Raw genomic sequence first — 72,089 nt, 5'->3', positions numbered from 1 at the left:
TGCCCTGCAGCTAGAGCACCTGCCTGTCATATAATCTGTATAAGCCCAGGTTCTCCCAGAGACAGTTCAGCCCATTTTCTGACTGACTACAGCAGCCAGGTCTGTCTCAAAAATAGGGAGAGGAAAGGTAAACAGGAAGAGAGGGAAGGACAGAAAAAAAAAAGGAAGGGTAAACTGAGGGAGGGGGGAGAGAATAAGGAAAAGAGAGAAAGCGAAAATGAACGCCCACTTTAGAAACATCAAGTGCCAAGCCCAGAGCCTTTGTACACCTATCGCTGTGGGCTGGGTTTGTTCTTAGTCCACAGGCCCAACCTAACAAAGGTACTTACTCCCGGAGGGTTTAGTGGTCCCAGCACTTAACTTCCATAGTCAGAGGTCTAGGCCTCTCTTTGCTAGAGGCATAAGGAGGGCAAGAATAACCTCACAGCCAGTGACTCCATGAACTTGGTTGGGCAACCAACCGGACTAGCCCAGAGTACCTAGTGGAGGAGCCTGGAGCACCAGGTTTACACCCAAAGCATGGGAAATGCCTCTGCATCCCAGGGTCCCCAAAGAGGTGACCAGCTAGAGGGCCCCTGCCCAAGCTGCCTGGAGCCCTACTCAGCCTGTCTCTGCTCACACAAACTACTTGGCAGTTGGTGTTTAAGGACGGATTAATTCCTGAACAAAACAGGTAACGTAGGCTGTGTGATTCCTCATTTAGCTGTCAGATTGGAATAAAAAAAAAAAAAAAAAATGTGTGCGAGAGAAAACCCAAGGGGGAAAAAATTGGATAATGATGAATTGTGACTGAATACTCTAAAGAAACGCACGCCGTCTCCCCCACCATGTACCCACTGTCACTCAATGTGAAAATATCCTAAGTATGCGGGGCCTTCTCCTTGGCTCTTCTCCATCTTGGAAGAGCCTGGTGTGCCTCGATATACTGGATATGCAGGCAGAGCATCACAACCCCTGGCAAGCTGTCTCCTCAGGTCACCCTCTTCCTGCCCACCCCCATGCCACCAGGTCATCCACACCCCTGAAGGCTCCTCTGCACAACTTCACCAGACTGCTATGAGTCTTGTTCGGAAAGAGCGAAGAAAAAGAAGTACAAAGTTTGGACGAGTGTCAGCTACGCTTGCTAGGAAAGTTGTTTGTCACTGAACAGCCCCTGGACCCAACATTCAGTGCTGGAGATGGAAACAGAGGCTCAGCAAGGACACTTGCCCAGAAACCGTGTCATGATGACCTGCTCACCAGTGTCTGGTCCATTGCCACACCCTGAGCTCTACACCAGGACCACCATCGTAACCTAAGCCACCACTGTCCCTCCCTAGAATTTCTGTGCTGCCCTCTGACCTGGGTCTCTGTCCAGGCTGGATTTGGGCCACCAAGGAACAAGCTAAAATGCACGCACTGTCCTGTGGCCTTCACTTAAAGCCTCCTGCCGCTCCCCTTTGTCATTGGCTGAAATCCAGCCTCTATGACTGAACAGCAACTTCCCCCACTTCCTGCTGCCTCTCACTGCTCCCCCTGCATAGTTCTTCCTTGGGTGGCTTTTCCTGACAATCTTGGCCTGTCTACACTGTTCCCTTTGCCTGATGATGCATCCTCTTCTCATTCAGCTTTGTCAGTTTAGCTCCACCCCTACCCTGCCCCCAACCCCCAATCACCCAGGGTCTTCTTCCCCTCTTCTGTCAGCTTCTGTGGCTCACTCCTTCCAGCTACATTCATCTCCCACCCATCTCAATTCTTGCCAAACCCATGGCACCTCCTGCCTGACCAATTCCACCAAAATGGCCAACTCGCTGTGCAGCCCTCAGGCAGAATTAAAGGATGGCAGCTGCCTGTTCTTCATCTAATGCTGAGCACACAGCACCATCACGCACACAGTAGGTGCTCAAGAGCCACATGCTGGACAAATGATGGAATGGATGGGTGAGCCAACGAGAGGGAGCTTTCCTTCTTCGAATTCCAAATGTACAAAAAGCAGCCACAAGTCCATCAATAAGGCCGCGTGCTCCTCACCGCGCCTGTCCTTGGCTGGGGGCTGCTGATGGATGTGCAGAGGTGATTCATGGGAGCGTGAGAAGGGCGGAGTGGACGCATGGAAGAATAGAATATAGATTTCTATAGATTAATCATTTGTCATGCCTGCCACTGGGCACGATTTCACCCTCTCTCCCTCCCTACCTAAGTCCACCCCCCCCCCACACACACACATACACACACTTCCCAAGAAGCGCTACTCATACTTCCTGCCCTTGGAGTCCATATCAGGACCAGACACCAAACACAGAGGGGCATCGGCACAGATGCATACAGAGACACTCCAGCAAATCTGCATCGCACAGAAGTCCCAAACATGCAGATATGGATTCAAATTCATTGCATCTTTATTCTCAGTTTCTCTAACACACACACACACACACACACACACACACACACACACACACACACACACGAGAGAGAGAGAGAGAGAGAGAGAGAGAGAGGTGCATACTTACTTCTGACCCCCACATACAGAACTCTTCTTGCCTTAAGTCATTCCTAAAGTCATCCCTAATTGCCAAGTCTCTCCAGAACTGAGACAGGGCAGCCAAGCACTCACCCATCTCTCCAGGGAGAAAACTACTACCTATGGTGAGTCTCCTTCCAGTAAACTGAGAAGTGTCCCCCAAACCCAGGGCTGTCTTAGTTCCTTGCATGTGCAGAGTTCCCATATCCCAAGTGAACCCACAGGGACAGTCCAGGTGAGCTCAGAAGGAAGCTGCTGGTTATCTCTGCTGGCCCCAGAGGCTGAGCACACATGATGACACATGTAAGCACACACACACTCACACATGCACTTGAACAGTCTTCTATCTGCAGACCCACAGGCTATTCGAGTGCCCTGTGTTTTGTGAATCCTTTGGGGGCATTTAGGGCTACTACTCTCGGCCCCGTTATGACTTAAAGACAGCCCTGTTTGCTCTCCCAGGACCTCCTGACCCTCCTTCCCCTATATTTACCATCCAGAAACCCTAACATTTTACTTCATATTGTAAATAACAAGGCTTTGTACTCCCCACCCCAAGTCTCCATCCTGACTTCTAGGCTTTAAAAGCTATATTCAAAGAGAGCCACCCTCTCCAAAACCAGTACCTGGGCATTGGTGTCCCTGCCCAGTCCCTCTCCTGAGCTGTACCTGTGGTAGCCTGATCAGGAGAGTTCTTGTCCACTAACTCACTAACAACTGACCTTTCTGGACTATCTTCAAAAGGATGGACCTCCTCCAAGGACTTGCCCTGTAGAGTTGGCCATCCGTGAAGACCCAGACATTCACCGAAGAACCAAATCCAAGGGCTGATAGGCAGGTCCAAACAGGAACACTGAGTGTATTGCTGGCTGCAGTTTAACAGGCACTGACCCAGACCAAATGTCAATCCCATCAAGGCTATAAAGAACTTGCCATAAGAAGGTGCTCTGGTTTGTGCCCTGCTCCCAAGCAAAGCAGATCTCTGAAGTGTGGACAGAGGGCAGCTCCTGACACATCGAGATACAGCTTAAGAGCCAGGACTTCAACTGCCCACTCAGATGCCACAAACCTACTCCCACATGAAAGAGCTGTGAATTAACCTCTGTGTGCACTAAGCCTAGAGGGGCCATGGCTTCCTCACAGAAGCCCTTGATAATCTGCCACCGTACTTTGAGGTACACCGGAAGAACGGGACCCTGAACATCTCAGCCTCACCCAGAAGAATCAAAATTCTTAGGAAATGGGCTTCTTGTGTCCTACCGGACTCTGATCCCACCTTGGACAGCCCCTCCACATCCTTTCACATCCATCCATAGATGTGAAAGCCTAGTGAAAGGGTGGGCCAAGAAGCCACATTCCTTTTCCTTTGATCTCATCTGTACTCAAGTTGCTCCAGCATCCAGATATGTCGGTCCTTCCCATCTCCCTTTGAAGTCTGTGAATAGAGATGACTATAGATTATAGGCCATTTCAGCTGCCTGGAGTAGAATGGGGCTTTCTCAGGCCCCTCCCCTTTTGCCTTTAGCCTGTGGGCTCCATCTGTGAATCCCTGAAGCCCACACCAGACTTCTCCCTCTCGTAGGCCCTGGGGTTCTGTGCAGGAGAGTCCCAGCATCTCTGTGTGCCCTGCTCCCAGGAGATGGCTCTGGAGTCACTTTGCTGGCCCTGAAGAATCGAGCTGAGCATGTGAGGAGATGCGGCTGAGATGCTAACCTGTGTAACAAAGGAGGAGTTAAGACCAGTGTGAGGAACCCCCCACAGTGCTAAAATCAGTTGCTGCTTCATAACATCTGAGAGCTTCCAATCGCCCTGCCCCGCCCCACCCCATGCACCCTGTACAAATGATGCTCTGTCCACTCTGCAGCACTGAACAGGAAGCTGGGCAGCAGCAATCTTCCCTTACTAATACAACTCATCCTTCCTCTCATCTCTCCCCACTTCTCCCTCATCTCTGCTCTCTCCTCAGCCTATGCCGTTCATCTCTACAGCTTCAACCTACAAGCATTATCTCTCAATGAGCTGCCGGCAACCAGAACAATCATTTCAAAACACAGATCAGGTCATAGAGATCTTAGTATCCTCCCTCCCAAAAAGCAGCACAACCATTGTTTGTTCTTGATCCCACCCTAACAGGATGATAAAACCCAGTTGCTGAACACACAACAAACTTTGACTACAGATGTAAAAGAAATCAAGACAAAAACTTCCTTCCTACTGGCTAACTTTCATAGTGTCAAGATGCTATTCAGGCCATACTGGGGGAAAGTAGCCATCTCTGGGTATTAACCAATAATGAACACTCAATGCTATATAATCCTGACCTGCTGGCTAAGATGTGTCCACTGATGTAATACTGGCATGTCCGTCATGATGGTAACCAACCACTTTCTAACTGGACTTGAGGCCTCCTAGACAGGAAGGAATTTGTGTGTGGTGCTGCAAACGTAGTCAAAATCCCATGGACAAAGAGGTAGGTCTTAAGCCCCTGGGGGGAATCCTCTACACGGATATGTTGTCAAATAGTCTTCTAAATATTTATTTATGTTTATAACCGAAAACCAATGGTGCTCTCAACACTGGCTAGAGATGCTTCTACAGTGAGCAGAGGTAAATACAGACTCGGAACCACACAACATGCTACAAATAAATGACTGTTGAGGTCCCAGTCCAGATGGACCATTTATATCATGCTTCTTGAGGCTCAAGGTTCAAAGAAGGGCGAGCATAAAAAATGCAAGAGCCAAAGAATGAAGACAGGTGTTATGATGATCTGCTCAAATCAAGCCAACGGGATCAGTCAACATTCCTGCAGGTGAAAGAACCAGTAGGGAAGAGGACACAAAAACAGGAAGAGGACATGTTAGAGGATGCCAACGAGAGATCAGGTGGAACAGTTGAGGGTGAGCGGGACCAAGAAGAATGAAACTGACAAGAACAAAGAATGAAAAAAAGAACAAATGAGTAACTGAGTGTAAACCACGTCACTTCCTGCCATGTATAAGGTCTCCTGTGGCTCCAGTGGCATCTGCAGTGATTGAGTGCTATACTACTGTGACACATCAGAGCCTGCAGGAACTTGGTAGACCCCATCTGGCTTCTCAGACTCATTGCATTAATGTTTTTTTTTTTCTGTCCTACCACAGTTCGTTGCTCTGTCCCAGGCTCAGGCCTCCACCCACATCTCCTGTTGCTTCCTTGTTCCCATGCATTTTCTTCCATTGTAATGATATTTTTTCACATCGAGCTAAATAACAATAATAATAATAATAATAATAATAGTAATAATAATAATAATTAGGGGAGGGGTTCTTTTGCATCACAATTCCCTACGTGATTCACATGACAAGAGTCAGGCCCAAGCGTGTTGGTTCATAACCTGTAATCTCAACATTTAGGAGGCTGAGGCAAGGAAATCACCAACAATTTGGTGGACTACAAAGTAAAATCTTGTCCCAAAAAGGGCCAGAGGGCTAGAGGCACAGTTCAACTGCAAAGTTTCTTACCTACTATATAGGTTTAATCCTCAGCAGTGAATAAACCAGGTGTGGTGTTGTGCACCTGTAATTCAGCACTTGGAAAGTGAAGGCAGGAGATCACCTTGGCTAAATATCATTTAAGATGAGCCTGAACCATATGAGACCCTGTCTCTGACAAAACAAAAACAAAAGCCAAAATCAGAGTTGAGAAACTGAAGGCATCCATGTATTTCTTCTATTCTCTCTGTCTCTCCCCACCAGGACTCCGTCCTAGAGTTCTATCCTGATGACCTTTCCAGTCCTAACCACCTCCAAGTGACTCCTATTATCAGATCAAGTCCCACCTTACCACTCATGATAGAAATTACATCTAGTACTAGCTGGAGAGAAAAGTATATCAGATGCCAGCACTGATGGCCAGCAGCTCTGGCTGACCACTCAGCTCTCTGACACATCAACAGCAGCCGAGCCAGGACTGCTGAGATGTCTTTTCCTCTGCAGCACTGGCTTTGGTTTCCGTAAGCCCCTATATTACCACAGTCCCCCCTATACTACCATGATCTAAGAGATAAAGTCTACATGTTCCCATGTGGAATCTTCTCGGGGCCACACACACCATTTTGACTTTGTAGACACATGGGTTGGTTGGCTGTTTGGCTGATTGATGATTAATGATTAATTGATCAGATCAAAAGGGACTCATTGACATATTTGGAGAGCTGCAGTGCCCCTCCCACCAGTTTACCCCTGTCAGAGATTGGTTCTAATGCTTTGATTCAATCAGAAATCTGCGTGTCCAAATGCTAAAGGTCCTTGTCCCCAGTTGGTTTTTGATAAACCAATAAAGATGCCTATGGCTAATGGCTAGGCAAAGGGAGACTGGGTGGTACCCTTAGAGTTGCTCAGGCTAGAACACAGGGAGGAGGAAGAGGACAGATCACCATAAAGCAGTGGGGTAAGGATGGATGTAGGAGCTGCAGGAATAAAGGCCAATGAGCCATGTAAGAATTCGGGTAAATGGTTACTGGTCACTTTCCCCACTGGGCTGTGGGTAGCAGGGGAAGGTTTAGAAGTGCCCAGCCTTTGAAGTAGACAGGGCATTTTAAAATTAACTGGCGTGCATGTGTATCTTCCATTTACGAATCCAGATAGCTCCTGGGTAGGTGTTCACATACTCCTGGGTGGGTGGTCAAATTCGATCCACTGGGAGCCAAAGCAGTGTAGCCCAAAGTCACTGCTACATAACCTTACATTTAGTTTAGCAGTTGAAGTTTGTTTATTTATTTGTGGAATGGGATGTATGTACTTAGTATGGTGTACATGTGTTCTTTCCTTCCACCATGTAGGTCCCTGGGCTCAATTTCAAGTCACCAGTCTTCACAGCAAGTACCTTTACCCGCTGAGCCAGCTTGCTGACCCTACCTCAACACTTAATTCACTGAGCAGACCAAAAGTGAAGGTAGTCATTAGGAAAGAAACAAGAGTCAGGTCCCCTACTCCCGGTGTTCAGCATTGCCCCTGAGCGCCATTCCCTGGCGTTCTCACTTGGTTATGATATTTCCTGAGGCATCATGATCTCAGAGGGCCTGAACCACCAGCCTGGGACTCCACAGACCCAAGCTCTTAGAAGACCTCAGCTTAAATGAGACACCTTCAGCTTTAGAACCAGGGCACTGGCTAGATCTGAAAGATCCTGGAAGCCCACAAGAGCTGTGGTGCTAGAAGAAGTCCAAACCTGGAACCAGAGCCCTCACTCCCAACTCGACACTCCCTCTCCTGAGGCATTGCCTGAGCTACCTACCCTCTGCCTGGTTCCTGCTTAGAGACCCAAGGCCTATGGTGGCCTTCATTCCCCCCTCTCCACAACCCCCACATCCTCCAGCCCTTTCAGGAGCATAGAACACAGCTCTGAGGTCTCTGTTTCTCCTGCTGAGGGAGGCAGTGACTATGATTTTCAGTCCCCACCCTTAACCTGCTCCACTCTGCCAGGCCCTGAGTTCTGTTCTCAAGCACCCTGGTCTTCACTTCCATTAGATGTAAGCTCTCTTTTCTCAATTAGTCATCCCTGCCTCGATAAAACCGGGGGGAGGACCCTGCTTCTTGCCTCCAACCCCTTCACTGAGCACCTTGTGAAGGAACAAGAAGAAGCACAAAGCAACACCCCCTTGCAGCTCCAGGCTCTTTAATGAATTCCAGCCTTCAGGGACAACGACATCATGTTAACAGTGCCTGTGAAAAATGAGGGGAGGAACAGTGAAGCAAATTTCTTTTTATTGACTTTTAGTGAGCTATTTAATCCAAACAGCTCATTATCTGCAATATAAATATACTATATAATGGATTTTGCAATAAGAACAATTAGTTTTGCAATTAGCATGAGAATACGCTCTCCCCAAGTGCAGAGGAGGTAAGGCTCAGACACTGGGGGCTGAAGTAGCTGTGAGGTGGCAGGGATCAAAGTCAGGGGGCAGAGAGGGCAGGGGTGCACACTGCTCCCCACTCCCACACTCCAGTGTGACCCCAGATCTGCAGGGCATTCCCAGTAGAGAAGACACCAGTGCCCTGCTGAGTAACACACAGGCTTGCACAGATCCGGGCTCAGGCTCAGCGGCATTTCTTCCCACTGTGCAGCCTCAGGCAAATGATGAAAGCTCTCTGAGCCTCTGCCTCCTCATTGGAAATGAGCATCCTCCGTGATGCTTCTTTGTGGAGCTGTCGTCATGATGGTGACATGAAAGGACAAACCATGTCCTCAGTCCGCATATTCCACAGTATCACTCAGATTTGTCTCCTTGGCTAACCAAGATGTCTGTCTTGCTGACCAAAGAATCCTTAGTGCCTGGCCCTGCCCATAGCAGATGGCGAGTACTGTCTGTTGAATAAATATGATCAGGTGAGTGAAACTCAGTGGCTTGGCCCAGGTCCGGTACACATTCTACTAAATAATTTAATAAATGTTTACGGAAAATGTGATGCTGAGTAATTAAAACCTGAGCTTACTTCCCTCCCTACTATCACGAGCAGCATCTGTGTCATGAAGAGCCTTTGTAGTTAAGCAGAGTAACCAAGGTCAGTCTGCAAAGCTCAGCATGCACAGGATCCCCTGCAGGACCCCATCTTTGCTGGGCTTTTTCACCCCAGCAGTATTTTTTGCTACCCCCTTTAGGGAGCGTCCACAAATCCAGGGCCTTCTACCAATGACCCTCTTCTGAGGCCTTCCTGAAGCCGGACAGGCTCAGTGACTGTCCTCATGGCCTGAGTTCCTGTCCATAGAACACTATGCCCTAGGAACCGCAAACAGACATGTGCAGTTGTTAGGACAGCAGTCTGGGTCTGGGCCTGAGAATCCCACCTTCTAGCTAGATGGCATGAGCAGGATCTTAGGATCTACCTCCAGGCCCTGCTAAGAGTATTTCACCTCTGAGTACCAACTAGGTATGAGCTGTCTTGTGCCCTTCACCCAAGGCCGTCTTGACCGCATATTGATTAGTAGAAGCTGGGAAACTTGCAGGTGAGGAATCTCCAGACACTGGGAGGTTCAAGAATGTCTGAGGCCACTCTGCTAGATGATAATGAATTCCACCCACCCCTTCCTGGTGTCCATGTCAGATGCTTGTAGTTAGATGCTCATGTGACACTCTTAGGAGGTGTGGCCTTGTTGGAATAGGTGCTGCCTCATTGGTGGAAGTGTGTGGGGGGAGTGGGCTTTGAAGTCCTACACTCAAGGTATATACACCCAGTGCAAAAGGGACAATGTCCTGCGTGGCATTGGATCAAGACGTGGAATACTCAGCTCCCTCTCCAGAACCATGTCTGCCTGGATGCTTCATGCTTCCTACCATGATAATAATGGACTGAACCTCTGAAACTATAAGCTAGCCCCAATTAAATGTGGTCCTTTTAAAGAGTTACCTTGGTCATGGTATCTCTTCACAGCAATGGAAACCCTAAGACAGGTTGGTACCAGGGACTGGAGTATTGCTGTGATAGGTCCGACCATTCTTTTGTTTGGAAGAATGTGGATCTGGGAACTTTGGATTTGGAAGGCAGTGGAATGCTTTAAGTGGGTCTTTATGGGCTATCTGAGTAGGAATATGGAAGACATTGTTCCTGAGGGTGATTTGAACTATGGGGTCCTGGCTCTAGATATTTCAGAGGAAAAGAATTTTAGTATGTGGCCTAGAGATTCTTCTTGTGATATTTTGTTGGAACGATCACCAAGAACAGCAGTAGCAGTGGAGTGGATCAACCTGAGCTTAGAGTGCTACAGAAGACATATCTAGAGAAGTGACCCAAGCCCTTCGGAGGAGTTCAGAAGATCATGTGTAAATCCCAGACATTGGAATAAGAAGCTGTAAAGTCGAAGTTGACCTGAGCTACAGGATGCCTGCTGAGGAAAGCTGCTAACAGGGAGTGGAACCAGCTGAAGAGAAAGAAGTTTGCTGAAGTCAACAAAGATAAAAAGAGCTGGAGATCTGAAAAGTGTTTGACATCAGACATGGAGATGCAGAGTTTGGAGTTTGCCCAGCTGGTCTTCTGACTTGCTTTGGTCCAGGATTTCCACACTGTGATGTTTTGGAATGGTAATGTATAGTCTCTGGTTTTGGAAGTATGTGATCTGCTTTTTACTTTGATTTTTATAGGGGATTACAGTTGAGTGATTAATGAATTTCAGAAGAGACTTTGGACTTTTGACGTTGTTGAGACTGCTATAGACTATGGGGACTTTTGAAGTTGGACTAAATGTATTTTGCATTATGCTATGCTTAGGTGTGACCCCAATACACTCATATGTTTGAACAAGCCTCTGGGAGCCAGGAAGTACAATGTTTGAATAGGTTTAGCCCCCATAAATTCATGTGTTTGAATGCTTGTCCTTCAAGGGGTGACATTATTAATAGGTGTAACCTTGTTGGAGGAGGTGTGTCACTATGGGAGTGGGCTTTGAGGTCTTATGCTTAAATTTTATCCAGTGCATCAGGGACAGTCTCCTTCTGCCTGGCATTGGATCAAGATATAGAACTCTCAGCTCCTTCTCCAGCACCATGTCTTCCTAGATGCTGCCATGCTTCCCACTACGATGAAAACGGACTGAACCTCTGAACCTGTAAGCCAGCCCCAATGAAATGTTTTCCTTTATAAGAGTTGCTGTGGTCATGGTGTCTGCTCACAGGAATGGGAACCCTGAGAGTGCTGAAGGAAAGGGAAGGCAAAGAAAGAAGAGTCCTAGTCCCTCCCAAAACCCAGGTCCAGCAGTGGAAGCAAGCCAAAACAGAGAAAGGGGGACAGTGCCATTAACTCAGCCCAGGGTCCCCAAGTCAGCCACAGATCTCACCTGGGAACTCCCAACCTTGAGCTGAAGCAGAAGTGACCTTTGTCCCTCCCAGGGGCTGCTGCAGTCAGATGCTAAAATTTGTAGCACACCCAGCATTGCTGCCTGCCAAGGGACACACTGTGGAGGGAAGATGGGAAGGGCTGGTGGAAATATTTCTGGACTGAAAGGCATGGACACTGAGCTCAGAAGTTCCCATGCTGGGCGTTCAGGACCTAGTGTTGTATCCGATCTATTACATGTCTTTAAGCCTCTGAATTACTGTCTCTTCTGAGGTAGCATAAGGATACCGAAGCGCTAGTGCTCAAGCTGGATATGAAAACTGGAAAATCTAAACATCACCACACACACACACACACACACACACACACACACACATACACACACACACACACACACACACACACACATACACACACACACACACATACACACACACACACATACACACATACACACACACACACACACACACACATACACACACACACACATACACACACACACACACACACATACACACATACACACACACACACACACACACACACACACACACACACATCGTTTAGTCCATCCAAGCTCTGTGTAATGGTGTGGTAACTACATAGACATTTGCCTAAGGTTCCCTGCTGGACAGGATGGTTAGTCAGGGATGTACCTGGGCTCTTCCTCCTCCGGCTGCCCTTGCCTTGTCTCCCACTCACTGCAGCCTCCCCTAAGCTGTCTGATTCCTGTCCTGGCGGCCCATGGACCTTTCTCCAGGGAAGAGATGAGAACCAGTGCTCCTAGTCACAGTGAGGAGAGGTACGATTCATCCGAGGAGGCCAGCGGGACTGGGAGAGGTCATCTCCATTACAAACTGGCTGTGATTAAGCCATTACTTACCGTAATGGGATCCTTTCAGTCGGAGGTGATGCCTGCCACAGCCGATAAGCCGGCGACGGCCACAGCAGCCCGGCAGGCTGCAATAACACAAGACTCTCCCCTCTGTGACAAGTTCAAACTCTCACGCTCATCGAAAAGTCCATTTTCCTGCACAACCGGGTACACTTCCCCGTGACAAATGCCTGTTCACCTTAATCTGTTACAAGCCAAGGAGGCCCGAAGGAGGCACTCCATCACAACCAAGACTGTTTTCCAAAACCTGTCTCTGAAGCCCCCAAGCGAGGGGCCAGCAGGTGTTGATGGGATGAGTGTTTAGGGAGGCCTGAACGGGTCCAGAGTAGCCGTCAGGTGGATGAGCTGTGGGGGTGTATGTTTGGGAGAGCGTGGGGTCCACCTTCCCGAGCCTGTCCTTGGAAAGGCTGAGTGTGGGATCTGTGTACCTGGGTAGAACAAGAGCGGAAGGGGGCTGTAGCACCTGGGGAGTGTGGAGGCAGAGACTGGGCAGGAGGGCCGTCTGTGTTCAGACGCCTCACTGTGAGAAGTGCGCCAGGGTAGCTGTGGGAGGCTAATGCTGGGGGGAATGGGCGGCCTAGATATGAGTGGGTATCGATCTGCCTCTGTGTATGGGGAGGTGTGTGTTAGCACTTGAGCATGTGCTCCTGGACGTGGGTGTACTTGAGTAAACGCAAGCACATAGGAGCAAAGGTCTGGCTGCAGGGTATGCTTGAAGGCATGACACAGGCAGGGAGAATCCTGGACTACAGTGTGCTCACAAATATGGCTGAGAGGGGACAGGGTGGGGTCTCCCACAATTCCTCAAGACCTCTTGGAAGATGAATGGAGGAGTCCGGTTACAGCCCTATATCGCTTCAGTTGATGCTGCTCTGTCCCTCCCTCCAACCCCTTGGAGGCATGTGGGTGCTTGCTAGGAGCTGGGAATGGGAAAGATAGCGTTTGTATGTGAGTTTTTAGAGTATTCTCTTTTTAATCGTGTGTGCGCATCTGAGTCCAGAGACGTTGGAGGCTAAGAGAGGATGTCAGAGCCCCGGGAGCTGGAGTTACGGGCAATAAGTGTGAGCTGTCGAAAGTGGATAAGGAAAACTGAACTTGGGATCTCTGCAAGAACAGCATGGGCTTTGATTTCCTGGGCCACCTCTTCAGCCCCCGTGTGAGCATTTTTATCATGATTATGACCATGATTATGAGAAATGGCTGCCAGGGATCAATAGATCTTTTGCTCTGAGTAAGGTTTTTATATGTGATTCACACATGATCTCATTTATAGTCATCATGATAACCTGCTGTTGCCTGAACCCCTACGAAACCTTTACATTAACAGTAACTTCAAGTCCTCTGTATAGAGAGACAGTCAGGACTGGGCAGCCAAATAAGGCCGGGGTCCCTGAACCAATAAGCAGAAGACCTGCTGTGGCAGCTGTAGCTGATCTCTAGAAGGCCCCAGAAGGAAGGTTCCAGTAATCTCCTGTACCTGCTTCCAACCCTGGAGCCTCAAGCCCGCTGAGCCAAAGGCAGGGTGGGGGCACACCAAATTAATTCAACAGCCAGACTGGTGCAAACTGCCAAATCCTTCACTTAATGGAGTGTGTGGGGTGAGTGTGTAGTAAAGTAGCCAGAAAAGCCCCTGCTCTCCCAAAACATTCAACAAAATAAAATTAGTAGCATCTGTGATTTCTCTGGCTCTCTCATCTATATTGTCATGTTCAAGGTCACACAGTGAGTTCTCAGAGCCAGCATCTAACCCAAGACTCAAGCATCAGACACTTAACTTTAAAGATTCAGGGCTGGGGCTGACAGTGACTTATTTTTCTCAGGAGGCTGTGCTAGAAAATGTGCAGTTGTGTCTTCTGTCAGGTATTTAGGGGCTTCTTTTTAAAGGGAACCGTGCAAACATGCAGCCAGCATGAAGCCCAGTCAAGACAGGAGCTGAGGGAAGTGGCCACCAACAAGGTCCTGTGGCCTTAAGCAAAGGCGGGCACCCTGGGGTTGGCAGGTGGGAGCACAGCTGAGGTCTGAGAGGGAGAAGGGGCAGCAGGAGGGAGCACTCATGGACTGAGCACCAGAGGGGGCAGCAGGAGGGAGCACTCATGGACTGAGCACCAGAGGGGGCAGCAGGAGGGAGCACTCGTGGACTGAGCACCAGAGGGGGCAGCAGGAGGGAGCACTCATGGACTGAGTACCAGAGAGGGCAGCAGAAGGGAGCACTCATGGACTGAGCACCAAAAGGGGCAGCAGAGGGAGCATTGATGGACTGAGCACCAGAGGAGGCAGCAGGAGGGAGCACTCATGGACTGAGTACCAGAGGGGACAGCAGGAGGGAGCACTCATGGACTGAGCATCAAAGGAGGCAGCAGGAGGGAGCACTCATGGACTGAGTACCAGAGGGGACAGCAGGAGGGAGCACTGATGGACTGAGCACTAGAGGGGGCAGCAGGAGGGAGCACTGATGGACTGAGCACTAGAGGGGGCAGCAGGAGGGAGCACTCATGGACTGAGCACTAGAGGGGGCAGTAGGAGGGAGCACTCATGGACTGAGTGCCAGAGGTGGGAGCAGGAGGGAGCACTCATGGACTGAGTACCAGGGGGCAGCAGGAGGGAGCACTGATGGACTGAGCATCAAAGGGGACAGCAGGAGGGAGCACTCATGGACTGAGCACCAGAGAGGGCAGCAGGAGGGAGCACTCATGGACTGAGCACCAGAGGGGGCAGCAGGAGGGAGCACTCATGGACTGAGCACCAGAGAGGGCAGCAGGAGGGAGCACTCATGGACTGAGCACCAGAGAGGGCAGCAGGAGGGAGCACTCATGGAGTGAGTACCAGAGGGGGCAGTAGGAGGGAGCACTCATGGACTGAGTACCAGAGGAGGCAGCAGGAGGGAGCACTGATGGACTGAGTACCAGAGGGGACAGTAGGAGGGAGCACTCATGGACTGAGTACCAGAGAGGGCAGCAGGAGGGAGCACTGATGGACTGAGCACCAGAGGAGGCAGCAGGAGGGAGCACTGATGGACTAAGTACCAGAGAGGGCAGCAGGAGGGAGCACTCATGGAATGAGCATCATAGGGGACAGCACAGGAGAGCGCTGCCAGCGGGCCAGGCAGCATCCTGGGCTCCTAGTCTCAGGCCACTGCTATACCACCCTCCTCCCTCAGGCAAACCCAGCATTCCTAGCTCATGAGGACACCCAGGCTCAGCTCTAAGCAGTGCATGAAGATCCCATAGCTCCTCCTCTCAGGGGTGGGGGTAGGAGGAATATGGAACAGACCTGGTGACTTTGCCCCCACTGACCAAACAGTGAGAATCTGTGGTCTTGACTCCTAAGCCCTCTGTCCTAGTTAGGGTTTCTATTGCTGTGACGAAACACCGTGACCAAAAAGCAAGTCAGAGAAGAAAAGGTTTATTAGGCTCACACTTCCACGTGGTAGTCCATCACTGAAGGAAGCCAGCACAGGAATTCAAACAGGGCAGGAACCTGGACGTAGGAGTTGATGCAGAGGCAGGAGGATCAGGTGTTCAAGGTCATCTGCAGAGCCCACCTGGGATCCATGAGACCTTGTCTCAAAATCAACAAGAAATCAAACACTTTTAATGGTACCTAAGAACCAGACACTCAAAAACCCAAAACAGGAAAACCATGAGTTCAAGGCCAAAAAAACCTAAAAGGAGGCTGGGATCTCTTGGGCCAGGGGAGAACCACGGGGTCTGTGCCATCCTCTATCCAAAGCATTTTTCCTAAAATGCCAGCTGGGGTTCTACCATCTGATACAGTCAGATGCCCCTCCTTCTCTCTCCCAAAGGCCAACAGTTGCTGCGGATGATAGACTCCAATCCTGACCCCTTGGGGCTCCATCCTGGCCATTAATAACTCCTTCTCTGGCTCATGACCTTGTCTGAGCTAGACCCTCCTACTGGGCAACCGGTGACCTCTAGAAAAGGAGTAGATGGCCTGTCACGTGGGCGAGTTGAACTACTATTAACCCTTCAGGCCCCAGGCCAGTCATGGCTTCCTTGGGAAAGCCCTCTCTGGCCCGCATCTCAAAGGCACTGAGCATGTATCTGCCAGGTACTTTCGTAACCCACAGCCAAAGCCGTGGAGCAACTGCATCTGTATCTCTGGTTAGGCTGGGAGCGGCTTACCACCTATAGATGCCCAGCACGCAGCACAGAGCTCTGCCCGGGAGTAGAGTGAATATTTACTGAATGGATGAATGCTGAGGGATTTATCTGTCAGAGTTGGGGCCCCCCTCGGGGCTCCCACAGTCCGTGGACACAGTCCTCTTTCCTGGATATCCGCTAAACTCTTTCCTACCTACCCCTCTTTCACCGCCTCAAATTTTTAAGTCAGGGCATGTGTGTGTGTGTGTGTGTGTGTGTGTGTGTGTGTGTGTGTGTGTGTGTGTGTATGAGAGCGCACGCGCTCGTTCAATCTACATATTTAATGTATCTTAAAGAATAGAAAGACTAGCCAATGCCAAGTCACGTGTCTCCTAATACACTTTGCAACTGTGACCTCTTTAAGAAAAGCCATAAACCTTCAGATTCCCCAGTCTTTTCTCCCAGTTCTTTCTCAGCCGGGTCCATGCATTCCCATTACCCTGCCTTTTGAGTCCAGGACCTATCCACCTTTGCCCTCTCTGCTTGAGAACATCCCCAGTTTAGGGCTGACACTGAGCGCAGGCACCATAAGCGGGACTGAACGAGCGCTTGTACGTTAGAAGCTCTAGGGAACCGGGAGATTCCTGAGAGGGAGCCTTCCCTGGGGATGGAGCACGGATTAGCCTTTCTTTAGGGATTACTTAAGAAGAGATAATTGAGTGTACCAAACACTTTGTATTTTGTCTCATTAGCTTCGGCGATGCTTGCCATGCTTAAAGTTGGGGTGGTAAGTAGGTTAATCTCATTGAACTGGTTTAATAAATAGAAATCCATTTTCAACTGTTTCCCGGGAACGGGAATACCTCTGCTATGGCCAGGCTCCCAGAAGAGGTCTGGGAACCTACTGCCACCTGGTGGCAATGCGCATGTATTGCAGGAAGAGTATTTTTTAAAGGGAAAAGTGCTTGATCAGAGAGGTGTGGCATGTTGGATCCTGCCCCAGCAGAAACAGCCCCCACACAAAGGGCAGCCGCAGGAGGCACACAAATAACTGACTTGCTGGGGTGGGGGGGTTGAACATTATTAAATTTAAAACACAAATATTTAGTTGTTTTTTGTTTTTCTTTTGAGAAATCTGATCTGAAATCTGTAAGCTTTTTAACTGCAATCATGACATTTGGGGGACTTGGGCGGGTAGTTCATCAGTAAGACAATTGTACCTGTGTGAGGTTCTAGGTTTGATCCTCAGCACTACACTCCAAACAGAAGACATTGAGAACTGGCTCTGATGCAAGGCAGACCAAGAGTGAGCCTAGTCCCACCAAACCCTGTGCCACTGTCTGAACCATTTCTAACTGGCAAGGTTTTCTATAAATGCATATACATCCAATGGCTTTATAAATATACATTTCTCTTCCCACTGGCAGATCTTCACACCAATCTTTTAAAGTAAATTCTGTTATTGTTCCATTTTACAGATGGGGAAACTGAGGCTCTAAGAGGCACCATCCCATCATCCCATGGCCTAGAGTGACAGGAAAAACAAACAAACAAAAAATACTGGCTCTGGCTTGGCTCAGGCCCTTCACTGTTTCTTTATATCCCAATGCAAGAAACCCTTTGAGTCCAGAGTGATGACAGTGGTGGTTAGTGTTAAAAACTTGATAGAATCTAGAATCACCAAGGAGACAGGCCTCTGAACATGCCTTAGGGTCTTCTCTTGATTAGATCAGTTGAAGGGAAAAGACACGCCCACTGTGGGTGGTGGCATTCCTTAGGCATGGAGTCCTGGACTACATAAAAAGGCAAAACCTGGCCAAACACAAGCTTTCCTTGCTGTCTGTTTCTAGACTGCAAGTGCCATGTGGCCAGCTCTCTTAAGCCCCCTCCACTGTGACTTCTGTGGCCTGGAACTGTAAGCCAAAATAAGCCCTTTCTCCCTGAAATTGCTTCTGTCCTGGTATTTCATCATAGCAGAAAAGTAACAGGAAGCATCAGAGTCAGCCAGCAGTTGAGCATCTGGGAAAGGCACATAAACACCAAGAGAACCCATAGAAGCCTGCTGGCCTCTGACTTTGGCTTGACCCCATCTTTGGGCCCCTTGCAGGACCCCCGCACCAGGATAGACTGACTGGCTGCTGTCCTGAGCCTGCGCAGACCCTCAGACACCTGCCCACAATGCCCATGGCCGCTTGCCAAGCAGTAGAAAGCCTTAGTTGCTGACTTGTAGATTCACAGTATGGTGTGCACTCCCTAGAGAGAAATACAAAAACAAAGACAAAACCACAACTCTCCCCAGATTGGCTTGTGGTCTCCGTGAAAGGAGACAATGCATAGCCATTGTGTTTTTTAAGAAAATTACTGAAACAAATTTTTAAAAATCCCAGTTTGTACTCTTTCGAATTGAGAGAAGTAAGAAGTAAACACTATTTCCTAAATCTATATTCACTGGGAAACATCCTTTTATTATATTTATGCGAAAACATGAGTCAAATCTCATCTCAGGCCGAGAGAAGACACATTCAATAATAAAATGCAAACTCTGTTTGTGAAGAATTACAGAGGATCAAGTTCTGGCCTATTGTGAGGAGTGGTTTGAAATTAAGACTTTTAAGCTTCATGTATCCCAATTTTATTTTGCAATAATCCATGCCTTTAACTTACCCTGCTTATATTTGCTCCCAATAATGTAGCCAAAAACCCAGCAAGCACTGATTGTGAAAAGGGTAACTCATTATCTGCTCCTGCCCAGGAATAACAGAGGGGAGAAAAAAAAGGGTGTTTGCGCATGCCCCCACAGTTCTTGGGAAATATTTGTTCTCAGACATTTGGTAATATCGTGAAGAGCTCTCGTTTCTGCATGGGAGCTTTGCAATTTTAAAAAGATACTTAGGACGAGCAGAAAGGAGATGACAGAGGTTTGTGCTTACAGCTTGGGTCCCAGTGGGGTCCCATCTGCAAACTCACCTGAGGCATTCTGGGATACCTGCAGAAGCTTCTAGCAAGCTCTGGCAGCTCAGGAACGCTTCAAAAAAGCAGTGGGGGGGGGCCTTTGGACTGGAGGAACCAGGCTAGGAAGAGCAAAGCCCACACGCAGTGCTGGGGGCCACTCTGAATCAGAGGACTAAGAGCACAGAGCTAACATAGACTCCGTAGCACTGAGTTGGGGTCACTTGGTAGAAGAGAAGTTGCCTTGGATTCTGGGCAGCCTGGAATTTGCCTCACTCTCCCCACACCCCCACATTCCTTATTGCGTCCCCATTCCCAAGTGTCTCCCTTCCCCCATACATACATCTTGCTCTCTGATGGATGTGTTCCCATTACTGCCAAGGCTCAAATCCAAACTCCCTGACCTTTATCTAATGTGTTTTGCTCCTTCCAGAGCACTGCACCTACACGAATCTTTCTTAAACCGGATCCACACATCCCTGGGGACTCCCATTTGGTGTGCTGAAGAATAGATGCGCTACACAACAAACATGGCCGGTCCTGCTGGCATTGAGATTACCTGATGGTGAGCAACTTGAAACGCTGTCTCCACGTTAAAAGGAACAGCGCAGATGCATTATGGAGCTGAATGCAAAATTCCCATGAATTTTTAAGCTGCGGTGAGACTTCAATGAATGCTCAGGCTGTTCTAAAGCTATGCCCCCCCAACCCGCCCCAGGCCCCCAGGGCATGTGTTTACTGTCTTCTGCAGTCAGTGTTTGCTTTGGTAGGAAACTTTGAGAAGCTCTGGCTTACTTTGTCCCATAGAATCCTCACCTTTGAAAAGAGAGATGATTGGAAAGCTGGAAAGGCAGGGCCGCCTGCCCTGAGTCAGCTGGCAAGCTGAGCCAAAGAGTCTGTGTGGGTGTTCTAGCTCCAAGCTATTGTGTGGCAAGGTACTGCCAGGTGTTCTGAGCCACCAGGAACAAGGACTAGAGATTGGGACTAGAGGCGGTGGGCCAGTTAAAGAGGATGTTCCGAGATACATACCTGGAACTGGTAGCCTCTAAACTCTTGAGCAAGCAGGTGCTTCAAGTCTGGAGCCTTAGACCCAGGTATCTACCCTTCTGGTGACTCTTAGATAAGCCACTATCTGCGATTTTCCAGCCTCAGAAAAGCAGAGAGGCTGCTATCAGGGTCTCTAGATCTTTTTGGAAAGATTCAAAGGGTAAAGGGTGGTCACAAGGAATAAGGTGGCCCTGTTGCTTCCTTGGTACCTATTATTGTCAGGTGTGGTGGTCTGAATATGCTTGGCCCAAGGAGTGGCACTATTAGGAGGTGTGGCCTTGTTGGAGTGGGTGTGGCCTTGTTGGAGGAAGTGTGACTATGGGGGTGGGCTTTAAGACCATTATTGTAGCTGCCTGGAAGCCAGCCTTCCCGTTTACCTTCGGAACAAGATGTAGGACTCTCAGCTCCTACTGCACCTGGACACTGCCATGCTCCTGCCTTGATGATAACAGACTGAACCTCTGAACCTGTAAACCAGCCCCAATTGGATGTTGTCCTTTATTAGAGTTGCTTTGGTCATGGTGTCTGCTCACAGCAGTAAAACCCTGACTAATACATCAGGTCAGGTGCTTCAGTTTCCAGCGCTCTGAGCCCAGCAGGGCTCTGAAGTCAGCGGCTAAATGGTCAGTGGGAGACAAGACTGGAATCTAGATCAGGGTCCTAGAGTCCAGATCCTGGGACAGGAAAGGAGCCCCGTCTCATTACTCCAAGAAGGCTGGTTTCTTGTTCCCTCTGTCTCTAACACAGGGTTTGAGGCCAAGTGCTCCACAGCCGTAGCTGTCTGGGTTCAAATCCTAACTGCACCATCAACTCGCCCAGGGCTTTCCAGCTCTGTGATCTGCTTCACTCTGTGAATGCACATACTCTTCTTCCCCGGCCCAGAGGGTCACTGGGAAGACTAAGTGGGTTAATCCACACAGCGCAGTACCAAGAGCCTGGAACAACTGTCCTCAGTGAAGACGAGACACATTACATAAACGAGGATAAGGGAAGGCAGAGCTGCCAGCCAAAAGACCCGCTCGACGAAGGCCATAGCCTCTACGATCAGTGGATGGGAACGAAAGGGAGGGAGCTCACCCCTAGTACTCCCTTAGCTGATTCCTGTCATATCGGGCTTGCACAGCGACCCTTGTGCCTGTCATCTGTAGCAGAATTGAAGTCACCTACATCCTCCCTGTCTCTCTAGGACCTGGGGATTGGGTAGAGGAAAACTAAGGAAGGCTCTAAGCATTTCTCATTGAGCCCAGGCAGCTCCAGGCACAGGAGCCCAAGGCTCTGCCATATAGCCGGGTAGACAGTAACTCGGGTTCTGCTATACCTTTTAGACCTCTAGGCTGGATCACAGCCCCTAACTCTAGGATGGGAAGGGATTATGAGTGTAAAACCAGGTACCATCTCTACATCCCAAGGTATCAGAGGCTAAGACTGACAGTAGAACCCAAGAAGAGCACAGCTAACACGCACAAAACCTGGGCTCCTACCAGCACTGCTCCCCCACCCAATAATAATAGTAAGGGAAGCAAGACAGCTCAGCGTTAAGCGAACTTCTGGCTTTTGCAAAGGACACCCACACTGAACAATTTGCAATCTCCTGTAACTTAAGTTCCTGGGAGACCTCCTGTCTTCCTCCGGCCTCTGAAGGTGCCATAGTTGATGTATACGCAACAATGACATAGCAGTTCTAAGGTGCTGGAAAGAGTTTCAATAAGGTGGTAAGGAGAGGCCTCTCTGTTTAGAAAACAACAAAATATTAACTATGTATAAGTAATGTTCATAATACATATCATTATTTTTTAAAAAATTATTACCCAGAGCAAGCTGTAGAATTATGACTAAAAAGTATTGCTGGCAGCAGACACGGCATGGGCAAAGGCTGAGAAGAGACTGGGCTGAAGGGTTTAGTTTGGAATCTGTATGAAGTGCAGATCACTTCCCAAAGCAAAGTGGAAGATATGTTGCCCATCAAGTTCATCCATGATAACCTGAGTCCAGAGGTTCCAAGACACCCTGGAAGTCTCCTCTGATTTTATTGGTCCCAGGAAAAAAAGTAATAGAATACACAGTGGCCCATATAACAGAAAAAGCCCTATGTTCAGGAGATGACTCAGTGGTTAAGAGTACTTGCTGTTCTTCGAGGACTCCAGTTCAATCCCAACATCATGTTGGACAATTCACGATGGCCCGCAATCCCAGCTCCAGGGGATCCAGCGCCCTCTTCTGGCCTCTTCAGGCACCTACACTCTTGTGCACAGACCCACACATGGGCACACACAAGAACAGAGATGAAATAATGAATGTAAATGTTTTTAAAGTTCTGTTTTCATGTTAGAGAGAAAAAAAAGTACCAAAGAGTGCCGCCTCTCCTGACACCGAGCTGCTAATGTAGAGATCACAGAGGCAGGTATCCATACACGGTTAGCAGCAAGCCGAGAAATCAAACCCAAATGAGCTGAAAAAGAGACACAGCAAGGGAATTTCCTTCCTAAATGAGCTTTTCAAACTGCTTCAGGGCGCCCCAGAGGGTCTTCGAAATGCCAGGCTCGGAGTTTGATAATGTTTTCCAGGCAGGTATGTCCCCACCAAGGGCACCCCAGGGCCTCTGAGGCTTCCTGGGGGTCACGTCATCAGAAGAGAAGGCTGCCACTCACAAAGCATGGGCCAGCCAGGTGAATGGCAGGGGCTTTCCTGGGATGTCTTGGTCACAGTGTTGGGACGTAGGTGATGTGTTCTCTATGTTAAGTATTAGAATGTAGAAACTCAGAGAAGAAAAAAAAAATTGTGTGCAGTTTTAATAACTGGAAACCTGGTTGTTTCTAAAAGGTCAGGAGCTCTTGGTGAAGATGAGAAGCTGGATACCTCATGGCTAAGCATAGCAGCCAGGAGACAGCCTTAATGAAGCACCTACTGTGAGCCTGGCACATAGTAGGCAGCTCTCAAACCTTCTCCTGTTCAGTCCCTATCAGCATGCTGTCCAAATGTTGTACCCCATACCCTTGGAAGATAAGGACATAAGTTCACGGGGTTTAGGGTGCTTGCCCAAGGTAGGCAGCTACTGAACACCAGGGCTCAGGTCCCAGTGGCCAATCCAGCTCTGGAATCCACAGCTATTACCTCACTTGGTCATGGAGCCTAGTATGCTAACCCCCACCCATAGTGGGAACCACATCATCCCAGATGTAACCCAAGCCTCTGCAGTGACTTGCTGTGTGACCTCAGGCTTGTGGCTTCCCTCTCTGGGTCTGTTTCTTCATCCATTAAATGAGAGAGTAGGCAGAGAGATCAATAAGTTCCCACCACCGCCGCCACCACCAAGTCTATGAGAAACAAAACTCAAACATCCAACCAGGTGTGGAGGCACACACCTGTCATCCCAAGCATGCAAGAGCTGATGCAGGAGAATCGTGAGTTCAAAGCCAGCTGGGCTACATAGTAAGATCCTATCTCAAGAAAACAAAACAAAACAAACAAACAAACAAACAAAAAAACAGTCAGGGTGGCAGGGAGAGGAGAGGGGAGGAAAGGAATGGAGGAAAGGGGGAGGAAGGGGGAAGGGCAGGGGGAAGCGGGAGGGAAAGGAAAATCCGGCTAAGGCTGGTTATCTATTCACCTCATTCCTGGTTTTGACCTCATTCCTGGTTTTAGAGATGGAGTAGCAGGTCTGTGTCCTTCTTGGTGCCCCTTACACTCCACTCCCACACGCCCCTGTGTCTCAACCTTTAGAAGAATGGTTCTCAACCTGTGGGGACCCTTTTGGGGGTTGAAATGATCCTTTCATCGGTATTTGAATTATGATTCATAGTGGAAGCAGAATTACAGTATCAATGAAGATATTTTTATGGTCGGAGAATCACCACATGAGGAACTGTATTAAAGGGTCACAGCATTCAGATGGTTGAGAATCTCGGCTCTGGAGGCTCTGTTGTTAGACAACCAACCATTTACCCTTCTCTCCCTCTCCACGTCTATCTGCCTTCGAGTCCCCAAAGTCAGACTCTGTCTCAGCTCCTTATATACTGTTCTCCATTGACTCCATGCAAAGGCTGGGTGGGCCTTGGCTTTGAACCCTCCCTCAACTCTCCAAGGCCTCGGTTTTTCCCCCCTCTGGCCACTTTCATAAGGAATGGGGTTCCTGGAAAGTGGCATTGTCTGCCTGAGCTAGACCTTTAAAAGCTGGTTGGAATCAGCTGGCCTGGCGCACAGGGTAGACACAGATGCAGATTGGATAGGTGGATGGTGTCTGCCCCCTCCTTCTCTAGGGTTTAGGGGTTTGTTTCAGCTGCAGTGCCCAGTCTCCAGACACACTCTGCCCACTGTCCCGATCCCAGCACTGCTACCCACATAAGCAGTGCCTCTCAGGATCCCACAGCAAGGCACGACTTCCTGCATAGGTCACCTCCTAGCACACATCCCACTCAGAGGATGCTGAGTCTCTACATCCATCTAGAACTTGGAGAAAGGCTGGGCTGCGTTAAAGCAGCCATACCCAGAACCTGGAGGTTCGCATCTGGGCTTCAGAGGGGGAAATGTATCAGTGGGAACTAAGTAAGCAGTAGACACCAGTACAGCTCTAAGAAGTCAGTGTGGCACACAGTGACTGGCAGGTCACAGACTGGGGAGGTGGGGATGAAGAAGTCAAGAAGGAACAGGAGGTACCTGGATGGGAGTCAAGCTTCAAATCTGAGTCCTTTCTGTATCCACAAAAGGTCTCAGGGCTTCCACCAATGGTCCAGGGGTGCTTTTCTGCACAGTCGGAGTCATGGGCTACTTAATCTTGTTTTTAAAGGATGCATGGCCTGATTTCTTTTTACAAACAGTATGTTTCTACCTTCAGAGTTTCTACCTTCAGAAAAACAACAGCCCTATTTCCATATGAAAGAAAAGGAGGAAGAGAAGAAGGAAGAGGAAGAAAAACTAAATCTGAAGATAAGACAAGTGTGCCCTAACCTGTGTGCATGGAAGCAGGGAATGGGGTTGCTCCCTTGGTATCAAGGAGGGAACATGGGAACAGGGGGGTTGCTCCCTTGGAGACAAGGAGGGGACACTAGGAGGCCAGACCCCTGATTGTCACCTCAGGTTTTTAACCCTGTGCTCTGCCTCCAGTTCAACTTCCATTGGCATGTGACCATTATCACACCTCCAAATTCCGAGCCAACCCTCCTGTGGTCATGGGTCAGATCTCTCAGCTATACTCATCCCTGGTAGACAGAACTGAAGGCATCCAGCTGCCCCCCACTCCCACCCCCACACCCTCAGAGTGATCCTCATGCAAAAACACTGCTCCAGTGGCCAATGTGGGGCTGTCTGCATACAGTACTTTAAAACCTACAATGGGAACCCACGGTGGAGGTTTGTGGTTCTTGGTGTGACTCTTGGGGACATCTTACCTTTGTGCAAAGCAAGCACCATTTTTTTTTCCATTGCTAATGTTGCTCCAAGCAACTCCCCAGCCTCAGGATCTCAGTGGCCTCCGTGTGAACCAGATCTCAGAGGGAAGCCCTCAGCACAGGGCCTGGTATATGGTTGACCTCCAGGGAGCCAGCTCACACTGCTCCACACAGAGCCCTGCTTCTGTGGCCAGTGAGCTAGTGACATGGCTGAGCACATGGACAACCCACTAACAACAGGGACCCCTTTGTGGCCCTTAGGTGACCATTAGGCAACTGGCAATGCCTGAGAGATTTTGACAGAGGGGAAATCGATGGAGTTCATAACCAAGGGAAAGGCCCCTATTTGTCATGAGAGGATTTCTGCACAAGAGAAATAGAAAAGGTTCTGAGTAGGGGCGGGGGGGGGGGAGGTGGGAGGGAGAGAGAGAGAGAGAAAGAGAGAGAGAGAGAGAGAGAGAGAGAGAGAGAGAGAGAGAGAGGTGGATCTGGTACATAAACATGTGTGTGTTCAGAAGCTAGAAGAGGTTCTATCTCTCTCTACCTTATTTTCTTGAGACAAAGTCTCTTGCTGACCCTGGAGCAAGACTAGCAGACAACACACCCTTAGGTTCTCTCAGTCTCTGCCTCCCGCAGCACCCAGGCTAGAGCCGTATGTGAAAACCCCTGACTTTTTACATGGGTACTGGAGATTTGAACACAGGCCTTTGAGCTTGCACGGCAAGGGCTCTTACACACTGAGCCATCTCCCCAGCTCCTCTCCAGCCTTCTCAGAACCATGAGAGGAGGTGCTCACGCCCATCAAGGCTGCTCCAGAACAGATGATGCCAGGCCAAGAGCCACTGGTTGGGCGAACCATTACATTCATAAGGGACCAAGCAACAAAGCAGCAGGCACTGCCCATCTGAGATTGACTGTGAGGGACCCACCTGACACCTGGGCCTCTGCAGAGTGACCTACCATGCCCATTTTTTTAATACTAGGACCCTTCCCTGGTCTCCAAAAGATCATGTGTCCAGAACCACATCTTCAGCACGGTGGCCAGCCCCAGGCAGAGCAGGGGCCTAATTCTCCATCCCGTCCACAGTTCTGTCGAAGCTGGTCCGTGCCAGGGAGACAGATGAACACAACGTGGGAGGCATCAGAACATGGTGCGCACACAAATAAACAGAAGCCACGTCAATCTGCCACGTCCCTCTCCCAGAGAAAAACCCTCAAGGCCCTGTCACCTGTACGATGGCATTCAAACTCCTGAGCATGGCATCTGTGTTCCGTCGAAAGGAGCCAGAGCTGACTGGCTTTCCAGCAGTCTTTTTCCCCTCCCCCAGGACTCTGCTTTCTCCAGTACGGTTTTGCTGAATGCTGAATCGGACAGGCTCCTACATCTTCAATACTCACTGCTCTGTGCACCCCCTCAAGCAACCCTGGGAAACGCTGGTCACTGTGTTCTCAAAACGCTGGATGCTAGTGTTTATTCTGGTAGTTTCCATGGTGTTTTTTTTTTTCTTTCTGATTTTTATTGGTTTGTTTGCTTGTCATTCTCTAAGCTGTGAACTGTTTTTGTTTTTTGTTTTGTTTTGTTTTGTTTTCCTTCACAGTACTGAGGACCAAATCCAGAGTGTCGCACATGCTAGGCAAGAGCTCTAACCACGGAACTACTTCTCCAGCCCAAGATTCGAACTCTCCAAGGCAAAAAGCTGTACTCAACCAGTGCCTCTCTGATAAAATTTTAGAGCAATGTTTGTAAGGTATTTATTGTTCTACAAATAGAAGAGACCTAGAAATAAGTGTAGAAAAATCATTGTCCTTCTGTCAAGACAACACTCCAATCCCTGCAGGGAGAAGACTGAGAACCATGACAGAACAAGATGTATGGGTACATGGGTTCGTGGCTGTGAGCCCAGAACTCAGGAGACTGAGGTCATCCTCAGAGACACACTGAGGCCAGCCTGGGCTACAAGAGACTCTGTCTCAAAACAAGGAGTGTGAGGAGGGTGAGGAGGACGAGGAGGAGGAGGGAAGAGGAAGAGGAGAGATGACTCAGCAGAGAAAGGCCTGCTACCCTGAGTTTGACCCCCAAGTCCCACATGCTAGAGAGAACCAACTCCCACACATGTCCTCTGACTTCCACATATGTGCCATATAAAACACATGACAGCAAATGAATTTAAATACAACCTACAATTTTAAACCTCATGTGTCAAAAGAACACATCAGTTTTTCTATGTGGCTAGCACTAATCAACATTCATTTCAAAGCCGGGCGAAACTGTCCCTCCCTCCCTTCTCCACCATCCCTCTCTTCTGCAAGAGCCTACAAAGTTTGCCCTGGCAAGACAGACGACAGACCCCAGAGCCTGGAAGAGCCATCAGGTTGTCTTTGTGCAGGAGACCCCAAGGTCACCCAGAACACCAGCACACACAACTGTGTGCACACATGCAAGTATGGGCATGCATGCACATGTGTGCATCTCCATCCATACATGTGCCCTTCCTTTTGCCATTAACCATCAAGTAGGCAGGCTTTGGGCTTCTGAGGGTGACGGACCCTTCAGCATTTACACAAGTTAGTATTTCTCTCCAAGAACTGAGGGTCATCTGGGGACGGTTTTTTTTTTCCTAAAACTTGTCAAGATCTCCTTCCAAATGCAGAGCTGTACCTGCACATTAGACAAGGCATCGTTTCCTCTGCTCTCTGGAACCCCTGGAGGGGAACTGGAGGAATGGATCAAATTCTTAATTTGAGCAAACCTCTCCGGCTGGGGGGAGGTGAAGGGGCCATTGGGCATGTCGGAGGCATTTGGAAGAAAGCTGCTAGGAAAAGACATCTGACTGCAGTTCTGCAGGCGGGGCCTCCCTATAAGGGCAGTGGGGCCCAATCCAATTCTGGTACTTAAAAAACCTGTCAGGCCCAGGGCTGTCCATCACCTGGCAGTGGTGTGAGATGACCCACGCTTGCACCGTATTATCGGCTAGGCTAGCTCCGTTCCATGCCCAATGGAAAACAGCACCCAGACCCTACAAACAGCTGGGAAGCCATCTGTCTTCTGAAATGAGCACAGCCTCCCCGCCCCAGAGCAGCTGCAATCTCTTCCCTAGCGAAGGGTCCACTGGAACCCTAGAAGGAAACAGGCCTGATCTTTCCTGGCTCTGTGTCTCTGGACTTGTCACCTAGCACCCCTGAGCTCTCGATTCCTCTCTGGAAACAGTCTGTCAGTAAATGATGATGCGCTGTGCTGAGGTGACATGGGTCAGAGAGTCAGGAAGCAGCAACTAAACACCAGCAGTGGCCTGGTGAGGTGTCACTCCAACACCTCAGTGTCCAGGTAGAAACCTGAAGCTCGGGGTGTGAGGGATGCGGTGGGAAATGCCACTTGCCTGAGAGCACACAGCAAGCTGGAAGATCTGAGACCTGAACCCACGTCCCTGCTTCTCTGAGCAATGCTTTCTCTACTGCACCCACTCAGCATGCCCCTCCCTCAGAAGGTAGGGAAGGTTCCGGTGGCTGTGTGAATTAAACAAAGGAATCAAGTCTGGAAGAATCAAAGTCCCAGATGTCTGGTTTCATCTTCAGCCTCTCCTGCCTCTGCCCCTACAGGAGTAAGTGGGGAGTATGGGATAAGCAAGCAGAGGATGTTCTCCCTTCATCAGGCATCTCTGCTCCTGCAGAAGACAGCAAGAGGAGGTCTGGGCGGGGCTTGGGTTCCATGCCAATCTGAGGGAGGTTACCACCATCCCAGACTCTACCTAGAGACCAGTGCTTCCTTCTCTGCTCAGGCACGTCTATGGGCATCCATGGGCCTCATGCTTCAGCCAAGCTGCAGGTAGAGATACTCTAAGTATGGTTTTCATGAAGCACAAGCCCAAAGGAAAGCACCTAGACAGGCCTGAAAGATGCCCAAGATTTCCCAAGATCCCTCCTCCATGGCTACACCATCCAGAAGAGGGTTTCCTCCTGATCCTTCCCAAAGGACAGTTGGCTCCTCAGTTCTGTAAATGCCCTGCGAACAGAAACAGAACCCAGACATGATCTCTGGGGAGGCATCTCACTGGCCACTACTTGGTATTTACTCTTTTATTTAAAGACGCTGTGGTGAGAACTGGAGAGACAGCTCAGTGGTTAAGAGCACAGAGTTCAATTCCCAACTCACAAGCACCTGTAATTCCTCTTGCAAGGAATTCAACACCCTCTTCTGACCTCTACAGGCACCAGGTGCCTGCCTGGTACCCACATGCAGTCATGTAAAAGCAAACAAACAAAACGAAAACACACATAAAAGAAAACATTTAAGACATTGTGGTATAGTTAATATTGCCAACTTGACAGGATCTAGAATCATCTAGTAGACAAGCCTCAGAGCGTGAGTGGGAGTTTCTAAACTATGTTCATTCAGATGGAAGGCCCGCCCTGAGGTGAGGATCACCATCCTATGGGACTGAATAAGAACTCAAGCTTGTCAACAGTACAGATCTCCCTTCCTCCCTCTCTCTCTGCTTCCTGACTGAGGATGCGATGTGACCAGCTCTGCCTCAAGCTCTCGTCGCCATGACTGCCCGCCATGATTGTTCCCTGAACCTATGAGCCAAGATAGACGTTTCTTCCCTTCAATTGCTTCTATTAGGCATTTTATTCCAGCAAAGAGACAAGTATCTAACACGGTGGCCCATCATTATTGATGCTCACAAACTCCACTGCGAGAGATCGAGGGATCTGCCAAGATCTCTACTGTATGATCCCTGTCAACAGCTGATTGGTCGAGAGAACACCTGACCCACAGAGAGCCCATTCATTGGCCAATCAGCCGTCCAGAGTCGGCCTCAGTCAGCCCCAGCAGAGGGCTTGTTTTCAACAGCTAAGCTACCCTGTCCAACACAGACACTGGGGTTCCCTGTCGCGGAATTGCAAACTCCATAGTCAATGTGGGGAGAGGGAGGGTGCCCAGAAGGTCACTGATAGAGAACATATCCTACTGGTAGCTTGCACATTTGTCTCCCCCAGGCCCCATGCTCGATGAGGAGGCCAGGGTAGAAATGAGGCTAGGCTTGGTAGAGACAGAGAAGCGCAACATATGACTTGGTGACTACCTTTATCATCCATTCCCTGCTGTCTTCCTTCTACAGAGGTCTGGGGAAGACGCGAGAGAAGGGTGGACCTAGCTGCCAACAGCCAGCAGGACTCACTGACGAGATGGTGACACAGAAGAGAACTCTTCAGGCCCAGAGCAGGTGCCCACACTCTACAGACAATCACCCCGTGGCTCAGGTAGGGGGAAGCATGCGGGGAGGGGGGGGGGAATGCTCTGTCCAGCCCTCCTGTAGTTCCTAATACAAAAGGATCGCCTGCCCGTGCTAAATGTGAGGCTGCACTTGATGCCACAGCCAACACTGAGACGGAGCACTTGTCTTATAGGGATGAGTCTCGAACTCAAACCATAACCTTCCAGTTTTAGCTAGGGCTTCTATTGGAGTAGGAAGCTGTCCATCAAGGGAGGTATGCAAGGCCTCTGGGAAGTTGGTTGGAACTGGTGAACTCTGGCAACTCCGCACAAAGCTCTAACTATGAGTTCCTGAGAAGCATTTCCCCATGAATTTCAGAGACACACCCTGTTTAGTGTAACAGTTCACCACCATTCTCCATGGGTTAGAAGTGGGCACACCCAGGTCAGAAGGAGAGATTAACAGGATCTATCCAGATTTTTCCAGGAATGTCCAACCTTATCACATTGTGTCACTCCATCATCTACAGAGTTCACCCAGCACCCCCCCCCAAAAAAAAACCACAAAGAAATGTCATAATGTATCGAGCAAAACTAGTTTTATGTGGGGCCACCTTCATGACTACTTTTGTCCTCACATGAGTACATGGTGGACCAGAAGGAGACACGATCCCACCCTAGGTTGTCCCTAGGGAAGAGTCTGCAAGTTCCAGGAGGTGCCTTGTTATTTATACCTGGGGAAAAGTATAATTGAACTGTCCAGTAACAGAGTAATGATTAAATAAATTAGCTCCCAGCCAGCAGAGGGAAAGCCAGGTTTCCGTTAATCCAGTCTTTAAAAAAAAAAAAAAAAAAATCCTGAAGATTTTTCCCACAATTATCCTTCCGAAAAGAGAAGAAGCTCTTTAAACTCAAGTTGTTAGAAAGACTCTCCTATTAAGCATGCTCTCTCTTAGTTACTTTATTTTAAACAACATAGTGTCGTCTGGGGAAATCGCATTAGCCCTCCCTGACCTCAATCATTGCTCGTTTGGGATGTTTATAGAGGTCATCTGCTGAAATTGGCAAAAAAAGGAGGCCAAGAAATTTACAGGGATCTGGTAATTGTTCTCCAGGTTGTGACCTAACCATTGACTAGTGCTGGCTGTCACTGTAAACAAGGTTTTAAAGATCACTTTTAAAAGCAAGCTGCAGTCTGAAGCTCTGAGAATACACACTTCCAGGACAAATAGAAAAAGGCCCGGCTGATGTTATGCAAATAGATACTTGTGGCTCTGAATGCAATTTCCAGAAACAACAAGGTACACAGATTTGAAAAGGGTCACACCTCAGTCTCCAACAAGATACAGGCAAAAGGAGCCCATTGCCCCATGCTGTGGTGGCAGCCTCACACAGACTCCCAGAGAGGAGAATGGGGAGGGAAAAGGAGCCAAGCCCAGCACATGGGAGGCTGAAGCAGGAGGATTGCCAAGAGCTTGAGGCCAGCCTAGGCTATTAGGTGACTTCAAGATCAGCCTTCCTCCCCATCTCCTTTCCTTTTTCTTCCCTCCCCGATTTCCCCCTTGTCTTCACTTTCAGAGACACCAGGGTATGCACAATCTGACATTGTTCAGTTATCTTTGCTCTCCTGTTACTGTGACAGACACATCTTCCTGTTTCTACATCTATTTCTGTTGCAATGTCTCTCACCTCTACCATACATCGCAGTTCCCAAAAGACTTATAGAATAGAAAAAAATAAAATGATCTTTTTACAGCCTCTGGGGCTATCACTGAGAAAGAGTTTAAAAATTATTACTTTAGGGCTAGCAAGATGGTTCAGCCAATAAAGGAGCTTATGGCCAAGATGGATTAACTTGAGTTTGACTTCTAGAATCCGTGGCAGAAGGAGAACATGCCAAGTTGTCTTCCAACTGCCAAGCCTTCCCCTAACCCTAATCCCATTCCCCTACCCCTGTCTCTCTCTCTCTCTCTCTCTCTCTCACACACACACACACACACACATACACACACATTCTCATACATACACACATACACACACATTAAAACAAATATTATTTTCTCTGACTAAAGCATTAATACACCTTAAAAACAAACTTTACACAACCCCGCCACCGCCACATATTACCACCCTGACATGATCATTATTAGCATTTAGCATAATTATTTCAGGTGTGTGTGTGTGTGTGTGTGTGTGTGTGTGTGTGTGTGTGTGTGCGCGCGCGCGCGCGCACACGCGTGTGTTTAAACATTGTAACCACACTGTTACCACTTGTTGCTTAAGTAAATTTGTCTTAGTTAAGTTTTGACACAGGGTCTCACTAAAGGGGTGTACCACCATGCCCAACCTGACTTTTGAGCTTTTTACGTTGCATATCTGTGCCTGCTAGGATTAAGAAGTTTTCTGTTGTTTCTTTGAATAAGCTTTCTAACCACTTGGCATTCAGAGCCCTTCCTGCATCCTGATCTTCCTCTCAGCTACCACCCTGATATCTGCTCCTGTCTGTGAGATCTGTTGCTGAGGCTCTGCTGCCCACATACCACAACAGAAACAAACCACACCCCTGCAGCAGCCCCTGGCGCCCTCCAGCAACATGGGGGACCCAAATGTCCTGGTGTTCCCAGGATTTGAAAATGAACACTCAGATGCAATCTACAGCCAATAGAAAGCCATCTGGAACCACACTTAGGTATTTAGGACCCAAGTCTAGCACCAAGTGTTTAGAGAAAGGGATTTAAAAAAAAAAAAATTCATCCCAGTATCTCACTCAAAAGCTTCAGAGAGAGGTTTTACGCAAGTAAATAGTTTAACAGAAGCTAAATTAGTTGGGCCATCTTGACCTCAGGTTCCTGGAAGACAGCCAAGTAATTTTCCATGGACCTTCCCAATAAGGAGATCAAATTCTAGTTAAATTTAAAATGGCCTCAGCGAGAATACAAGATGAAGACTCCTCTACACTGTCTTTTCCTGTCTCAATGGTGCCTCTGCAGTTGCAGATAGAGACCTGTCTGTCACCATCTCTCCCTCAATGAAACAAACAGCATGGACCCTCCACGCAGCCTCTGCTCTATCCCCCTTAATAAGCTGGGCACAGTACCCAGCCCTTTGTGCCACACTCCCCAACAACAGTGTACAATCTGAAGCCTCTTGTATCTTGGCATGAGTTCTCCAAACACCCCCTCCTTGCTGCTCCTTACATACTTCCCCATCCCCATTCTCCCACAATTCACGTGAGAACATTAATGAGGACCCCAAACCACCCTCCCCTGAGACCAAGTAAGAGCAAACTCCACATTGCTCTCTTCTGGCTCCTTTTCCACTCTGGCCTCCTCTCCTGGTCCCTACAGCCAACCCTCCAAACCCTGTATAGGCCCAGCACTTGCCTGGATATATTCTATCCCAGGTAAACTAGATAGGAAGAAAGAGCCCCCAAGACACAACCCCATTCCTTTCCCCATCAGTTATGTGTGTGATTGTGAGTGTGTGTGGTATGTATGTATGTTCTCTGTGTATGTGTATATATTGTATATGTGTGTGTGTGTGTGTGTGTGTGTGTGTGTGTGTGTGTGTGTGTGGTGTATATGTATGGTGTGTGTCTTTGTATGCATGTGTGTATTGCTGTGTGTACATGTATGTGTGTATATGTGTTTATGTGTGTGTGTGTGTGTGTGTATTATGCATGTGGGAACAAAAGTTGATGTGAATATCTTCCGCTGTCTCCCTTCACCTTATTTTTTGAGACAGAGTCTCTTGATAACCTGTTAACAGATTTGACTAGCTAACTGGCCAGCACTCTAGAGATCCACCTACCTCCACCCCTGGCGCTGGGATTACAGGCGCACACTAGTACACCTAGCTTTTGACATGGGCACTGGGGCTGTGAACTCAGTTCCTTATCCTTGCAGGGCAAGGACATACCAACTGCACTGTCCCCCAAGCCCCTACGCCACATTCGTAAAAGACCATCACTTTCCTCAACCTCCACTAGACACGAGTCCCATCCTTGTTCTCTGCCTTGACAGGGACATCAGCAAGGTCAGAGAATGATGCAGTGAAGCCCCTTGCTAAAAGCAGAGTCCCCACCCCCGCCCCCACCCCCACTCCTCCCCAGTAGCAGGCTGGGCAGAAATCAGCCCTTCCTTCCCTCCCGATCTGATCTTCCTTTCTGCTTTTGATCTTGTTTTTCAGCCAGGGCAGCGCCTTCCCACGTGGACTTGGCTTGATTATAACCGACTGGAAACCTATCCAGTGATTAAAGTGGCCGCCAGGCTCTACTCTCCAGAGAGGCGAGCTGCAGGCTGAATAATTCAAGGCACCCCTTCCCGAAGGCTGGGGAATCTGCAAGAAGAGCAGAGAGCAGAAAAGTGGGCTGTTTTGCGAATTTGTTTTTGTTTTCCTAAAGAAAAGGGCAGTTTTCCCCCATGCTGGATATACACCACATAAACCATAAATAGTAGTTAGTTTTGATTGACATGAACACTCTGACAGAAATCGAATGCAGAGGCTGGTGATATCCTGGCCTGTGTAAAACGCTGTGTGCTAAGATTCCTCGTAGCCAACGGGACCCAAGGAAGGAGGAGACATGGGCCTGCTGAGCATCTCAGCTCTGGAAAGGACAGGAGAGACAATGCAAATATGAAGTATTTCTGGGGCCAGCTGTCTCTGTCAGGAGCTGAGGAAACCATTCACTAGGGCAATTCACCAAGGAGAGCAGCTGCAGTGACCAGTGACCACCTTCATTCAGTGAGCAGAGAATTCTCCACAAAGGATGTAATTGCTGCAAATCAGGGATCTGAGAGCCTCTCCCTCACTCCCCTGAGCAGCCTGCAGAGCCAAGGGGGGAAAAGGCTGGGGAGAGGGGGACCCCCAAAAGTAGCTCTGATCATCAAGGGTTGACAATGCGTGGCTGCTATTCTGCCCATAGTTGACACAATCCAAAATAGTCAGGTTCTAGAACCTTCTCCATGACCATACCAGATCTTGGACTCTCCATCAAGTGGGCAACACTAACCCAAGCAGAGAAAACTGAGGCCCAAGGAGCGAGCAGAATCAGAGCCAAGTACCTCCACCAGTGCCCAGGACTCCTCACACACTCCAGAAAGAAGCAGACTGAGACTGAGGACAGGACCAGGTCTTATTAGGTGGGGGTGGGCTGGTGGCAACGTCCTATACTTCCAACCTTCCAACATGTGTCCTCCATTGGCACCGGCTACCACCTCCCCAGGCTACAAGGTAAGCATCCTCAGAGCAAAGCCAGCAGCCTGTGTTGTAATGAGTATCAAATGTTACAGTCAAGGACTCGGGGCCCAGCAAATCCCAAATTCAAGCTTTCCTTAGAGTCAGTTAGCATCATCACCCCCACCTGAAGAATCCAGCATTCATCCACAGAAGCCCTGTTCAGGATAACCCCCATCCAAGAACACAGTGCTCTCATGGTAGACATGGGTCCAGGGAAGGAGACAGGTCTCCTATTGATCGGCAATGGCATCAGCCCCGTGCTCCAAGGTGCCAGACAATTCCCTGAGGAGTGGACACGGCCTCTCCTTCTGAGCCTCACCTCTAGGGTCTTATCAGGCAGGGGAAGGAGCCTCTGCAGACTTACACAGAGACAGACAGGTTCGAGGGTATTGGCTGGTGCACACCTGTGATGTCAGCTGCTTGGAAGTCTGAGACAGGACGAGTAATGATAATTCAGAGTCGACCTACATGGAACTCTGCGTCTGAATTTAATGCTTAGAAAGGACTGGGATGCTAGGTGAGCCCCACTGGGCTGCATCCCCAGCCCTTTTTAAACACACACACACACACACACACACACACACACACACACACACGTTATAGGAAAAGAGACAGAGAGAGGAAGACAAAGACAGACAGACAGAGACAGAGAGAGGGTGTTGTAAGGAGGGGGAAGCTGGCTGCCACATAGGAATTCTGACTCTGGGGGTGGGGGGGGAAGCCGGCAGCAGAAAGAATCAAAGCCAACAGGAGCCCAACTTTTCCATGGTCCCCTCCAGTTCCTTTTGTCATCTCTATCTTATTTAGAGGTGTTTCCACCCTGCAGGATCCTCTCCTGGCCCTGCAGTGTGGGCTTTCAATGTCCCTCTTACTTTGGGGCATGGAGAACTCAGCAATGCCCTACTCCAGAACACAGAGCAGCCTTCAGCTAGGGACCACAGCTTTCATCTCCAAACACGCAGGGCAGCCATGTCACTGGATTCCAGGACTGACAGCAGAGTCCTACTCTCCTCACTCTACTTGTCTCCCCAGCCATCCCTCTCCTCACACTACCAATGACATTAGGTCACACCACAGGATTTGGGCACCTCGGTGCAGCATGCTGTGGTCCACAGGCCTTCAGCCTGCAGCGCCTTATTCCTGTACCATAACGAGAACTAAGTCATCAGCCTGCACTGGGACTCTGTGATTCGGGAAGCCCATCCCTCTGTGAGATGCTGCTGCTGTGTGGCCTTCCTGGGGAGATGGAAAGCTAACTTTTCACACCAGAGAGGGTAACAATTAGAGACCAGAGAAATGAGTCCTCCTAAGTCTAGCTTGAAGAAGCGGTGAGCAATGGATATTGGATAGACATTGGAGTTGCTTACAGGAGTGTGGACAGCCACAAAACAGCTGCATCAGTACCTCAGCCTGAGTGTGGACTCCAGAAAGCTGCATAGACAGAGTCCCTGCTTCAGTTTGCCTTCCACACTCTGTGTGCTCTGATGGGTGTGTCCGACACATAGGCTGAGAGCCACTCCTGGCCCAGGGTAGTTATGAAAACAGTCCAACAGGAAACCCTAAGCTCATGCATTTTCAAAGTTCTATTATGCAGTTTTTAAGCATGAACTTGGTAGATCAAGTTACAATGTCAAATTCACAAAGTTTGGCCATAGCTAGCAACACCCCACCCCCACACTCCTCCCCACCCCCACCCAACCAATTTACAGAGTTGTATACAACTGCAAGTGAGCTTTGTTACAGAGTTGCACACAACTGGGAGTGAGCTTCGGGAAGGAGTAAGTGGCTGGCATCTCTCCTGGGAAGATCTGGTGACTGTCCCTTGCTTCCTTCTTCAAAGGAGGGTTAGAGGAACTTGTCCTATCAGCTCTGTGAGCTCCAAAAATCCAAGACATCCTGATTTCAAGATGGTACTGGCCATATCTCGCCTTGAAGATAGTCCCATGGCAGCTGCCCATAATCCATGGATAAAGACTCCCCAGCCCTTCGCAGAGCTGTACAGAGGCCACTCAAGCACCAAACACAGATGCCCAAAATGTGGGCTGCAGGACTCCTGATGCATACCTGGAGATCCACAACATACAAATGTCAAGACCCAATCTAAAACACTTCCAGCCAAGGTCTTCCACGCTCCAAATCCCATTGGATTCCTCACGAAACCTGAGACTCGGCTGTGCCCTACCTGTGACCTCATAGCCACCTTTAGCCAACTCTGTGTTCCTCCATACCTTCACCATCTCCACTTCTGACCCCTAGACACACACCCGAGTCCTGATTTCCCTCTCTCAGGTCCCAGGACATGATCCAGCCTACAAGTGAAATCCCATAGACATTCATTTAATTGAATCACATTGAATTATTCAACACTTATTGAATTCTGTCACCCCGAGTATTCCTCAGCCCTCCCAGTCTTTAGAAGCTGTACTTCTACCTCCATCAATAACAACAACACCAACTAAGTCTATCGACTGTTTCCCGTGGGCCCCACCCCTCGAAGACTCAGTGCCAGGGAGGCACTGCTGATATCAGCCCCATTATTAGTCTTGGGATACTGAGGCTCAGAAGTATGAGCATCCTACCCAAGGCCACACATCAAGGGGTGGGTAGCAGAGTTGAAACCTCGTTTCCATAACATTTGTTCGCTTTCTTCTTTAAAACTTTTTATTTTTAAACAAGTTTTCTTAATGATTATTTTATCATAGGGGAGTGCACAGGTGCCTCAGCACTCCCTGGAGGTCAGAGAATAACGTCAGCAAGTTTGTTCTCTTTCCACCATGGATTCTGGGGACCGAACTCAGGTTGCCAGGCTTTTGTAACAAGAACGGTTTATCCACTGAACCATCTTGCCAGCCTTTACTTTTTGGAATAATTTCAGATTATGGCCAAGGTGCAAATGCGGTAGAGCAAATTGCTCCCTCAGAGCCTGCTTCCCTTAGTGCTCCCTGAGACTCTGCTTACCCCGAGTGCTCCCTAAATCCCCGATTCCCCTGAGTGCTCCCTGAGACTCTGCTTCCCCCGAGTGCTCCCTAAATCCCCGATTCCCCTTAGTGCTCCCTGAGACTCTGCTTACCCCGAGTGCTCCCTAAATCCCTGAGTGCTCCCTGAGACTCTGCTTCCCCCGAGTGCTCCCTAAATCCCCGATTCCCCTTAGTGCTCCCTGAGACTCTGCTTACCCCGAGTGCTCCCTAAATCCCTGAGTGCTCCCTGAGACTCTGCTTCCCCCGAGTGCTCCCTAAATCCCCGATTCCCCTTAGTGCTCCCTGAGACTCTGCTTCCCCCGAGTGCTCCCTAAATCCCCGATTCCCCTGAGTGCTCCCTGAGACTCTGCTTCCCCCGAGTGCTCCCTAAATCCCCGATTCCCCTGAGTGCTCCCTGAGACTCTGCTTCCCCCGAGTGCTCCCTAAATCCCCGATTCCCCTGAGTGCTCCCTGAGACTCTGCTTACCCCGAGTGCTCCCTAAATCCCCGCTTCCCAGGAGGCGATAACCTCCCATCCATGTACAGTCATCAAGTTTAAAAAGAAAGCTGGATTGAGCTGGCTCAGGAGATGAAGGCATTTGCAACCAAGCTATATGACCTGAGTTTGATGCCAGGACCCACATGTTGGAAAGAAAGAACCAATGCCCTCAAGTTGTCACCTGACCTCCACATGCACACCATGATATGTACACACCCAAACACACACAAAACAAATGAATGGGGTTTTTCATTTTTATTTTATGTGTATGAGTGTGTGTTCGCATGCACACACGTGTGCCATGCATATGCCTAGTACCCGGCAGAGGTCAGAAGAGGCTGTCAGATCCCTTAGCACTGGAGCTACAGACAGCTGTAGGCTACCATGAGCGTACAGGGCTCTGAACCCAGATATCCAATGATAGCAACAGGTGCTCTTAAGCACTGAGTCATCTTTGTAGCCACAAATAAAATGTAAGAAATGAGCCAGTAACAGTGACTGTCATCCCAGAATGTGAGAGGCTGAGAAAGAAGAATCTCAAGTCTGAGGCTAGCCTCTGCTACATATTAAGTTCTGGGCCAGCTTGCACTATCCAGTGAGCTATCACCATCACCATCACCATCATCAACATCACCATCATCATCACCATCATCATCACCACCATCACCATCATCATTCCCACCACCATCATCACCACCATCATGGGGGCTGGAAATACAACTCAGCTTGTAGAATGTTTGCCTTCCATTCATGAAGTCCTGGGTTAGATCGCAGCTGCAAATAAAATTGGGTGCGCAGACACATGTTCCAATTCCAGCTCTTGGAAGGTGAAGGCAAGAGAATCAGGAGTCAAGAAAGTTTGAGGCTAACCTGGGTCACACAAGACCCTGTCCTAAACAATAACAACAATAACAGTAATAATCCTATACATGCAATACTGTTAACTAAACTACATATACACCATGACTTGTCCCTGACTCCCTATGAAGGTATTTTTCTGCTCAGACTGTAACCCAGCATCCCCAAAGCATCTCGTGGTCTCATGTCCCCGCCTCTGTTCATCTGTAGCCTGAGGTCATTACCCTGGTTGTTCAGCAGGGCTACAGTCAGGTTGATTACAGGATGTTTCTCGGAATCTCTGAGTTGATCTGGTACTTGCTCAGCATGAGTCTGAGACTGAGGGTCTGGGACACACCACAGTGGTGACATACAAACTGCTCCGCTCTTATCTGGGACACATGGTATGACAGGTCTACAACATCAGCATTATCACTGGGTTCCAGCGGGCTCCAGGTTCAGCTCTAATCTCCCATGTGGCACAGGCAGCAGCGTGAGCCAGGAGAGCCCAGCACAAGGGGTGTGGAACCTAGTGCGAAAGGTCAACCTGCATCACAGAAAGGATGCTTTGTGGGAAGATCTCCCTACAGCTGGAACCATCAGGAGGACCACAGAGCTCAGAGGGCATCTGTCCAGGCCATTGGGAGTCATGGCTATTTGAGCAGCAAACCACAAGGAGAAGGAAGCCAGCAGCCAGACTCAGGTTTCAGATGGATCATATTCAACTTCCAGGTAGAAAATTATGCAGCCATCCAGTGCCTTAAGAACACCACTCACATGGCGCCAAGAAACTCAAGCTGTGCTTTTTATCAGATGAAGCAGAGGAGCCTACCGCTCTTCTCCACCTTCGTCTCTGACTCTCTTGGTCTACCAACAGCTTTGCTCTGTGCTTCGAGAAGTACAACACAAGCTCATTCAAACCTCACCCCCTAGGCTGCAACAGAGTGAGGCCCAGCTGCGGCTCCTATACCTTCCCCTCGTCTTCCTTCAGTGCTGAGCCCAGCCCTCCCCATGCCCCCCCCCCACACACACAGTAGGAGCTTATCAAATGTTCCCCAAAAGGCCAAATGGAAAGCAGGTTCATTTCTGTCAGCAGCTTTTCGGAAAATATTCTGACGATATTTTGTGACTCACCATCTTGCAAACTCAGAAAAAAATCATTTAAGAAACTGATGACTGTGAAATTCCAATTATATTCACACAGAAAGCCAGAGCAAGCCACAAGAAGCAGAGGCCCAGCTTTGTGTTGGAGAAGCTGGAGGAGTCTAGAGAACAGACAGGATAGAGACCAGCCCTGATGGCAAATGCCGCTGCTTCCAAAGAGAAGCTATACACGTGAGCAGACTTGAGTTCCTAGCCCTTGAAAACAAGGGTTAATTCCAGGAACATTTTAAGTCTATAATGACTGTATAACTCCATGGATCAACTTGCAAAACTAATACAGTGCTCAGAAACTTTATTAAAGGTATTATACATTATTAAAGGCATTATCTCCACATAAAAGGAGGTGAGAGATCTGTTCTGTGTGGTACTGATTAAACCATAACCAGAGCTCTGGGCTTAGAAGGACAAACAGAATTGGATACAGAACCCAGTCTTAAGAACAGAGATTAAAAAGCAGGCATGGCAACGCATATCTGTCACCGCAGCACATAAGAGCCAATGCAGAAAGACTGCAAAGCTGAGACTACGTGGTGAAATTTTGACAAGAGAAGGAAGGGGAGAGGAAGAGCAGGGAAGGCTGGTGAGATGGCTCAGAAGGTAAAGGCATTTGCTTACAAAGAGCCCCACAGTCTAAGTTCATCCCCAGAATCCACATGGTAGAAGGAGAAAGCTGATTCCTGCAAGTTATCCTCTGACCTCCATCCACATGCATGCATATGTTATACACACATGCACACACGCACATGCACACATGGGCACACACATGTACACACTGAAGGGAGAGCTCTTCTCTGTTCTGTGGGCACCCTGCTCTGGAAGAGGTTCAAAGGATCTGGAGTTAAGATCCCCTGAGACTCCATGGGAACAAAACCCAGTGGCAAACTGGGACAGAGATCTCTTTGGACCATCTGGACTCATTCTGCAGCCTGGTTCTCTGGGCCTTCAGAGAACCAGCAGCTGCAGAAGAGTCTCTACAGTAGTAATACCTGCTTGCCAGGATCCCTGCATAAACTGGGTTCAAAGTTTCCTCCATTCCTTCTATGGCCACCTTCCCAGCTCTTCCCCAGGGGGCCTCACTGGGTTGGTCACAGGGCCACATCTCTAGGGATACAGGCCTTGGGGCATGACTAATGCCAATGCTGACTGGCACCAGGATATGAGGAGAATCCCCCTACCACCATCACAAGCGTCTCCTCCTCAGGGCCCCAAGTGAGCTAGCTCCCTCCTGCTGCTATGGGACATCCCCCACCAATGCCCTCAGAAGTCAGATTCAGCTACCTGCACCTGCCACCCTCCCAGAAACAGATCCTGTGGGTCCGTACTATTTTCTCCCTGGTCATAGTACAGGTTGAGTGTGCCCCACCTCTCTGCCCTGTGGCAGGAAACTCGTCTTTAAATTCTCTCTTGAGGCTGTGGGCTTCCCCCACCTTGCCCCCAAGACTCAACAGCTGGTGACATTTCCAAGCGTGGGAATGTACTGATGTTAACCCACAAGGATAACTGGGCTGCAGCTTAGTGGGAAAGCACGTGGTTAACACAAGTGAAGATCTAGCTTCTGTCTGAAGCGCCTAAGGAACAAAATATAGACCAACAAGGCCATAGAGATCCAGGCCTTGAACAATTCAGCTCCTTGGTTCCATTTCTGCCCATCAAGATCCTGTCTTTCAAGCAGCGGCAAGCTCAAAATTAGGATCTGGAAGGTCAGGCTCATCAACCTCACGAACTCTGTCTGCTGGTGAGGCAAGCATCCATCTGAACCCAGCATCCTGTGAAGGAGGCAGAAGGCCAAAGCCGACTGGCAGAATCCTTGGAGAAACTTCACTGCCTTCTCTGCCCCAGGTCTTGCAGTGACCTAGGACAGAGGTTGCAGAATACAGACAGATAAGAGGGCAGACATTACCCAGCCCGTTTCCATAACTATCCTAGAAGGACCTACGGGGGACTCTCAGGAAGCCATTTCTGCCCAGCCTGAGGCAGACTCTGATTCTTCCTGGGACCCTGGGGTTCCCAACCCCTTAGAATCCATCCATCTGTATATCTGTGCCCTTAACAGATAAAAAAAAACACGGAGGAGGCCAAGACATCTTTCTTCTGGAAAATTGTACTTTACAAAACCCTTTCCCAGGCTGCCAAGCCCAGAGGGCTCTGACCAACAGCAGCAGGACGCAGCCTGTGCCCGTCGGAGAGCCAAGAGGCAGGAGTTAGCCAGCGCTCTCCCTCTGCGCAGGCTGGGCTGAGGCAGGGAGGAGAGCTACCCCAGGGACGTGTGCTAAAATTAAACCACCGTGAGAGCCAGGACAATGAAAATGGCCCCCCTCCCGAGTAATTTAGGACTCGCTTCGCTGGCTGTCTCAGCCCAAAAATCTGGGAAACCTTTCGGGAGAGGAGCCGCAGGTTGTACAATCACACACTTGAGCTGCTCAGCCACCTTGAGCCTTAGAGCCGAGTCGCCCTCACTGCCCCAGCTCTGTACTTATGGTCTAAAGTTCAGCGGGTCCAGCAAGGTTGAGAATGCAATGCTATGAGGTATCCCTAGAGCCCATCAATGTGACCCAACAGTGGGCCCAGGAAGGGAAGGGCACAGCCAGTATCGCCTAGGGGAGAAAGCCATAGCCATTTAGAACGGCTAATTGATGGGGTCAAGGGGAGGCGATTTGGCCTCTGAAGGGCATGCGTGTCTCGCTACCCAGCTGATGCCAACTCATCACTCAGCCTAAGTCACCCAGATTTATTTATATTTTACACGAAAGAGGGAAATGACTTAGCCGTAGGGATCAATTCTTCAATCCAATGTTTCTAACGTGGTCATAAATCTATTTCACAGTCTCCCTTTTTCTTTTTTTTTTTTTTTTCCTTCCTCCCAAGTTTAAAGAAAGCAGTTACCTTTGAGGAGGTAAGTCTTAGGGAGGACATTCCCAGGGAGTCACGGTCCTGCTTTGTGGGCAAGGCCTGGAGTTCCAGCCAGAACACCTAGGATCGGGGGGGGGGGGGGGGGATCTCCATCTGCTTTTCATTAAGACAAGTAGAGGCTAATTTCCTAACTTCTGGGAAAAGCGATTGTTACCATCTCTGTCATACTGATAGAGAAACAAGACCAAGTGTACCCGGCTCAAGCCTCTGTACCAAGTCACCATGGCTATGACATGCACGTGGGCGGTAGTGAGCAGTTCCCAGGTCAGGTAGTTCCCCGAGTCCTCCTCCCCTCTACAGCCAGGATCTGGAATACCAGAGGCAGCTCTAGCTAAAGTGACCTCTGCCCAGGGTGACCTCTGTCCAGCAGCAGGGCAGGTGTGGCAACTGGCATGCCTCCCCACAGGAGACAGGCTGGGCTGGTGTGCATGGAGTGGGAGACCCTACATGCAGAGGTGAGAAACTTCAGGGTGGCGGTTAATCCCCAAGGCAGGAAGAACAGGGAGAAGCCATGTTGTGGGCAGGAAGGCCAGAAGGGATTGTCTTTCTGTGAGGAGAGTCTAAGTGAAGAAGACAGCCCAACACAACTCAAAGAGACTGGGACACAGGACAGATTGTCCTTTGAGGCCCAGACCAAGTATGTTCTCTTCCAGAAAGATCTTTCTGACCTATAGTTGTGACCTGCACCTGGTCATACTTCTAGAAGGTTCTTTGACAGTAGCATTGATGACCTTCTGAGTCAGATCTAGACTGCCGTCGTTGGCTCTCATCCCATAAACCTGTACCCCTGTCCCTCTGCAGGTGTTCCCTGACTCTATCATTCAGCATCTGTCTCCCTTCTCCACCAGTGCTCTAGCCCAGGCTAGCCAACCACAGTGTTCCCTTTCCAGACACACTAATCGTCTGTCATCCTTTTAAATCCTGGTCATCTTTCAGCCCTTGTCCTTCTAGAGCAGGGGTGGGGATGGGGTGGGGGTGTGTCTTCATGGCTCTTACCACATTACACTGATACTCAAAACCAAGTGTTTATCCAGCATACATGCACGGACAGCCTCAGCATGCTGCACAGTGCCACTCAACAAGGAAATAGAACAGGGTCGGGGGGAGGGGATGAAGAGGTGGCTCAGGTCACCAAGTGTTTGCCATGAATGCACAGGGACCTCAGCAGACACTCAAAAGAGTCAGGCTCTGTAGTGAGTCTGTAGACCTAGTACTGGGGAGGCCTTGGAGACAAGCAGACCCCCACTGCTTACTAAGCAGCCAACCCAGCTTAGCCTAATTAGTGAGACACCCTATCTCAAAAACCAAAGTGGAGAGTGACTGAGAAAGGTATGGGACATTAACCTCTGACCTCTACATGCATATGGGCACACATACACATGTGCACAAAGGCACAAAGAACTAAGATGCAAACAGGACTCAAAGACACTTCATGGGGTGAAAGAATCTTAAGAGGAACCTGCATACAGTTCCAGTTCCTTCATGTGAAGCTTCAGAAAGGCAAGATGGGTGAGCCTGTGGTTACAGGAGTCAGAGCATGGCTGAATCTGGGTACATGGGGTACAGGGGCAAGCAGAACGAGCTTTCTGATGTGCTGGGGCTGATTGTGATGTTCTGCCGCGGAGTTCCACGCTGCAGCCTCCAGCCACTAGTGGCTATTCATATGTGGCTGGCCTAAACCAAAGTATGTTTTACATATAAAATATAATCCTGCTACAAAGACTCTGGATACCCAAAATAATATTAATCCATTCATAAGCTTTGTGTTGATTACATATTTAAGCACTGAGAGTTCACACAGAAGAGGATAAGCAAACGTGTTACTGCAAATTGTGGATGTGGCTGCGTTTGAAGAACACAGGAAGTCCTGGGTTTAACACCCAGTGCCACATAAACCAGGCTCAGTGGTACACAGTGGTTCCAGCACTTGGGAGGTGGAGGCAGGAAGATCTGAAGTTCAATATCATCCTTGGCCACACAGCAAATTCAAGCTCAGCCTGTGTTGCATGAGATCTTAGTGTGCCCGCACACTCACACTCAGTCACACACACACACACACACACACACACACGGGGGTGACACTGCAGTAGATCTCGATTACACAGAGCACCTGTGTTAAAACTCATCTGAACCTGCATTTTACTATGCAAATTAGACCTCACTGTAAAACAGATCACAGTGAGCGCTCTTAGACTCAAACTGCCAGACTCTGCCGACAGATCAAGGCATGCTGTAGGGAACACAGCCTACCGTCCGCCCAGCCAGAGAAGCTGACTTCTATCCAGTAATTGCTCTCAACGTGATTTTACCACATTCCCAATCTTCAGACAGTGGAATGAGTAGCCCGCTCATCAGCGGCAGAGTGGACGGACAGACGGACAGAGTGTGGTAGATGCTTGCTATGGAGTCTGATTCAAGCCATAACGAAGAACTAAATTGTGTCATTTATATAAAAAAATGAATGGAATCAGAGATCATGATATTGAAATAAGCCAGACTCTGAAAGGCAAATATTGCATTTTTTTTCTTGTATTCCGAGTATAAATTATTTTTAAAGACATGAAAATGTGAAAAGCTTATTGGTGAGACCAGAAGGTGACCAGAAGCAGGGGGTGGGGGTATGAGAAATTTATGGAGGAGCTGATCAAAGTGCACTACATACATGTATGAAAATATAACAAGGCCCTTTATGTTGTATAATTAATATGCATTACTATAAAATGAAGCTGGGTGTGGTGGCACACACTTATCATCCCAGGACTTGAGAAGGGGAGTTAGAAGGCTCAGGAGTTCAAAGCCAGTTTGGGGTATATGGAGACTCTTTAAAAAAAATAAAACATATGTGTGTGTGTGTGTGTAATAAGAAAAAGTTGAGAGGGCCATGAGATGGCTCAGTGGGTGAAGGCACCTGCCACCAAGACTAACGATCTGAGTTCAATCCCTGGGACCCACCTGATGGTGGGAGAGAACAGACCCCTAAGATTTGTTCTTTGACTGACACATCATGGAACACTAGCCCCCACCCCAATACACAAATGAATAATTTGTTTTTAATGAATGAGAGGAAAGGGAGACTGTGATTAGGCTCCCCAATGGTGTCCTTTGCCACCTAGCACCTCCTAGCCCAGAGAGCAATGTAAATTTGGGGTCCAACCAATTCTACTGTACCAGGCTGCTCTATTGAATTGGTTCAAATTTGTTTTCTGAAACAGGCCACTATCTAGAGGCTGGCTGGGAACTGCTGCCCGTTTTTACCTCTTTCCTTTCTGTGACATTTCCAGGGGCTAAAGAAACCAGAGTCTAGCCCTGTTTGGGGCCTGCTCCTCTGGGACCGAATCATAGTATTCGTTATGAAATGTTGTGTTTATACGTCCTGAGTATCTTGAGTAAATACCATGAGCGCCAGGGCGGACAAAATTAACCCAAATATATCAATTTCCTGATTTAAATTGGATTGTGTACATACAGACGAATTTTCTTCTTCCCAGAGATGATGAAGGTAAAAGTGCTAGGAATTATCTGCACAGAGAGAGTGTCACCTGGTGGGAGCCATGGGTCACCTTATTTATTTCTGGGAAAGGTCTGTAAGCAGCTCTGGCTACAGTCCTTGGCCAGCTCCCTGGGCTTGCCACGAGTCTCATCGGTGCCTTGGCACACAGGTGGTTCCATGGTATCCTCTTCAGGACACTGGAACGAGAGGGGAAATCTATCATGTGGCCCCTGTTTGCTGAGAAGGCATTGAAGGCAGTCAGCCTGGCAGAAGTCACTTCAGAGTGTGGGTCTGTATGTGACAGCCGAGGTAAAAACCCAGCTCACAGTAGCCGTAGGAGTTTCTATATTAATCCATTTCAGGGTGATCATAAACCACTGTGCTAAACTGACTCTACACAGGGTAAGGAGACCCAGAGGACATAGAGAAGGCCACAGCGAGTCCCTGCCCTTGGAAATTCTATCTAGTGCATAAAGGGATTCACCATTGGTGCACACAGCCCAGGAGAATCTCCCACGTTCTCCACATCCCTCCCTCTCCTTACAGCAGCCAGGGAGAACACTAACATCTTCTCGGTGAACCCGTTCCATGGCATCCAATTGTACTTAAAATCCAATTCAGAGTTCTTAACGCAGCTGTCCGAGTCAGCTACCGCTGTGTAACAAACTGCCCCCAAACTCAGCACACCAGCAGCAATAAGAATGCTTGCCTGCATGTTTTCAGGCGAGCTTGGCCAGGTGATTTAAACTTATACAGTCTCCGTGACTCTTCTTGGTGCCTTAGAATTAGCAGGTCAGTCTCAATGTGTTCCCTTTGCAGGGTTCGAAGGAGCAATCAGGGATATAAGGATACTCTTAAGGTCTGGTCTTGAAACTATAGCCACCTGCCTAAGGCCAAAAACAAGAGCTAGGATTTGCCACTCAGTCACCATGTCAGGAAGACAGGGTAGTGAGGCTAAAGAATGCTGTTCATTCCCACCCCTCCTCCAACATCTTCAGACTCCCCTTGACTTCTGAATTCCCTTTCTTTGTTCCAATCACCCTGGCTTTCCCTTCTTGATCTGCAGTAAGCAGCTTCTCTCTCCAGGCACCTGCCTAGAGGAATCTTCCTCGCTCTCCTGAGGGCAGCTCCTCTCTCCCTCTGATTTCAACTTAAATGTCATGTCCTTTGAGGAGCATCTCAGAACCTCCAGGGGGAGTCCACTGCCACCTTCCCACCAAGGTATCTGTTTACATCTGTTCACTCTATTTCCCCCACAGCTCCACTTTGGTCCATACCCCAACTAGAGAGTGGGTCACGCAAGAGCAGTATATCTTTTGTTTACAACGTTGAGCACCCAGTGTGTCCCATTGTCTGGTTCATAGGAAGACACCTATTTCTTACAGGGTCATGGAGGCTGCCTTTGCGCTGGCCTTTCATGGAGAATGGAATTTACCCTTGGTCCAAAACTGATCGTAGAATCTAAAGATAAGGCCCACAGAACCACAGCACCCATCTGGCTGTGGTGGCATGTTCCAGTAATCCCAATACTGGAACAAGCAATGAAGATAGGAAATACAGGCCTTTGTGAGCCACTGGATGTGGGTATTAGGAAGAAACCCTGGTTCTCTGCAAGAATAGAGAGTGCTCTTAACCACTGAGCTATCTCTCCAGCCCCGCCCCCCCCCCCTCGTCGTTTCCCCCCTATAAAGGAGAAGATAGTAAATATGTCATGATTTGCAGCTTTGTTCTGCTGCAATCTCTCTCAGCACTGCTCAGATATGAGGAGGTGGAACAGCTACAAACAATGTATGCATATGCAAATGTTGGTCATGGCCACGATCCAACACAAACATTGCTAACCAAAGCAGGCGGGCAAGGCTTGCGGACTCTGCTTGCTGGCTCTGGCCCAGGCGAAGGGTTCCCACGTCCCAATGTTCAGTATTTCAAGCTCACAAGTCCCAGGTAGAGCTAAGGGAAGTAAAATTTCAAGGCTATGTATAAATTTCCTTTTCATAAAAATTTCATTTATTCAAATGAGTAAATACCTTATCTGCACCAGGCACTCAATACGCAGAAACGACAATGTACCCCCAACCATCCAAAAGTGGAAGTCAGTCAGCTGAGCCTCCTGGCACATGAGGCTTCCATCTCATTCCTCAAAGCACTCTGATGTCACGGATACACAGTGGACAGCTCCAGAGGGCTGCTGGATCCTTGTACCCTGGAACAGAGAATTGGACAGAGACGCGTGGATAACAGCAAACAAAGGAAGGGAATCTATTAGCGTATTTCCATGGGAGTCAGTGCGCTGGGGCAGAGCACGGGCTTAGTTGGAATGAACACGCAGTACAAAGGAGCAGGGGTTCTGTTACATGACAAAGGTTTGTTTAGGTTATAGGTTTGCGGTGGGGATTTAGGAGAGAGCGTTGGGGGGATTGGTTGTTGTTATTGTTTTTTATAGATAGTTTGTTTTGTAGATGAGAAAAGTAAGGCTCAGAGAAAAAATGCAAACTCATATAAGATGGTTATTCCCTGCACAACATGGAACATGGCTCAGCATGGACAAGAAGAGTGGCATAGCAGCCCCAGATCTACATTAGCCCTCCTACCACAGAGACCCTGGTAGTGGAACACAGATGTCAGCCATGTTCAGCCAGCTCCTTATGTCCACACTGGGGCGCTGTGTCAGTGAACTAGTCATAGGAAGTTTCAGAAGCCAGCCCCCATCAGGCCAGAAGACAGGATTCTGACAGCATCCATGGAGTCAACCAGGCGCTACAGAGTGTGTTTGGGGAGATACGGCCCATCCCGGTGGAGAGGCAGGGCAGCAGGCAGGTGTTTGCAGCAGCAGCTTGCTCACATCCCTGTGGATCAGGAAGCAAAAAGAGGGGAGGAAGGATGCTTGTGGTCCTGCTAGGGCTTTGGAGTTCATTTGTGTAGTGTGTGCTCTGTGTATTGTTTACAAAGTGCCGGCTTTCCTGCAGGCTTTGCTCTGTGTAGCTCTGGACGAAACTCTCTGCACATCACCTGCATGTCTCCTAGGCATCAGTCACCCCTCCAGGGTGTTCTGTGACTTCTCCACACTACTCTCTGCTTTGACTCATCCCATCAGGCTGCTGTTCTTCTCCCCGTTGGAAAATACCGAGGGTCAGCAGGCAAAGTGACTCCATGTCAGCCATCATAGCCAGACACCAGCAGTGCCAACACTCAGACCCGGCTCTGACAGATTCCAAAGCCAGAGCTGTATCTTCCCCAAAGGAAGATCCCACAGGTGGCCTAGAGCGATGGGACTTGTCTCCATAAAGCATCTGTTGAGAAAGGAATGCAGCATCACAATATCAGATCTGACCAGCGTTTCCCCCCAGCTGCCTCCAGGACCTTCTCCTTCTGCCACCTGCAAAGTCAAGTGTCACTTGTCCTTCTGCTAACTGGGCTACAAAGTGGATCTGAAAGAAACTGACAAGACGAATCCCAGCTTTGGGATGTGTTGTGTGCCTCTCCTCAGAGCACACCCCAGAGCTCCCAGTGAGGTGGGGAACATTGCTATTATTTAATAACATGAGAAGTGTTTTTGAGGAAGAACATCCTCTCCCCATGCGCACCCCTCCCTACATGTGCTTTTTTTTCTTGGATGAACAGTGATTGAAGCCCATCGCCCTGACTGGAGAGTTAAACCAAGTCATTCAGACAGATGATTGAAAGAACAACAGAGGAGCTGGAGAGATGGCTGAGTGGTCAAGAGCACTTGACTGCTCTTCCAGAGGTGCTGAGTTCAATTCCCAGCAACCACATGGTGGCTCACAACCATCTGTAATGGGATCTGATGCACTTTTCTGGTGTGTCTGAAAACAGTGACAGTGTACTCATATAAATAAAAATAAATCTTAAAGAAAGAGAGAAAAGAAAGGAAGGGAGGGACAGGGGGAGGGAGGGGGAGAGAGAGAAAAAAACAGAGCAGGCCACTTGATTTCCACACAAACAGGACTGGGGTCCTTTCCGATATCTCAAAAAAAACACCAAGTTAAGAGCAGCTGGGCCTGACATTGGGCCTTACAGGGAGTGCAGAGGCTGTCTCAGCCCCAGCCTCTCTGAGGCTGCTTCAGAAGAACCTGGTTCTCCTAGATCCAGGAGCAGAGGCTCCCCCTCTTCCATGGAGAGCTCTGTCCTTGCTGCTAAAATGATGTCTTTCACTGCAGGACAATGGCCATGGCTCTGAGGACAATACAGAGATCTGCATAAATAGTGAAGCCCAGAAGAAACCCAGACCCAGAAAGGAAATTGGAAACCAAAACAGTGTCCTTGGCCACACCTAATCTGCAAAGCAGACATTTCTGTACATGGAGACCTTGATGCGCACTCCTTGCCCCTGGTCCTTTCTTGGACTCCTCAAGACTGGTTCCCCTGGAAAGGTTCTAGTGTCCCCAGAATTCCAGGACTTTGCAAGATGCTGGGAACATTCCCAAGTGTCCTTCAGCAGTTGGACAGCCAACAGCACACTTACATCTGACACTTCTCAGGGGGTCTATCATCTTCTTTATTCTTGCTATTTTTTCTTGCTAGTCTCTGCCTATACACACACACACACACACACACACACACACACACAAGTTGCCTGGCCCCTCCTCTTAGGGCCACTTCTTTCTCTAAAGACAAAGTCAAAACACTTTAGAGATTAAATGGATACAGTTTTCAGAGTGTAATCAGCTTAGCTCAGCTGGAAGTCTCCCACCCCTCTTCCTGCCACCATAGCCCCTCCACCAAAGACACACGAATGTCCTCATTCACAGCCACTGAGGGCAAGACAGCAAAGTTCCAGTGTGGAGGGTCCTTCCAGCACAGCCAGTGTGCACACTTAGAAAGCAGCCTGCCTGTTCCAGCGTGACTTCTTAGCAACTAGCTTCTCATGTTGGATGCCTCCACTGGACTGAGATGTGACCTGGGCCACAAACCAGAGCAGCTTGCCTTAACACTAGCTAAGCCAGAGGATCTGGTGATGGAAAAAGGCTACAACAAGGGTGAACACATCTGCACAGAGTCAGGTGGAGCCTTCTTGGTATTGAAACTGTACCTCTGTGCCGAGCTCTTCACAGATATGGGGAGTGGGTGGCAGGAACAGAGGAAAGAGGAAGAGGAACTTCCTGAAAAACACCTCAGGTCAGACTAGAAACTGAATTAGTGGTACCCAAGACCCTTGTTTGATTACCAACATTACCATGCCCCAGAATCGGGGTGGGAGGGGGAATAGAATCATGGGATGGTACAGATTTCTCAGCGCATGACAAAGAAACCCTCAAACTAGCCAGGGCTCAGGGAAGAGCTAACAGCCCAGCAGACTGAGAGGAGCAAGATGCTGACTGGCTAGCCAGAGAGAGCAAGAATTGAAGCCAAAGCTAGACCCAGAAGGCAAGCTTGTATTTCTGGGCCTTGGGTGTCTCATCATAAATCATCAAAAGAGGATGGTTGCACACAAGTCTCGTCATAACCTAGGTCTCAAAGAATCACCTCCAGGATGTCCTGCTACGGTTTAGATTTGAAATGTCCCGCATGTGTTAAAAGCTTGCATGTGGAGGGTGCAGTCCCCAGTGCAGCAATGTTTAGGAGCAAGTGGGGAACCGGCAGGACCCCAAGGACTCTGACATCCTCAGTATATCCACTGACAGGTTCATAATTTGGTGATCTGATGGGAGATGACAGGAGTCTCTAGGACTCTGGGGACTGTAGCTTAAAGGAGTATGTCCTTGAGGGTGTGGCCTTAAGAACATAATTTGTCCTCATATTCTGCATGTCTCTGTTTCTCTATCTACTCTTTTTGGCCACCACAAAGCAAGCACCCTCCTCATCCAGCTGCAAGAATGCCCTGCCTCACCTCCGGCCTAAGCAATAAACCCATAAGCCCAAAATCCTCCTCAAATTGTGTCTCTCCGGTACTCTGTCCCAGTAACTGAAAGCTGATAGGCACATATCTTGAGACACGTACTCCGTACCAGTCTCACCTGTCTCGCCTGTAAGTAGATAGATGATGCTTTAACCGAACTGCCCGCCTAGAGCAAACTTTGTATGGACTGGAGGGAAGCATGATGAAGTTACAGAATTCCTGTTGTTGTGGGATGGCTGGGAAATGTCTGCTTTGGGCTCATGTGTTTCAATAGTTGGCCCCCAGATGGTGGCCCTGCTTGGGGAGGTTGGGGCACTTTTAAGAGGGAGCCAATCGGCGGGATAGGACCTTGAGGTTTCTATATCCCTGTTCCAAGTGCTTGCTCTGTCTCTGCTTCAGGACTTTGGATACAATGTAGCCAGACAATGTACAGTCCGGCTGAGCCTTCCTAGGCATGATGAATCCCTTCTTTTTAAAATTGTTTTCATTGCATTTTAGTGTGTGTGTGCATGGGTGTATTCATGTTTGCATTGGTGTGTGCATATCTGTGTGTGTGTGTGTGTGAGAGAGAGAGAGAGAGAGAGAGACAGAGAGAGAGAGAGAGAGACAGAGAGAGAGACAGAGAGAGAGAGAGACAGAGAGAGAGAGAGAGAGAGAGAGAGAGAGAGAGAGAGAGAGAGAGAGAGAGTTCTCTCCTTCCACCATCTGGGTCTTAGGCATAGAGCTCAGATCCTCAGTCTGAACAAAGGCACCTTTACCCACAGAAGCCACCTCAGCAGCCCTTAAGTTGTTTCCTGTTGGACATTTTTGTCTCGCCAGTGAGAAAGTAACTACCAAAGTGATGACTTAGGAAGCTCCCAGAGGAATGTCGACCTGAAAGCTGAGCCAACAGCACTCAGAAGAGCAGTGATGGACAGAAGCAGCCATTCCCGTTCCATCCTCCACTCTGACCACTAAGTCTGAAACCAGCCCTCCTGGAGAAAGCCCCCCTCTTGCATCCTGTTCTCCCTCGATGCCTTCACCCTGTCTTGCTTGTATTTATTTCCATAGCAAATGCTTATTACCAAGCCTTTATGTATGCCTGGCACTGTCTTACATGCCTTTTGAATATTCATTCATCCACGGAAACCTTCATGCCAGCGACAAGGGCTCTTGTCAATCCCATTTTACAGGTGAGAGGAGGAATGTGTGGAGATACTACAGCTTGTGAGCTCGGAGTGAGGATTCAAGCCCGCATGCTTCCCAAGGACAGGGCTGAGAACTTTCATTCCATCTAGAACAAGGGTACTCAATGAATGTGTTGAATGAATAAATGAGAGAAGACTGGGCTGGTTGACACAGGCTTCAACTGCCACCAAAGAGACCCAGGTACCCACGGGTGACTGGGAGCACTCAAAGACAATGTAGTTGCTCTGGGCACAGACATCCAGCACCAGGGAGGCTCTGGCTTTCCATGAGACCTCAAAGAACTCAGGCAGCAGGGCTGAGCCTTCCCGAGGTATCTGAGAGCTAAAGACTGCCTTCTTGTGACTTCCCCTGCCCTCCTCCTCCTCTGTGGTTAGAGACTCCAATTAATTATGCTGTGTAATTAGATAAAGAATATTCATTTTTCATTAATGACGTTTAACTCCTGCTCTGTGGCTGAGTTCCTTACGTTTTAATTAAGCGGGACTCCTGAAAGCCACGCGGCTGCTCCGAGAGTGCTCCCTCTCACAGTGAACAGTCACTTAGAATTTTAAGAAGTGAAGGGTTCCTTCCCCAAGTTAATTACCTCAAAATTAGCTTAATCACAGCTCATTTAAACTTATCTAAACAACAGCGAAAGGAGTTCCAGGAAACTGAGGTTCTGGCTCTGCCCGTTTTAAAGTTTGAGATTTATATATTAAGTCATAATAGCTTTTAAAGTCTGCTCTGATAAATAGCAGTGACCTGGTGGCCCGTGGGCTAAAGCTTGTTTGGGGCTGGAACTTGCACATGGAGGAAAGTCCTTGCTTATTCCCAAACCAGTGACCTAGGGTCTGGGATGCTAAACCTCTCCTTATCTGGCTACTCCCAAAAGAACAAAGTTCCAGCCCTCAGGTCCTGACCACTCACTCCTCACTCCCCAACTTGTTCTGAAAGATCGTGCCTCAGAGGTGGGGAGGTGAGCCAGGTACCCCTCTCTACTGTGCATTCTCAAAGCAGGGCATCTAGGCAGAGGAACAGACAAGGCTCTGAACAAGCCAGGCCCTTGGGCCAAAAGTTTCCTCTGTAGTGCTCTGGGGGCATGACTGTGCCCCCACGAAATAGCTGGGAGGCCACAGTCCCACAGTGAGGAGAGCTCAAGCTGGTAGCCCTAGGAAGCCAAAATGGGATCCCAGGAGAAGCTGCCCAGTTCCTGCTCTCTTTAAGAAAGGGCCATCTATGCAGAAGATTCAGAGACTGAATTCAAGGAAATTTTACCTTTGAGGAGGATACGGGGGCTCCAGCACTCCTAAAGCTGAGGCAGGGGAATCACCAGTCTGCATCCCTCCCAGGCCACATAGAGAGCCCTCTTCAAACGTGAAAGAAAAGGATATGTGTGCAGTGTTCTGTGTAATTCTCACAGCAGTTTGTTTGCACAAGGACAATTAGGATCCTCTCGCCGTGGGGGAAAAAAAACAAACCAAGGAACAAAGAAGTCAGCGCCAAGTTCGAGCTGACACTAAAAGACAGGCTTTTGTCCCAGACAGCTTAGGAGAAGGGGAGGACATAGGACGAGAGGCTGGGGATGGTCCACGGTAAAGCCATGAGTCAGAAGCAAACAGGGGAAACTGAGTCACTAGTCATTCTAGTGTAGACTAGAAAGGACTGGAGTAACAATCACTTCTGTCTGCAGTGTTGTATGGACCAGAGGCAGAAATTGGCTCTGTAGATAAGCACTACCCCAGCCAGCCAGGGGCAAGGGACAGGACAGACCAGCAGGAAGGTGAGGCTGCCTCTCCTGCTGATGAGCCAGGGCCCCTGAGCTGGGAGGCTGGGAAATGATTTATCTGCCTCCTCTTTCCACACAATTGACTTTCCTTTTCCTGTTGGGGTGAGAATGCTGAAAAACCTTAGAAGGGGTGGTGAGCATCATAAAAGACTTCTAAAAATCAGAGGCTGCCTCCCTGGTCTAGACATGGATAGCGGTGGTACCCTAGCTCTCCCCTGTCCCTTGTGCTCAGTCCTAGGTTATCCCGGCTCACCAAAGGGCTCTGCGTTCCTGGCAAGGGTCCAGGGCTTCCCAGCCATTACCTGTTCCTGCTCCATCTCCCCCTCCCACCCAAGAGAGGTAGCACCATAGTAGAGACAACTGTGTAATTCTAGCTGTCACTGCCCTAATTACACCCCACGGTCCTCCGCCAGTACTGTGCACCCCAGGCCGCCTGCATAATGGGCCTCAAAAAAAAAAAAAAAAAAAAAAAAAGACACTCTCTCCTTTTCACAGCTGCCTTTTGAAGGGGAACAATCTCACACAATGTCTCTTAATGACGGCACTGCCTGGCTCTCCAGCAATTCCCCAACCCCCAGTCCCCAGCCCCTTCCCCTCTTCTCTCTCTCTCTCTCTCTCTCTCTCTCTCTCTCTCTCTCTCTCTCTCTTTCTCTTTCTCTCTCTCTCTCTCTCCTTGATAATCATCATAATTGTCATAATCACCCTGGAGTTAAGAGAAGGTACCTGGGACATTTTCATCAATTATGAAGTGACCCAATGAAAGGTCAAGTTGATCTGTGTGAGCAGGAAGCTGAAGGCAGAGGAGGCAGACACACCATCACACACGAGTGAACAGGAGAATGAGCATGGGCACACCACACACACAAGCACACACACACATACACAAGTGTACACCCATACACATACACATGCACACGTACACATGCATATGCACATGCATGTACACACTCAAGTGCACATACATGCACACGAGCACACATATGTACACACACAAACACACACAAGCATGCACACACATACATACACAAGCACACACATACACACACAAGCATACACATACACATGTGCACATGCATACACAAACACACACAGGTACACACGCTACACCTGTGCACACACCAGACTCTGAAGGCTGGAGAGAAGAGAGGCAGAGAGAGAAAGGCAGTTTCCACCCAATGCTTCTTCAGCACAAAGAGCCAGGTCAGGCACAAAGAGATTCGTCATTCCCCAAACCCTGGGAGAGACAGGAAGAGTATTTCCTGAACAAAGTCAGCACAGTGAGGCTCAGAGCAGGGATCAAGGTTACAACTAACAGACATCAGTCCCCTGAATCCAAGTAGCTTTTCCAGTCCTTTCCGACTCCCTGTTTAACCTCTCAAAGCCTTACTATATTCATCTGGAAAATGGGCTACCCCGTAAGAACTGGCTACTATAACCCTGTGACCTGAGTGTTCTCTCTTCCAGTTAATCTCTGCCCCGGGGTATTTGTGTATGACCAAGACAGCTCTTACAGCAAACTAAAATATATTTTATACATGTACATATGCAGGGATGTATATATTCACAAGCTATATTTTTTCAGGTTGGTTTGGGTTTTGGTTTTTGAGAAAAGGTCTCTCTCCCAGGCTGGTCTTGAAACTGTAGGATGACCTTGAACCCCTGACCCAGTCACCTCCACCTCCCAAGTGCTGGGATTATAGACCTACCCCACATCCAGTCTGTTCCATGCTGAAGATGTAACCCTAGGCTTTGTGCATGCTAGGTAGACTCTGCAAGCTGAGCTACATCCCCTGCCCTGTAGTTGATACATTGTCTCCCTCCATGTGGTTAGAAAGGCTCTTAGGTCAGGTTCAATCACATGTGCCAGGCTGGAGGTTTAAGAACATAGAATCCAGAGCTCCACTTAGGCGTTCAGGTCCAGAAGCGGATGTCCACCAACTGTGTAACCTTGTTCAAATTACTCAATCACTCTGTCTCACTTTTTTGACACCTTTAAAATAGAAAATAGAATAGTACTCACCTTAAAACTTATTAGAATTAACTCTTCAGGTACTGGAGAGATAGCTCAGTGGATAGAGAATGTGCTACGCTGGCAGAGGACCAGGGTTCAGTTCCCAGCACCCACAGCAGGTAGTTCACAGCCACGTCTAACTCCAGCTCCAGGGGATCCATTACTTCTGGCCCCTACAGGTAAACACACATACATACATAGATACAGATGCACACACAATCACACACATACTCACACACACATACACACCGACCAATGCACACACACAGACACAGATACAGACACACACACCAACACAGGCCCAGACACAAATGCACACACATATACATTAAAAATAAATCTTTAAATAACTCTTAGTTGATGCTGCTGTGGGTTTTGGTAGTGGTGGTTGGTTTTTGGTTTTGTTTGGTGGAGACACGGTATCATGGAGCTCTGGCTGGCCTCACGCTTGCTGTGTCCAAGAGGCTAACCCTGTGTTCCTGATCTTCCATCCCCACCTACACAGACTATGCGCATAAGTGATTTACTCCACGTCAACAGTACTTCATAGGTGTTCCATTCAAGGAGAGAAATAAAAGTGAGTCCAGGTTTGAATTCTCTATTTCATGATCCCCATGTCTCTGTCTTCTTGTCCTGCTCCACGGGTCTGAATCTGTGCCTGCCTGAAAGCAGTTCTGTGACTCTCTTGAGTTTGTGTGCATCTTTCTATTTATTGTAGGAACTGTGTCTGTCTATCACGTGTGTGTGTGTAAGTGTGTGTGTGTGTGTGTGTGTGTGTGTGTGTGTGATTGTGAGTATGTGTGTGTTTCCTGTCTGTAATATAACCTGTATTGTTTGTTCTGTCTATTAGTGCTGTATCTGTCTATCTGTGTGAGTGGTGTTTTTCTATGTGTCTGTCTGATATATGTCTGTGTGACTGTGAATGGTATCTGCCTATCTCTATCTATGTGATTGTGTGTGTGTGTGTGTGTGTGTTCTGTCTGTTGTGTGAGCTGTGTGTGTCTGTTCAGTCTCTGAGTGCTGTGTCTGTCCCTAACAAAGGGCTTTCTCAGTATTTCTTAAGCTGCACAGAAAGCACATGGGGAAGGAATCGATACTTTACAGAAGTCTTTATCAGAGTTTTACATGGGATTAAGTCGCTGGCTTCAACTAATCCCAACTGGCCCAGAAAACAAACATCATTGTTTACCAGCTGATACCCGCAATGGATACTGTCGACTTTTATGGAAGACTGGAGGCAGTTGCTCTCAGCTCCAGTATTTGCCGCTTTCAGCAAATGATACACGTGCACCAGTCTAAGTTAGAGACATGGAAGAGTACATCGCTTTAAGATTGCAGCTATGTGCTGGCTTGGGTTATAAAAGTTGATTACATGCGAAATCCAAGGCACTCCAGCAAAAGCTCCAGTCTCTTAGAACGTAAGAGATATTTTCAGAGTATCACGTCCCCCACTCTCACCCTCCCAAGAGCTGGGATTACAGGAGTGAGCTGCCATACCAGATACCCCATAGAAGAGAAACTGCAGGAAAATCAAGCCATAAAAAGAGAGGGCTGCTGTATACAGAAAGTGCTTAGAAGAGCTGTATACAGAAAGTGCTTAGAAGAGCTGTTTGACTCTCCATAGCTTTGCTCACACAGCACTGAACACTGTGTAGTTACAATGGGTATTTGTTGGGCGGATAGCATGCCCTTAGCTCCTACCACTGGGATTACTACTAGCAACCATTAATAAGTCGTCACTCTTACGCAGAATGGAGTCCAGCTTCCTCAAAGACTGTCGTTCCCCATGGTTCAGATGAGGCAGTGAGGCCAGAGATGGCTTGCCTCAGAAGTCCCCTTGAGTTGAAGTCACCCAACCCTGTTTTAGGCTTCTGTGCTTCTCACAAACCACCCCCCACCCCAACTGAGGGTTGTTTAATCAAATTGAGCCCCTCCCACCGACACCTGCCCCCTCAGCCTCTGAAACCCAAAGTTAAATCTGCTTTTAATGCAGCAGCAGCAGCAGTTCCTCTGCGATTGTGAAGCTGAGCCATCTGCCACCAGCCTGGGGCTGTCAGGAGGGAGCCCAAGCCAGGCCAGGCGGTGGGAACTGGCTTTGTGATCCTCTTTTCCAGAGGCTGCTGCCTCTCCTGGCAGGCAGGGGTGGGAGAGGGAGCTGTGTCAGACCCCGTCCACCTACCAGGAAGGCCCAGAAGGTCCTGACACCATGTTATTGATGCTCCGACTGTCAGCACTAGCCTAGAACTCATGCCAATGTTAGAGGCTGGAGGCCAGACCCAGGCAGAGTGGTATACGGCCCTGGCAGGAACCTTGAACCAGATCAAAAAAATATTCTAAGTGCACAGTGAGGGGAACCAGGGATAAAAGTCTTCAGGTCCTTCTAATGAGGGGATCTAACACCCTCTTCTGCCCACACGTGGCATTTATACAGACAGGCACACATACTTAAATAAAAATGAGGAAAAAGTGAGAAAGCTCAAAGTAGGATATTTAGATGTTCCTCCCTCACAAACCCCGGAGGCATTTTGTGCTACCCTTCCCCCATTATGATATTGAAATAAGGTTGGTTTGTTTGTTTTTAATGACACAACTTTCAGGACTAAGGAAGGTCATGTACAGTGGCTCTAAAGCCAAGCTGTGGGGATGTAAATCAGGTGTTGGGCACATCACCACTGTGCTGTGCCTCAGTTTTTTCATCTTCAAAATGGATCTGAATGTGCCAAAGTATGTCTTCACAAGGTGGCTGGGAACGGAGGTAGAATAAATCAAATAGAACAAAGCCTGGGGTAGAGCCAAAGCCCATTAAATGTCATTATGGTTTTTCCTTTCTTTCTTTTTTTAATTGTGAAATGGGGTCTTACTATGTAGCCCAGGCTAACCTCAAGCTCAAAGTCCTCCAGCATCTCAACCTGAGAGCTGGGACTGGAGGGTACCACCACACCCAACCCATTATACTGTTTTAAGAATTAAACATCTGCTTTCTGGATTCTAAGCTCGGAAACATCTGGAAAAGGTCATTCATTGAAAGTAAAAGGTTTTACCCTTTCTAGGGTCCTAAGTTCATAGTTGGAGCAAACCAACCCCTAACTAAGAGTGTGGGGAGAACTAAGGTCATTCCCTTGTCAGAAGCAATCCCAGCATGCCTCTGTTTAAGACCACAGCCATGAGCCTGTGGAGAGGAGAGAAGCGTCCACAGAGCCCTAAGCTAAGGAGTTAGTCACTAAGGAGAGCACAGGACCCCCCTGGACATGCTTCCTGCTCAGCAGAAGCAGTGAAAGGATGCTAAGATCAGAGAGGGGGAACTCAAAGGTCCCAGGTGGGCCCATGTTGGGCCAGATGAGGGGCTGTGTACAACACCAAGTACAGGGCTACAGCAGAGGATGCTCTGGGCTCTGCCTTCAAGTACAAGGAAAATCAGAGTTTTATCGCCGATCTCAGGCTGGAATCGTGCTGACACACTCCAACAAGGAGGGCAATCTCCCTGAACAACTACCAGGTTGCCTGCCTGCCTGCCTGGAAACAGCTCTTTGAAGCCTGTCAAAAATCCAGGCTGGAGCTAGGGACTCCTCCCTGCTTGGGGACCTTGAGCCTGCCCCACCCTCACTTGCCATGGTGATGTTCTTTAAAAAAAAAAAAAAAAAAAAAAAAAAAAAAAAAAAAACTCAGACCTGGAAAAGGAAGAAGATACATTGCCTTTGTTTACTGTTAAATCCCCTGCACCACAAGAACAAGGGGAACAGTGGATGCAGAGACAGGGTGATGAGAGACAGAGACAAGGGACACTGGGGACTTCGGAGCTGCAACTTCAAGTCTGAGGAACACCTCCACATTCTTAGAGTCAAGTTCTCTTTGGGAGCCCTGAGCTTTGAACAGGTTTCTGTCCCCCCAGGTCAGGTGTGAAGTCTGTGTTTCCTTTCTCTCTGGCTCTATTCATCTTAAATGCTATCATTAATTTACTAACAATGTGTGCATCGGTGCCTCCTGTGTCCCGTTTCCAGAAACAAAAGGTAAGGAAGGGGTTGGGGATCCTTGCTTGAACAACACAAATGAATTCCCTTGCCCAAGGGGCTCCATCTTATGTTAATTCTACATTCAAAGATACCATCCAGTGACCAAAAGCAATTAAAAAGGAGCTCTGATCTTTCATAGAATCTCTCGGAGTTCCCAATCCCTCTCCTCTCCCTCCCCTCAGAACTTAAGCACCTTGCCTAAATACATCCCTCCTCTATCCTCCACAGCAATATGGAGGGAAGTGTGGCTAAAAGCTTTTGACTTGTTCTTGTTGTTGTTGCTGCTGCTGTTTTTTTTTTTTTTTTTCCCTTCCTACCATTCACAAAGGAATTCCTACAATTGACAGCATCTAGTAAGCCTGTCCAACCTTCTGACATCATTGTGTAGTGATCTGCAAAGGCCACATTCACTACCCTAGAATACCTGCAGTCCTGGGGGCAACAGTTTGAACACGTCTGTTAGACCCTTAGTCCCAACTCTTCCCTTCGACCATGTCTTTGCTTAGCCTCACAATTCTGGATCCCTGGAGTCCTGAGTAGCAGGCTAGCAAGATAATTCTTAGAGGGTTGTCCAGTGAACAGGGCATGAAGAAGCATCCCTGTCCTGTGGGAGAGGGTCAGAGAGGGACAGGCCAAGTCCCAAAGCAGCAGTTTCAACCCTGTCCTTGACTGTCACGATGGGACTCAATGCCCCAGGGAAGCTAACAGAAGTGGCCTTTTCATCCAGATGGGGTGATTTCAGGGCACCCAATTCTCTGTGGCACATCTCCAAACACCACTGACCTCCAGTGGCCAGAGCTACGACCTTGCTACCATCCATTCAAGGTCAGGTCTTCAGTTCTAGGCTCTCCTTTTCAGCAGCCAGCTGTCCACGGGTCCAGATAGTTCCTCCAGCTCGTTCTGAAGCCACTCTCTTCATCTCCTCCCACATCCCACCTGAGCACTGCCTACCCAAGCCAACCCAATGTTTACCTGTCAGCCCACACAGGAACACACACAGCCCTATGTGCCCAGCGCACCCACATATCCTAGAGAATTTCTACCTCTCTTTTCCAGAGACTTGCACTGCCTAGTGGATACCTCCAAGTCTCTTTTTAGCATTCAAGAACTTTTCCTTTGGTTTGGCCCCTTTTGACTCATCTCCAGATGTTGGGCTAAGGGGCTGAGTTAATGGCTTCGGTGGTTATTGTATGGTTCCAAACTGTTTGAACTTGTTACTGTTAGCGAATATGACATCCACAGAGCACAAATCTCCCCTGCATGAGTCAAGTAACTCATTCTAACTGTGTGGCCCCTGAAGACCTCTTCACTGAGTAGTATTTCCTTCAAGGTCAGCTGATGTATGTGGTCCCCTTTCTGATCCCTGGTGCCAGCAACAATCCAATTTAGAATGTATATCATTCAGCTGAGAGTCAGGGTTCTACAGTCACCCTGGCTGGCTTCACATACAGGCTTCACCATTACCTGCGATGAGCTTGGGCTAATAACTTTGCCTCTCTGAGCCCCCATTTTCTCAGTTGCTAAACACAGTAATAGTATTTGAGTTTTAATTTTATTGAGAGGATTAATTAAAAGAAATAATCTATATAAAATACTTAACATAGTGTTACCCATAGGACCTACTACTTAATACTTGGCTAACTATTATTAAGTACTACCATGACTATCACTCCTGCCCACATTGGCTTTCGAATTTTTGATTTCACAAGAATCATGGCTTCTTATAGCTAGAACTCCATTTCAAAAGGGAAACTGAGTCTCAGCAAGGTTAAAAATCTTGGCCAAGGTCGTATGGCCATAAGAGAGTTCATGGAGACAATATTGCTACCACAGCCACCTCCTGGGTGCTTTCTTGCCTGCACATAAATTCTGGTTGTGGTTTTGCTTCACTCTTTGATTTCTTCACCCAGGGGTGTTCAGAAATGTGCATGTCTGCATGTGCACAGGGGTATGTATGGGACTCAGATTTGAGAGTGGGTAGAGCTTGGTCATTGTTCTGTACATGCTGATTTGAGTACCTGCGTGGCATTGGTAAGTACGTATTCATGTGTGCTTGTGTGCATGAATGAACACATGCCTGCATGTGTGGGAATGGGGATGGGAGCCTGTGGGAGGCTCCTACCACACAGATAGTAACTGATCTTAACATCCTATGGCAAGATCCAGTAGACAGGACTGAAGCACCAATTCCATATCATCCTAGCTCCCAGCACAATGCACGGCCCAAAGGTTGGCACACAATGGGCCTCATCTAACTCAAGTGCAAGAAAATAAGACGTCCGTCCCCAAAAGCTCCAGCATTTCCACCTCCTCAGCAGACCCATCAGCTGAGCTCAGCAGTGTAGGCGGGGTGCTCCCCGGGGACCCCGTCCAGCTGGGCCACTCTGAGCCTTCCCAAAGCAGGCATCAATTGCAGAACAGCTGGTTGAAGTCCTCCCATGGGGGGTGGGACAAGTGGGTGCCCGGAGACATACCCCTCGCCTGAGGGCGGCTGCTTAAGTGGCAATAAAGGAAACAAAAGATGAAATACATCAGCCATTGGCAGCTGTAAAAAGAGCAAAATCGCTCAGCAGAAAACCAGGTACCATCCATCATCGGGCCCTTCTCCACTTGAGCTGCTGGAGCAGGAGGGTTTTTAATGCCCTCCGCTTCGTTTGCATTCTCCCTGCTACTCTCTTATGGTCGTCGAGGTTGCCAAGAAGATCTGAGTGGTTTTTTAAAGACGTTGATGAAACCATTTCCGCCAAAGAAATAAGTTTTTCTGGGGGGGGGGGGAGAAAGGGAAAAGAAAGTTTTCCAAAATAATGCATTCGGTCTGCAGAGCGACAGCCACTGACTTTGCAGATGTATTAGCCCCATAAAAGCCAAGCGAGGAGTTTGGCCCGGGCGCGCTCCGAGCTGGGAAGATGAGCAGTTCATTCATTTTGCAGCAGAGTCGAGACCTGGATCCTTACAGAATCATTGAGAAGAGCTTCAGAGGCAGTCTGCAGCGTGAATGTGACCAGGGCTTGTCACCCTGCAAAATGCACAGTGGGTGTCTAAGTCTCTCTGAGCCAGAGGGCACGTTCAGAAGTCCCCACTAGCTTCTGAAGTACGGCAGCAGACAGTCCCAGAAAGGACATCTCTTCTTCCTTTCCAAAGGTTGGGGTGAACCCCCTCCTCTTGTAATGTACCCTTGGCTGAGTCCTTCAGCTGAGCCAATTTGCAGTCAAACTCTGATTTCCAGAGCTGGGTGCATCCCATGGGTGCTGAGGCTAGGAGACCCCCAGAGGAGAAAAGCAGCTTGTCCAGGAGCACACTCTGCCAAGTGCAGCAGGATTAGAACCTGACTCCCTCATCCTTGGGCTCTGCTGTCCTGTTTTCTCTCTTATTTATATCAGAACAGGCTACGCTCAGCAAGCACCGTGCAACCCTGGAATCTGGGTCAGGCTGGTGGGGGGAGGGGAGACAACACCAGGCATCCTGGTTCTGTCATGAAAATGGCAGGCCAAGAGAGCACCAGGCAAACCAGCATGAGGAAGTCTCCTGATACCAAGTACCAAGCTGGATGGCATGGCACACACCTGAAACACCAGCTCTCAAAAGGCAGAAGCAGGGGAGCAGGAGAGGGAGGGGAGAGGGAGAAGTGTCTGGGCCTCCCCTTGGTCTGAGCTCTGCACTGGTTGCTCTTGTCCTTGTACAGTGAGTCACTCACGAATGGGTTGTCCTGACCAGCACTGGAAATTGTCCTCTGCCCCCATAATAGTGTTCCCAGCTCTCGCACTCCATCCAGCATTCACGCATCAGGCAGAAAGGCACAGTTAGGACTCATGTTACAACAGTCACTTGTGAGGCTCTGTTCCTCCTTGGCCCATTGACCAGGGCCTCTGAGAGATGAAGAGCTCTTGATTGCTTTTGTTGTGTGTGTGTGTGTGTGTGTGTGTGTGTGTGTGTGTGTGTGTGTGTGTGTGTGCGCGCGCGCGCGCATGTACAAGCTCTCCCGCAAGATCATTACTAAAGACCACAAGAGTCTGACAAGGCTCAAGAGGGAAGTAAACAGAACAGAAAAGCAGGAAGGGGTGAGCAATTAGACAATTAACAACCTCGACTCCTGGTTTCCCATCCTTCATAATGCTCCAGGGGTTTTATGTGCATGTGCTCCCCAACCCTTTCCATTGAACCTCCCATGAAGATACACCAATCCAGCTGCCCCACTCAAAGGTCAAGCATAACTTTAGGAAGGCTACAGTCAGAACGCCACTACTGCCCTTCTTCCCAAACTCATGCCGCGCCCCAGTACTGTTGGCCACTGCTGCCTCCCCATCTACCCACAGAGAGATGAGCAGAAGGGACCTGTCCTCTCATCTGTACAATGGGAATAATGAAACCACAAAGTATCGGGCTGGCAACCCAAAAGGGCTCACATGTTTTTAGAATCAAAGTCTGGGATCTATGGGGAGTGGTTGGTCTTAGTAATAATGTTATTTGTGGGCTCCCCTGGGGCACCTTTGTGCCATGTACCTGTATATCACCTGGGCTCCCTGAGGAATATATTCTCTGCCCTAGCATGCAGCCGATAGCAGCCTGCTGTCTCCCACTGAGCTCAGTCTCAACTTACACCTCCAGCCCCTCCTACCTAATAGAGAGGAACCCCAGGGACTCAAATGCTACAACTCAACCTCTGGGTTTTCCTAGAGTTGGCAGTGGCATCGCTGGTCAGCGCAGACCCGCATGAGCTGCAGGATCCCTGTGAATTTCACTGAGGGACTCTTCTGCAAGGAAGAAGGAGCACACTGTGTAAACGGGAAAGGCTGGTTTGGGTCTGGAAGAATAACCATAGAATAGTTACTGCTCAAGAGGGGCATTGGTGTGGGGTCCCCACCCAGTGAATGTCAGCCGCTAAGAAAACATCACCAGATGGAGTCAAAGGTACCAGGATAGAGATGTGAACACCTGAGAGAGATGAAGAGAGTCCTAACCCCAGAAAGGGACACGCAGACCAGTACAGAACAAACAGAATTTAAGAAGGGTCTGGAAAGAAGAATAGGAGTTCCTGGGCAGTGTAGCTCGGCGGTAGAGTGTTAAGTTAACATGTGCAAGGCCTCTGGTTCAATTCCCAGTACTGCCAAGAAGGATTAACCGGGAAGGCGGGAAGATATGATAGTACAAACTAGGTGGGGATGCATGTGTGTGTGTGTGTGTGTGTGTGTGTGTGTGTGTGTGTGTGTAAGCCCCAAAGTGTTGGGAATCAATGCAGTGCTAGAGAACAGGGGATAGTGACAAGGGACACTGGAAAAGAGGTTGAAAATGGAGAATGGTTCAGACTCTTAACTCTTCCAAACTTCAGTTACTGAGCATATCAGAGGTTCCCAACAGAAGACAGGAGGAAAGCAGAGGATGATGAAGCCGTTCCACTGAAGAGTGAGCAAGTGGATAGAGAAATAGGCAAGAGACGCAGGAACACACAGTTTAGCCAACGACACGGATGGTGGCTAAGGACTCTCCAAGATCACCAGATGCCTGGACTTCTGGACCAGCTGAGATCTTAGACTGACAAGAGGCCCGACCACATCCTCACAACCAGGCTAGTAAATACACTCCCTTCACCTGCCAGCTTGATGGATTGGTGATGTCTGCCTAAATTACTATTTGAGAAGGATTATGAGACCATGGCTGGGCCCAGTGAGAAAGAGAGCTGTGATTTATTAGCACTGTCTGCCTTGGGTGCAGGGTGGGGGGGATGGTACACATGTTTCATACTTGTTTTGTCTGTAGTTTATCTGTAGATTCCCTGCCCAGGATTACTGAGATGGGTGTCCAGTTAGGAGAGATAACAGATGCCGAGTGAGGGAGGAGCTCCCAGGATGTGTTCTTGACCTTCATCTTGGGCATCTAGAAGAATATCAGGCTGGGCTTGCTGGCTCATACCTGCAGTCCTAGCAGAGGCAGGAAAATCACAAGTTCAGGGCCAGCCTAAGGTACATAGGGAAACCCTGCCTCAAAACAAACAAAAATTAGAGGTGCATCAGATAACATGCCAGTCTCAGTCACTGTTCAGCAGCCCCTGTTCTGGCCCCTGACATCTTAAATGGCATCTTAGAGATGCTCCCGAAAAACCTATGGGACCCCTAGACATTAGCCAAGTGCTGGAGCTTATACATATATAACACCACATGTATAGAGGTCACAAGAAGAGACAGGAGCCATCGGAGCTGGGGGGCTCAATGGATAAGGCATCTTTCACACAGGGTGAGAATCAACATTTACGTCCTCAGAACCCATGGAAAACGCCATGTGGGCATGGTGGCGTGGTGGGTGTGGTGGTCACCCGTAAACTCAGCACTCCAGAGACAGAAACCAGGGATTGAGGCAAGATGGCAAATTAGAGCATCCAGGAAATAGCTCCTCAAGAGATTCAGCCTCTCTATGAGTAGAAAGAACATAAAATCAAATGTGACACCCCACATTTTCCACACCAAACGGCTATCCCAACAGTTCACTGAGTTGTCTAGTCTTCTGGTCTGGTTAATCAATTTTAAGGTGTAATTTCTTTTTTTTTTTTACTTTTATTTGCTACATGTTATAATAAAAAGGGTGAGGTTTTCTTTTTTGTTTTTTGTTTTTTTTTTTAAAACTAAGGAAAGAAATAAGAAAGCAAAGAAGATACCTGATTATACCAACCAGCTGCAGGTCTCCACAGGTGTGAACATCCATGTCCACAAGTACATACGAGTGTGCACACACACATGCAAACCTGCATGCACACCACACACATACACATGCAAAGGAAAAAAGAGAGAAAAGGAAGGCCACAAAAATTGTGACAGGGAGGCTGGAAGGTGGCTCCACAGTTAAGATCACTAGCTCCTCTTACAGAGAACTTGGGCTTGGTTCCCAGCACCCACACGCTGGCTCAAGACCACATGTAACTTCCGTTGCTGGGGCTCCAACTCCCACTTCTGGCCGCTGAGGGCACAAATGCACACACGATGCACACGCATACATCAAGGCGAAACCACTCGCACACATAAAATAAGCCCTTTAACTGTGGTGCAGCGGTGGTGACACATGCCTTGGATCCCAGCACTTGGGAGGCAGAGGCAGAAGGATCTCTGAGTTCAAAGCCACTACAGAGTGAGTTCCAGGACAGCTGGGGATAGATAGAGAGACCCTGTCTCAAAAAACGAAAAAGAAAGATACTCGGAAAGAGCACCTTTGAAGTGGAACGTTCTTTCCTTGGGACCAGTGAGGAGTCGCCGGCCCGGAAGCTCATCGGCACCCTGTGCACACTGTTGAAGCGTGACCTTTTTCTCAAAGGAGGCCTTCAGTTTTCTGCAATGTCTCAGAAAGATCCATAAACCCCAGAAAGGTTTCGATCATCACTGGAGATGAGGGAGAGTAATTAGGTATAATTGAATCAGGCTGGATGAAGGAGCGTCGACGTCTCTCGATGGGAGGTGAGTTTCTGGAGCGAACAGCTGACTGCTCCACAGTGCAATCTGCTCAGCCTTTAAAAAATGTCCTCCGCCCCGGCACGGCAGCACACACCTGTAATCCCAGCCCTCAGGAGGCTGAGGCCATCCTGAGTTCCAGTGTGGGGTAAATATAATGAGACCCTGTCTCAGAAATGTTCTCCAATCTGGAGTGCAAACTTGGGGCTGCTTATGAATATTAGTGCTCTTGGAAATCCAAGAGGTTTTTTTTTTCCATTAAAGCATGTTCTTAGGGACTGAAGAGATGGATAAGTAAAGTACCTTCAAGTACAGGGATGGGGATTCTGTTCCCAGAATCCACATTTTAAAAGCCGGGGGTGAGTAAGGGATAATAGCACTTGCTCTGCAAGCATAAGGACCTGAGTTCAAATCCCAGCACCTACAGAAAAAGCCAGACACAGAATAGGGTGATGGTGCATCTGATGAAGATATATGTCTATAAAAATAAATAAATAACAAGAAACCAGGTGTTATGTGTGCCTAGCAGCAGAAGGCAGCAGTGGATTCTGGGAGCTTGCTGGCCAGACAGGTGAGCTCCGAGCTTAGTGGAAAAGTCTGTCTCAAAGCACTAAGGTAAAGGTGACAGAGGATGACAGCCTATACCTAGCCCTGGCTACCATGTATGTACACATAGGACAACACACCCACACAGGAGCATACACACACACACACAAGCATACACATAAGCACACACAATACTCTTGCCTTTTATAATTATCGGAGATTTCCATGCCCCCCCTCCACACACCAAAGGTTTCATGGAGGCTCAGAATTTAGTGAAACAATACTAGAGTGGCTAAAGAGCCATCAAGCTCAGGGAACGAGTGACAGCAATAAGGCTCACCCTCCCACTGTTCCACAAGTGTCAATGACATGTGAAGGCACTGGTGGGGTAGACAGAAGAGTCTAGAAACTATTAGGCTGGGGAAACTGTATTTGATGGGATCTGAGTGTGTGGGTCAGGGTTAGCAACCAGGATGTAGGAACTGAAGTGCCTGTCATCTCTGGCTCAGGGTTGGGAGAGGTGCAGTGAGAGAACAGTCTGGAGACTCCGTGTGCTTAGTGTAAGCCCTCATGCAAAATACTTAGCCGGTGAGATGGCTCCACTCCAGATGACCTGAGTTTGAGACCTGGGCCTCTCATGGCTGAAGGAGAAAACTAAATCCCTGGCTGTCCTCTGACCTCCATACATAAACCACCATGATGGTTTCCCTCTCTCTCTGTCTCTATCTCTGTCTCTCTCTGTCTCTCTGTCTCTCTCTCTCTCCCCTCTCTCTCTCCCCACCCCTGCCCTCTCTCTTATGTGTATGTGTGTATGCACACACACATGCAGGTGCACAAATCTATAAATGTATATTTTAATTAGATATACTCACTTTCTCTGTGCCTCGGTTTCTTCATCTGTAAAAAGAAGGGAACAGTGGCCCCTGATTCCCAATTGTAGACTGACTAAATGAAACACCCATAAAACAACCTAGATGACAAGTCAAAGAAACTAAACAAAAATGGATGACGTACGCATTCAGCAATGGCAGAGGACAATGAGAGCTTTTCGAACACAGTGCTGGGCTCAGTCCGTAGAATGCTTAGTTAGCATGAAGCCCTTGGTTCAATCCCCACTTGATTCAGTACCACTTAACTGGGGCATAGTGTCACTCAGGTGTAGTCCTAGCACTAAAGAGGTAGATGAAACAGGATCGGGAGTTCAAGGTCATGCTCGGCAATATAATACGTGGCTAAGAGCACTTGTTGCTCTTCCAGAGGACTCAGGTTTGGTTCTCAGTAGAC

This window comes from Micromys minutus (genome assembly GCF_963924665.1).
Source record: "Micromys minutus genome assembly, chromosome: 9".
NCBI classification, from domain to species: Eukaryota; Metazoa; Chordata; class Mammalia; order Rodentia; family Muridae; genus Micromys; species Micromys minutus.
The sequence above is the reverse complement of the archived record's forward strand: the minus strand, read 5'-3'. Positions refer to the sequence as shown.